This window comes from Alligator mississippiensis, chromosome 1 (assembly GCF_030867095.1).
Source record: "Alligator mississippiensis isolate rAllMis1 chromosome 1, rAllMis1, whole genome shotgun sequence".
Lineage (NCBI taxonomy): Eukaryota > Metazoa > Chordata > Crocodylia > Alligatoridae > Alligator > Alligator mississippiensis.
The window spans coordinates 485,911,351-485,980,880 of NC_081824.1; the positions used below are offsets into that span (position 1 = coordinate 485,911,351).

The 69,530-nt window shown below is 52.1% G+C and overlaps 2 protein-coding genes across 7 annotated transcripts; both read right to left on the minus strand.

Moving 5' to 3' along the window:
• Nucleotides 1–16,576: 16,576 nt before the first annotated feature.
• Nucleotides 16,577–30,191, minus strand: LOC109285732 (zinc finger protein 501-like). Of its 3 annotated transcripts, XM_059725485.1 has the most exons (4): nucleotides 25,283–30,191; nucleotides 24,084–24,210; nucleotides 21,763–21,879; nucleotides 16,577–19,294 (listed from the first exon to the last, which is right to left on the minus strand). In XM_059725485.1, exon 4 carries the CDS (start codon nucleotides 19,033–19,035, stop codon nucleotides 17,467–17,469), a length of 1,569 nt encoding a protein of 522 aa, XP_059581468.1. In that variant the 5' UTR covers nucleotides 19,036–19,294; nucleotides 21,763–21,879; nucleotides 24,084–24,210; nucleotides 25,283–30,191; the 3' UTR covers nucleotides 16,577–17,466. The 3 variants fall into 3 exon arrangements, with proteins under 3 accessions (XP_059581468.1, XP_059581466.1, XP_059581464.1); XM_059725483.1 differs by lacking the exon at nucleotides 21,763–21,879; XM_059725481.1 differs by having other exon boundaries at nucleotides 21,763–24,210.
• A 30-nt stretch (nucleotides 30,192–30,221) lies between these two features.
• Nucleotides 30,222–41,480, minus strand: LOC102562213 (major histocompatibility complex class I-related gene protein). 4 transcript variants are annotated; one of them, XM_059725494.1, is made up of 11 exons: nucleotides 41,390–41,480; nucleotides 40,244–40,392; nucleotides 38,088–38,386; nucleotides 36,648–36,911; nucleotides 36,242–36,514; nucleotides 35,535–35,825; nucleotides 35,264–35,356; nucleotides 34,859–34,912; nucleotides 34,435–34,566; nucleotides 33,321–33,379; nucleotides 30,222–30,501 (listed from the first exon to the last, which is right to left on the minus strand). In XM_059725494.1, the coding sequence occupies exons 3-10, from the start codon at nucleotides 38,266–38,268 to the stop codon at nucleotides 33,327–33,329; spliced, it is 1,341 nt and encodes a 446-aa protein (XP_059581477.1). In that variant the 5' UTR covers nucleotides 38,269–38,386; nucleotides 40,244–40,392; nucleotides 41,390–41,480; the 3' UTR covers nucleotides 30,222–30,501; nucleotides 33,321–33,326. The 4 variants fall into 4 exon arrangements, with proteins under 4 accessions (XP_059581477.1, XP_059581483.1, XP_059581490.1 ...); XM_059725500.1 differs by having other exon boundaries at nucleotides 40,244–40,464; nucleotides 41,390–41,479; XM_059725507.1 differs by having other exon boundaries at nucleotides 40,267–40,392; nucleotides 41,390–41,474.
• Nucleotides 41,481–69,530: the final 28,050 nt, after the last annotated feature.

Here is a 69,530-nt window from a genome sequence, read left to right on the forward strand (position 1 = left end):
CAGTCAGGTGGAGGCTCAGCATCATCCACCCCTGGACCCAACAGTGCTGTGGGATACAGCAGCCCTTTGAGAGCCTCATTTTTTCTTTTATCAGATCCCTCTGGTCTCATCCTCATCCTCTTAAAACGTGAACCTGTTCAGGTACAATCCAAATGCACATGTCCTGCATGTTTTTTGGATCAGGGCCTGAGGTGATGGGGCTGGGATCTGGGCCAGAAACCTTGAGAGTCTGCCCCCTAACTCCACCGAGTAGGGAAGGTGAGACTGGCACAGGTACCTGGCACTTCCTCACCCTCAGCACTTGGGCCTGTGGCCGAAAGACCTAGTTTTCTTGAGGAAACACAAGTGCCAAGTCCTGCCCTGCTCTGAGGCCCATCCCAGCAGAAGGAATAGCAGTGCTTGCCCCTTGGCAGCAGGGCAGGGACTAATCTGGTGTTTCTTCCTCCCATGCAGGACATGCCTGGTTGCTGAGCAGAACTGAGGAGCAGGCTCCTGAGGAAGGGCCTGGAAAGCTGAAGCCACCATGGGCTTCCCTGGGGAGTATGGTTGAGGTGGATTCCCTGAGCTCAGAGACTGACCAGTGGCACAAGGGTCAGGGGATGCCCCCAAAGCAGGAGAATGTAGCAGTGAATGTGGTCCCATCTGTAGTTGGGCATTGGAGTAAAGAAGGGAAAGAAGCCAGGAAAAGGCCAAAGTGCAGGGATGAATATGTCATACTGAGACACCTGAAGAGGCAGAAAGCAAAGGTGCACTGGGGAGAGACACTGCATCCAAGGCAAGACAGTGTGGGGGGCTTCAGAGGGAAGCAGGAGCTCACTACCAAGCCCAGGGGGAGAGACCACTCCTGCCATCAGTGCAGGAAAAGTTTTAGCTGTCCCTCATGCCTAGCTCTGCACAAGATAAGGCACGCTGGGGAGAAGCCCCATGTATGCCTCACATGTGGGAAGAGCTTCACCTGCCTCTCGACCCTGGCTGCTCACCACCAGGTCCATTCTGGACAGCTCCCCCACCGCTTCACCAAAAGGGGGAAGAGCTTTGTGCTGCTCAAAACCCAGGATGTGCACAGGAAGAAGCGTCAGTACTGCCGTGTCACATGTGGTAAGACCTTCACCCATTTCTTCTCCCTGGTTCAGTACCGGCGCTTGCACTTGAGGAGGAAGACACAACGCTGCACCGAGTTCAGGAAGAACTTTATCAGCTGCCAAGGCCTCTCCCAATATTGGTGTGTCCTGAGGAGGCAGCAGCCACACTGCTGTATAAAGTGTGGGAAGAGCTTCAGGCAGCCCTCCATCCTGGACAGGAATAGGTGCATGCACACAAGGCAGAAGCCTCATCATTGCTCTGTGTGTGGGAAGACCTTCATCTCCTCTTCCAAGCTGGCCCAACACCAGGTTGTCCACACAGGGGAGAAGCCACATCAGTGCTCTGTGTGCGTGAAGAATTTCAGTTGTTCTTCCTCCTTGGCCAGCCACCAGCGCATTCACACGGGAGAGAAGCCACATCATTGCTCTGTGTGCGGGAAGAGCTTCAGTTATTCCTGCAACCTGGTCCGGCACCAGCACGTCCACACAGGGGAGAAGCCATATCTGTGCTCTGTGTGTTGGAAGAGCTTCAGTTGTTCCTCCGAGCTGCCCCTGCACCAGTGCATCCACACAGGGGAGAAGCCACATCAGTGCTCTGAGTGTGGCAAGAGCTTCAGTTATTCCTCCAGCCTGGCCCAGCACAAGCGCATCCACACAGGGGAGAAGCCATATCAATGTTCTGAGTGTGGGAAAATCTTCAGTTATTCCTCCCACCTGGCCAAGCACCAGCACATCCACACAGGGGAGAAGCCACATCAGTGCTCTGAGTGCAGCAAGAGCTTCAGCCAATCCTCCAGCCTGGCTCGGCACAAGCGCAGTCACACAGGGGAAAAGCCATATCAGTTCTCTGAGTGTGGGAAGAGCTTCAGTTATTCCTCCAACCTGGGCCGGCACCAGTGCGTCCACACAGGGGAGAAGCCATATCAGTCCTCTGAGTGTGGGAAGAGCTTCACCTAATCCTCCCACCTGGCCAAACACCAGCGCGTCCACACAGGGGAGAAGCCACATCAATACTCTGAGTGTGGGAAGAGTTTCAGCATCCCCTTCAACCTGGCCTGACACTGGCGCATGCACAAAGGGGAGAAGCCACATCATTGCTCTCAGTGTAGGAAGATGTTCTTCTACTCCTGCAGTCTGTGCTGAACACCAGTGCATCTACACAGGGAAGAAGCTACATCAGTGCTCTGAGTATTAGAGAAGCTTCACCCATCTCAGCACCCACCAGTGGCTGCATTCAAACCAGCTCCCTCATGCTGGTGGCCTGCAGAAAGAGTTCCCCCAGGCTTTGCCCCTTTTAGGAAACTGTGGGTGTCCAGAGCCCAGACGCTGGCCCCCAACATATGGTTGGGGGTGGGGGCTAAGAGGAAACAGAGGCAGAGGTCAGCCCCAACGTGGAGGGAGGAGATGAGGAGGAGATGATCTTTGCATCAGCCTTGGAGCCTGTGCATTCCCCATCATTCTCTAACAGTATTCCCAGGGGAAGAAGGGCCTTCATGCCAGGGTGCCCTCTCCCAGATGACTGACTTCAGATGACACCTGGGGACTTTCCTTGGCTTCCTCCCAGCTTTCTCCTTCCTCCTGGTCCAGTGGTTCTGGTAGATGAGCCCCTGAGTTGCAGGGAGGAGTGCATTTATGGCTGGGGAAGCATTCCCTACAATCGTCCCTGACCTCGCCTTTCTTCACCTCCCCATCATTCCTCTTTCAGACCTGTCCATGCCCAGTGGGATCTACAACGAGCTGCCACCTCCGGAGTCTTTTTGGCCTGTTTTGCTCTTCAGCCTCTGCAGAGCTGTGCCGCACAGGGTGCGTGCTGCTCCCCTGACCTCCTCCCCTTTGATGTATTCTCTGTCATGCATTCCCCACTACTAAAACCCCAGAATTGGACATGGCACCTCTGTGGTTGATCTCTGTGCCCTCTCCCAAGCTGTGCAATGGGAACAGACCAGGGCCCACAATGCTTTCCAGGGCAGATCTCTCTGTGCCTTCCAGCCCCTTCCCTTTCTAAATGATTCACCCCAATGCAGAGGTTGTTGCTAACCCTTGGGAGCAGGAGGTGGTCTGATCTACCCACCCTGCTGCTGCCTGACTAGCTGCTCCCACCTACTTCTGCCCTCTTCCCACAGCAGGACCCGGAGCTGGGTGAGCCAGAGCCACAGGGTGAGCAACCCTGGGCGAGCAACTGGCAACTGGCTCAACAGGTGCCCCAAGCCAGCCCCGTCTGCCCTGTTCCTGCCCTCACCCACCACAGCCACCCATCTGTGTGATCGTGTCATGGCTGTAAAGTCCAGGCAGGCAGGGCTATGAGAAGGGGTCTTAGCTCCTGAACCCCCCAGTGTCTTACCTTCACGTGGCTGTTGATGGGCTGGATGAGCGCCCTGAGCACAGGACGCTCCGTCTCCATCACAGCCTCCATCTCCCAGCTCCGTCACACCAGGGGATGCAGGAACTGCTGCAATCTCACATCCAAGCCCGAGAAGAGTCACCTGCAGGTCCCATCTCTCACGAAAATCTCAGTGGCTCTAAAAGAATAAAATAAAGTACAAATAAGAAGGCAAGCTACAGGCAGCCAAGACAGGAACTGCGTTGCTTAGCTCTGCGTGTGCCTGTGCCAAAGAAAACTCATCTCAGTGGTACTAGTCAGTCCTGCTCCTCCCAGCAGCTCCCAAGAACCCCCCAAAATGCCCTAAGATTTAAAACCGAGCTACTCCTACCTGCACCCCGCCAACAAAATCCAGTGTGGGGCAGAACGGATCGTGCCCATGGGCAGAACCTGACCTGCTATTTCAATTGACATCAACACAGTAAAACAGGAGGCAGAAAGAAAAGCAAAGCCCTGAATGCACCAGACCAGAGAGAGAAGCTGAGCATATCTCGGTGGGATGCCACAACCCAAGGGCTGCAGCGGAACCAGAGCTGCTGCCTGTGTAGTAAAAAGACGTTAGCCCCCATAATTTTGCAGTAATGCTTGAGCAACAACCATATGATAGAAGTGTCTTATGACCATCTTATGACCCTTTTGTGTAAAGATCAGGAGGTCTAATGTCCAAGCTGTGGTCTGCGGTTCTTACTGCTTGCCTTCCATTTTGAAATCATCTCTATCCAGTGCCTTAAGGTTACGTTAAGAGAGGAAGTTACTAAAGTTTAACTAACTTTGTTGAAATTGCTCGTTTCTTCTGAGCATGCTGCAATTCTACCTTTGAGTGCGCAGGTACTAACCCTGATAAGTCACATTAACCAATAACTAGTTAAGTACAGCCTACAAGATAAGACGTCACAATTAGGAACTGGTACTGCAGCCAATAAACTTCTCGTACGTCAAGACTCTGTTGAATGTAAGCTATAAAAATGTAATTCCAGGCCGGACTCATCGTCAGCCCTGATTTGAGCTCTCTGCTCCCCGGTCGAACTGTTTGCAAACAATAAACCTAGATAGACCCAGCCTGTATGTGTGACTCTTTCCTTGAGGGTAATTGAACAAGCCTCTAGGGGAACGAAACTAGCCGTTTTGGCAACACCTGCACCGACCCTGGCCCAGCCCCAGGGATGCAAAGGACAGCGGGGACCTGCCTGGTGAGGGCAGCGCGACTCCAACACAGCCACCTGCCCCACACCCACCCCGTCCTGCCCGGTGTGGCCCGGCCTAGAGGCACCTGGATGGGAATCGGGTGAGACGTGGGCAGAGGGGGAAAGCTGTAGATCTAGATCTCAGTACCTTGTATACAGAGGCACCTCTGTCTACTCCAATATAACAACACCATGTCTGTGCCTGTCTTTCCCCATGTCCTGGAGCTGCGGGGCAGGGGGCAGAAGGGCGTTTGCAGCAGTCTGGAGCCGGGCACTCAGGGGGTTGCAGTTGGGTGTGGGGGGAAGTTTGCAACCCTCCCCCCCCACTGCTCCCATGGGAGAGCATTGCCAAGGGGCTGCAAACTCCACACCCACTCACAAAGCTGCCCGGGCACTCAAGGGAGGGGCATTTGCAGCTGGCCGGCCCGGGCTCTCAGCAGGGTGGGGTTGCAGTCCTGCTCCCCCCGTCTGTCCCATGTGCTTCTCCCCGGGCCCGGGCTGGGGCCGGGCTCCCCCCCACTTTCCTGACCGTGGGCTGTGGGACTCAGAGCGCGGGGCAGCGCTGGGGCTGGGGCTGAGGCTGGGGCTGGGGCTGGGGCCAGGGCCAGGGCCGGGGTTGGGCAGAAGGCGGCGGAAGCAAGGCAGTAGCCGAGCCACAGCTGCCCCCGGCGGTCAGGGGGTGGGGATGCTGACCAGGGGGTAGTGACCACCCACAGACCTTGCCAGCAATGTTGGCAGTGTCTTTTTGTAGGCGGTGCACCGCCACGCTCAGGGGGTGCATAAGCACCTGCGTGCACCCCCAACACTTCACCCCTGTGGTCAGTAGAGTCACACAAGTAACAACGGTCACAAACTGATAGAGAACAGATTTAGGCTGGGTATCAGGAAAAACTCCTTCGCGGTAAGGGTGACCAAATTTGGCCTGGGCTCCCAAGGGAGGTGGTGCTCTCTCCCACCTCGGGGGTCTTTAAGACAAGACTGGATAGGCACCTGGCCGGGGGCATCTGGCCCAGAGCTCTTTGCTGCCCAGGCGTGGGCTCGAACTCGATGATCTGCTGAGCTCCCTTCCACCCAAGCATCTATGAATCTGTGAATTAGTGCTTAAAGTGTACCATTTTATCAGCCTTCAGACCTAGGAGACTTCACATTTTCTCATGACAGCACACTCTACCAATGTCCAACGTGTTTAGCACGTAGGCACTGCTTTATAGTTATTTTTAAAAAATGTTAGAGATGAACTGATCTCCTCAAGCTCACAAAATGACTTTTTATTCTTCTACTTCACCCCCCTTTTCCAAACAAGGCCATGGAGCCTGTATAAAAAATGTATCCTGTGTTTCACTCCTACGTGACAAAAGGGATTTTATCTAAGCTTCTTATGCCGCTGCTTCTGTCCCTTTAGTAGCGCACCAGGAGTTCATCGAACCATAAAACACAGGACTGGAAGAGATGCCAGGGCCGTCTAGTCACCCCCTGCTCAAGGCAGGATCACCCCCTACAAACCTTTCCAACCAAGCATTGACTCTGCTCTTACTCATTGGCAAGCATGGAGAAAAAAATTTAAATTTCATATAGTGTAAAAGGTCTAATATCGAACCTAAATCCCCTGCTGCAATTCTGGAATGATCCTGTGTCTGTTTCTGTGACTGAAGAAAACAGGACATGTCTCCATCCTCTCCATGGCCACCTCTCAGGGATTTGAAGATATCGAGCTCTCAAGGACTAATCTTACAACACAGTTGTTCAAACAAGATACATCCATCTTCCAGTCCATTCATCTAAAATGAGAGATACCGCCGTTATTGTTGAGGAACCTGGCAGGAAAGGTAAAATCAGGACGGTAGAGAAGGAGCATTCCCTCAAGGCGCAGTAAGCACATGATATCCATGAAAGAGCCTCGTTAGCCACCGCTCTGGTGAAAGGGCTGTTTGACCTATCACCAAGGAGGAGTACTCCTCCTCGGCCCAGGAGTGTAGGGGGCTATAAGGAAGGCCAAGGCAGAGATGGAGCTCAGGCGAGCGTCCAGGATTAAGGACAACAAAAAGTCCTTTTTCAAGTACATTGGGAGCAAGAAGAGGGCACCAGGCAATGTAGGGCCCCTGCAAGACACAAACGGTAATCTGGTGGCCACACCAGACATGAAAGCTGATATTTTTAACAGTTTCTTTGCCTATGTTTTCCTGAACAGGGACTGGGATATCCCGCCTACCAGAGGTAGGGACAATCTTGGGGATAGCTCTGTCAAGCCTTCAGTCAGTGCAGATGTAGTTAGGGATCTTCTGGAAAGGCTAGACCTTTTAAAATCTGCAGGTCCAGATGCCCTCCACCCAAGGGTCTTGAGGGAGCTGGCAGGGGTCATCATGGAGCCCTTGGTCCAGCTGTATGAGCATTCGTGGTCATCTGGCCAGGTGCCGGGGGATTGGAAACTGGCTAATGTGGTTCCTATTTTTAAGAAGGAGAGGAAAGAGGACCCAAGTAATTATAGGCCTGTAAGACTCGGTGCTTGGGAAGATCTTGGAGAGGATCATCCAGGAGCACATCTGTGGGGGGCCTCTGGGAGAGATCACGTTCAGGGGCAATCATCATGGCTTCACCAAAGGCAGGTCCTGCCAGACCAACCTGATTGCCTTTTACGACCAAGTAACTAAATCCTTGGATGATGGTGTCACTGTGGACATGGTCTTTCTAGACTTTAAGAAGGCCTTTGACACTGTCTCTCACCCCATCCTCATCAATGGATTAAGCGACTGCGGCATTGATGCCTGCACAGTTGGATGGGTAAAAAATTGGCTGATGGGGCACACCCAGAGAGTAGTGGTGGACGGGTTGTACTCAATCTGGTGAGATGTGAGCAGTGGGGTACCCCAGGGCTCGGACCTCAGGCCCACACTGTTTAACATCTTCATCAGCGACTTGGAGAAGGGGGTGGAAAGCACACTGTCCAAGTTTGCTGATGACACTAAGATGTGGGGAGAGGTGGACACACTTGAAGGGAGAGTGAGGCTGCAACTAGATTTAGACAGACTACAAAAGTGGGCGGACGAGAATAGGATGGGGTTCAACATAGAGAAATGCAGGGTGCTGCACCTTGGGAGAAGGAATCCACAGCACACATACAGGCTGGGGAGATCCCTTCTTGAAAGCACAGAGGCGGAAAGGGATCTTGGAGTCATTATTGACTCCAAGATGAACATGAGCTGCCAATGCCAGACCACAGCCAGCAAGGCCAGCCAGACCTTCTCATGCATCCAAAGGTGCATCTCAAGACGGTCCAGAGAGGTGATCCTCCCCCTCTGTGCGACTTTGGTCAAGCCCCAGTTGGAGTACTGTGTCCAGTACTATGCGCTGCACCTCAAAAGGGATGTGGCCGGTGTGGAGAGGGTTCAGAGGAGGCCACCTGCTTGGTGAGAGGGCAGCAGGACAGGCCCTACGAGGAGAGACTGAGGGACCTGAACCTGTTCAGCCTCAGCAAGAGGAGGCTGAGGGGGGACCTGGTGGCTGCCTACAATCCTGTCGGGGGGATCAACAGCAAATAGGCAGAGCTCTTTTCTCCCCAGCACCACCTGGGGTGACAAGGAACAATGGTCATAAGCTGATGGAGAATAGGTTTAGGTTGGAGATCAGAAGGCAATATTTTACAGTTGAGGTGGCCAAAATCTGGAACCAACTTCCCAGGGAAGTGGTCCTCACCCCCCTACCTTGGGCAAATTCAAGAGGACGTTGGATGATCACCTGTCTGGGGTCTTGTGAACCCAGCATTCATTCCTGCCTGTGGCAGGAGTCAGGCTAGATGATCTGTTCAGGTCCCTCCTGACCTGAGCTACTATGAAACTATGAAACTATGACCAAAGGCAGAAGAGGGAGGTCGAGGACACGGATCTGGTTAAACAGTTTGCTCTCCAGAAAGGGAAAGGGCTTTAAGGGGAACTGAGGGAAGTTACTCAGGAAAGCAGTGAAATGCTGAGAGACTGGGAAGATGCACACTGCCAAAGGGCCGACAGTCGGCAGCAAGTAATACCGTGTATTTCTGCCAGCTCAGAGTTGGGAGCCCCTCCACCCTACAGAAATAAAGGTTACAGTCACCACAGGGAGCAAGTATGAGACAGACCTGGGCCATACGTTCTTTGTGGACAGACAATAAATGGTGTTAGTTAGGAGCTGTTGTTGGAGTCCCTTTCCTCACCCGCTGTCACAGGGTTCTGGAGGGAAACTGTTGCAGGGTCCAGTCCTGGTTGAAGTCCCTCCTTGTGAGTACCATCAGGTCACATACAAGCCAACCCGTGGTGTCACACCCAGTGTTTGATGCAGCGGTGTGACCGGACACAGGCAAGATGTGCACGTGGGGAGACCTGGAGAACATGACATGCATCAAAATGGCCCCTTCCAGAACTGGCTCATCACTGTGCAGCTCTTGGAGACATTTAGAGCAGTTGAACTGCTCTCAAGTCGATGCTGGTTGGGGGTCAGGTCACAACTGTGTCCATGCCATGGTCCTGGCTGCCAGAGTAAGTGTGGGCACTTTGTCTGAACCCTGCGTCTTTTCTCATTGTCTAAAGTATAAATACACTTGTAAACTTGTAGAGGTCAGAGTTCCTTTGAGAGCTCTCCCTGCGATCACTTGTATAGCTTTAAATAAACCTAGATGGCTCTGCCAATTCTGGTACAACCACAACACAAAGTTTAATTTCTCCCATAATTTGGTGCCGTGACTCGGCTAGAGATGCCCAGAGTGATGGGATGAGATACAGACCGTCTCCTCACTGATGCCCTGGCGCCAAACTAAGGTAAGAGACCTTTTGAAATCTCTACTGGGGCTTTTCGGTGAGAGACTGCCTGTGTGTCTTCCTGTTTGCTGCTTGAGGCTTACCCTATCTGACACTTTTGCTGCCAGAATTGTCAAACCTACTATGTAAGTAGGAACTGTGAGTAGCAAAGAGTTTGAAACTGTGTTGCTGTTGTCAGTGAATGTGTTTCTCCGTGTGAATTGAGTTACGTTCTGTAAAGAATTATGAGGCCTTTCTGAAGCTAGGAGTGGAAACCTTGTGCAGCCGCCCCGAGGACACCAGACTTGTTCTGTGTGCTCTTTGAAAGCAAGGGTGCAAGGTGGAAACTCTTAGACTGAAGGAGATCAGGGTTGTGTGATGAATTTTCCCTACCCCTACTCTCATGAATGAGCCGTGTCTAACAGTGAGCAACTGCATTGTGTGCCAGTGCTATGGACATTAGCCGCAGCATTTCTGTGCCGCTAGCAAATCTCACGACCTGACTGGACACCCTCAATAAGCCTCTCCTGTGTGAAAGACCTGTGTGAATAGAGCTTAAAGACATGGGGAGTGAAGGGTCTAAAGAGGTACCGGCTCCGGCAGAAGGGACTCCAGCATTGTACATGTACACACACTATGGCCATAAGAGTTGTAGGTTTCTAGGCAAATGGAACTGGTATACCAGGGATGATGCTAGCTTGCAATTTCCTCTGGAGGGAACATTTGATTTAAGTAAAGTCCTTCATCTCCGCAGAGCCCTTGAGTCAAGAGGCAGTAAAACACCACAGACTCAGTGGGACACATTTTTTTGATTAGTATGCAGAAGCTTCCAAATGACATCAAGAATCTCATGTTCAGAGCCTTAAGGACTCCCAAGAAAAACTAAAATCTCAGATAAAGGAATTAACACAGAAAAAAGCACCAATAGGGGATTCCCCCATCAACAGCACCATCAGCACCAGCACAACTTTATCCACAATTGACTGAGAATGAATCTGTAGAAGACATAACTGATTTTTTAGTGTGCCACCCCCATACCAGTCCCAGGAGATCTCCTAAACCTTGTTAAGCAATTCCCCAATATCAGGGAAGAACCCCAGAAGTTTAGAGAGGAACTGGAAACTGTAATCAATTGTTATGAGCCAACATGGGCAGATTTAAACCAATTAATGAGAAGTGTTCTGCCCTCCGAGGTCCATAACCGCCTCATCGCACAGGCTAATTGGCCTCCTCAAGACCCCGGAATGGGAGGTCGCTTAGTAAGTGCCCGAGAACGCCTTCTTGAGCCCGTGCTTAAAAACTGCCCCAGGAAAACTGACTGGGCCAAAATCAATAACTGTAAGGAAAATAAAAGGAGAATTCCAAGCAGACTACATGGATTGCTTCAAACTCATATTTGAAAGACATTCTGGCATTGAAGATGCAGCTGAAATTGCCCCAGAAGCAGTTGTCGGTGCTTTTGTCCAAGGACTTCTTTCTAAAGTGCAGGAACAGCTGCGTATAATTGCTGTAGGTTGGCAAACTAAGATGCTTACAGAACTAGTCACCATTGCTAATCACTGTACAGCCTGCCAAGAAAAGAAAAAGGAATCCACAGAAACTAAGCTAATGTCTTTACAAATACAAACTTTAGGCAGAGGTAGAAGCCAAAGTTTCCATCAAGGACAATTCAGAGGCAGGGGACATGATCGTGGGATGGGAAGAGGAGAATTTCAGCCCCAAAATAATGACAGTTGTTATTATTGTGACCAACCAGGACACTGGAAGGCTCAATGTCCTCACCGGCCTGGCCAGTCGGGGATGATGTTTAACCAGCCACCATCTCCTCTCATTCAATTCTCCGTCCCGAATCAAGAAGCCTCCTGTTAAGACAGCCTGAGGAATGATAACATCATCACAGCCCTGCTTCTCTTACTTAATCAAGAGGATCCCTTCATTTCCTGTTTAATAAATGGCACTCCTACAAAATGTTTAGTAGATACCGGCACAAGTCGCTCTACTCTCCGAGCTGAAGAATTTTCTACAGCCCCCCTCTCCTCTGCTGTTGCAAACGCTGTAGGAATTTCTAATCAGATAGTTCCTCATCCTGTTTCCCGACCCTTACATGTCTCTCTCAGTTCTGTTTCTGATCGAAATGCTTTTCTCCTCAGTCCTTGTTCTCCTGTTAATTTGTTAGGCAGAGATTTGCTTTGTAAACTCAACTGTACTATGTATTGTTCTCCTAATGGTGTTTATTTGGATGTTCCTTGTGTTAATGAAATGGCTGTACGTGCTACTCTAGCTAGCTCACCTCCTGAGCCTGAGTTCCCTAATCTTTCTGTGTTACAAGAGGAAATCATAAAGGCTGTCCCTCCATTTCTATAGTCCCAACATGCTAATGAAGTAGGGCAAATACATACTGCCCAGCCTGTAAAAATTAAATTAAATCCAGCCACTACCTTGTCTTTGTACAAGACCTCCATACAGTAAATTCTGCAGTTTCACCTACTTTTCCTGTTGTACCAAATCCAGCCACTATCTTGTCCTGTATCCCTCCTAATGTCTGTAATTTTACTGTTGTTGACTTGTGTTCTGCATTTTCTCCACCCTATACAGCCTGATAGCCAGTTTCTCTTTGCATTCACCTATCAGGGACTTCAGTATACCTGGACTTGATTGCCCCAAGGCTATACTGAATCCCCTTCTCTTTTTCCTCAAATTCTGAAGAAGGATTTAGATGACATAATATTTAAAGAAAATTCTATTTGGGTCATGATATTTCCGCTGGAGAACGACTGCTTTCTTCCAGGAAAGAAGGTATTCTTAAAATCCCTAGACCAACTACTGTGTCCCAAATGCGTACTTTCCTAGGCATGGCTGGCTACTGCCGCCAGTGGATACTTGGCTATGCCTCCATAGTCAAGCCACTGCAAAACCTGACTCTTGTTAATACCCCTGAGCCTTTGCCCTGGACCTCAGAAGCCAAATCCGCTTTTGCCTCTATTAAACAAGCTCTTTCGCAAGCTCCTGCCCTAGGCCTTCCCTATTATACTAAACCCTTTATTCTTTTTTGTCGTGAAAAAGATGAATTTGCAATTGCTGTGCTCACTCAAGCACATGGAGACAAGCACTGTCCATTGCTTATTATAGCTCTGCTCTTGACCCAGTTGCAGCTGGACTTCCTCCATGTCTTCGTGCTGTAGCTGCAGCTGCTATTACTGGTGAACTGTCCTGTACCCTTGTATTAGGTTCTCCCCTTACTGTTGCTGTCCCACATACTGTAGCAGCCCTTTTACTAAAAGCTAAAACTCAGTACCTTTCAAATGCTAGATTGACTAAGTATGAAATGTTGCTTCTTTCTGCTGGAAATATTACTTTAACTAGATGCCCTGTTTTAAACCCTGCCTCCCTGTTGCCTACTCCTTCAGATGGTGAACCCCACGATTGTATTGCTGTTACTGCCCACCTAACAATGCCCCGCACTGATCTAAAGGACATCCCCTTGCATAACCCAAATCTAGTATTTTATGTTGATGGATCATGTCAAAGAAACTCAAAAGGTTCTCTTGTTGCAGGATATGCAGTATGTTCCCAATATGATGTTATAGAAAACCATCACTTGCCCAATGTGTATTCAGCTCAAGTTGCTGAGCTTGTGGCCCTTACCAGGGCTTGCACCCTAGCCTCTGCTACCTCTGTTAATATTTACACTGATTCTCGCTATGCCTTTGGTATTGTACATGATTATGGTCAACTTTGGAAGCAAAGAGGCTTCCTCATGTCACGAAGTGCCAAAATTAGTAACGGTCCATATGTAAATGCCTTGTTAAATGCATTAAAGTTACTTTCTGCTGTCGCTATTATTAAATGCCAAGCTCACCAGAAACCTTATGATGATGTTACATGTGGGAATGCTCTGGCAGACTCCACTGCCAAAGCTGCGGCTATTTCCACTCCCCCAGGCTACACCTGTGTTTTTGTCTATTCGACTAACCAGTCTCCATTGGCAAGTCTTCACAATGCTGCCCTCCTCCAAGATCAAGCTCCAGAACCAGAAAAATATACATGGAGACTAGCTGGGTGTTTGTTACACCCTGCTCATTTGTGGCTCTCCCCGGATGGCCACCTGTTTGCCCCAACAGTCCTTCTTCCCTATCTTGCTCGTGTACACCACGGCATAGCACACGTGAGCAAAGGGGGGATGATAGAAGCTGTTAAGCTTGATTGGTTTGCTCCAACTTTTTCATCTGTGGCTCAAGAATACTGTTATACCTGCCCTATTTGTCAAGCCCCTAATGTGGGAAAACCTGTAAAAACAAAAAAAGCAGCACATCCCCCACCTTGGGGGCCATTTGTAAATTTACAAATAGTTTTATTCAAATGCAAAAATGTTGTTCTTATCAATATGTTCTTGTTATTGTATGTATGTTCTCTAGATAGGTAGAAGCCTACCCATGTGCAAAAGCTGATACCACCACTGTGAGCAAAAAGTTGCTCAGAGACTTTCTTCCAAGGTTTACTATTCCTTTATCCATAAACTCCGATAGAGGAACTCATTTTACTGGGTAGATAATGAAAGAAGTGTGCAAAGTCCAAGTTTGCAGATGACACTAAGCTATGGGGAGAAGTGGACACGCCAGAGGGCAGGGAACAGCTGCAGGCAGACCTGGATAGGTTGGACAAGTGGGCAGAAAACAACAGGATGCAGTTCAACAAGGAGAAATGCAAAGTGCTGCACCTAGGGAGGAAAAATGTGCAGCACACCTACAGCCTAGGGAATGACCTGCTGGGTGGCACGGAAGTGGAAAGGGATCTTGGAGTCCGCTAGGACTCCAAGATGAACATGAGTCGGCAGTGTGACGAAGCCATTAGGAAAGCCAATGGCACTTTATCGTGCATCAGCAGATGCATGACGAATAGGTCCAAGGAGGTGATACTTCCCCTCTATCGGGCGCTGGTCAGACTGTAGTTGGAGTACTGCGTGCAGTTCTGGGCGCCACACTTCAAGAAGGATGCGGATAACCTGGAGAGGGTCCAGAGAAGGGCCACTCATATGGTTAAGGGCCTGCAGACCGAGCCCTACGAGGAGAGACTAGAGAAACTGGACCTTTTCAGCCTCCGCAAGAGAAGGTTGAGAGGCGACCTTGTGGCTGCCTATAAGTTCATCACGGGGGCACAAAAATGAATTGGTGAGGTTTTATTCACCAAGGCGCCCCCGGGGGTTACAAGAAATAATGGCCACAAGCTAGCAGAGAGCAGATTTTGATTGGACAGTAGGAAGAACTCCTTCACAGTTCGAGTGGCCAAGGTCTGGAACGGGCTGCCAAGGGAGATGGTGCTCTCCCCTACCCTGGGGGTCTTCAAGAGGAGGTTAGATGAGTATCTAGCTGGGGTCATCAAAACCCAGCACTCTTTCCTGCCTATGCAGGGGGTCGGACTCGATGATCTATTGAGGTCCCTTCCGACCCTAACATCTATGAACCTATGAATCTATGAATATGAATCTATGAATCTATGAAAGCAATGGAAAATTGCTTCCAGGCTGATGAGGAAGGGAATGGTCTTACGGGATCCCTTCCAGACGTAATGTCTATGCAATTACATCAATGAAAGGTTCTGCTTTTGTTCCTCAGTTTGCCAGTCCACAGTCTAGAAAGGTTGGGCACCACGGCTCTAGGGGACATTCTCATCATGGAAATCCTAGAAGAGAGGGGCTGAGGGGGCCTGCAGAGGTCACCTCCAGTCCAGCCACCACCCGAGTCAGCATCAGTCCTGTCCAAACCAGCCCAGACAAACCCATCATCGCACTTCTTAGCCAAACTGCCACACGCCTGACACAGCAGCAGACATCGCACCTGGTCCTGCCCCAGGAAAAGCAGCGGGGCCACCGTGCTCATCCTCCTGCTGCTGCGACAGGTTGGCAATCCACACCCCAGGGATCCCAGGCAGAGGCCGGGATCACACTATAAAGGCAGGCAAAGCTCCCCAGTCTGTACTGGTCTGACCAGGGGGTCGGATCCATCGTGGGGCTGAGGAGGAATGCCTGAGATGGAGCAGAGCTCCCTGGAGATCCCCCAGGGCTGCAGGGAGTGGGGTCACCAGTTGGGCTTGGGCTTTTTTGGGCACAGGGGTGAGGAGTTCAAGTAGAAGGAGAGAGAGGAAGAGATGGGGGTCCACTGATCCCCCTACCCCGTAAGAGCCCATCCCACACCTGCCCCAGGTGAGCACAGACACCCCCACAGTATGCCTGCTGCACAATGGTGGTATAGCACCCTCTGCCCCATTACAGCCCTTATTACACCTGCCACAGGTAAGTGTGGACCCCTAGTCCCACCTGTAGGTGTACCTCATACATACCCTAGGTGGAGTTGTGCCCCCCCAATGATGATGCCCCCCTGCAGAGCAATGAGGTAACACCCCTACCTACCCTGCCTCCCTTCACGCCTGCCCCAGGTGAACACAGATCCCACATGGGACAGACACCAGCATCTGCGTCAGGTCCTTGCAAGTAACACCCCCAGATCCAGCCCTGCCCCTGACTCTGCAGGGGCTGTTGCTGGAGCAACCCCCCCCAAGGGGTGAAACTCAGCCTGATTCCCCCATGCTTGGCTGGACAGCCTGTGCCCAAGGCCCCACCACAGGCCCAGCACACACCACCTGTCCTGACCCTAATACCTGCCCCAGCACTGCATGTTGCAGGCATGCTGGCAGGGGTGCTGGCAGTGGTGTGGAGAACCTGCTTTCCCAAGTGGGGAGACACCCCACTGGAGCTGGCACCATGCACAGACTGCCCCACACTCTCCCAGTCACCTCCATGGGGCAGATGGGTGGCTGTGGTGGGTGAGGGCAGGAACAGGGCAGACGGGGCTGGCTTGGGGCACCTGTTGAGCCAGTTGCCAGTTGCTCGCCCAGGATTGCTCACCCTGTGGTGCTGGCTCACCCAGCTCTGGGTCCTGCTGTGGGAAGAGGGCAGAAGTGGGTGGGAGCAGCCAGTCAGGCAGCAGCAGGGTGGGTAGATCAGACTACCTCCTGCTCCCAAGGGTTAGCAACAACCTCTGCACTGTGGTGAATCATTTAGAAAGGGAAGGGGCTGGAAGGCACAGAGAGATCTGACCTGGAAAGGGTTGTGGGGCTGGGTCTGTTCTCATTGCACAGCTTGGGAGAGGACAAAAAGATCAACCACAGAGGTGGTGTGTCCAGTTCTGTTGCTTTAGTAGCAGGGAATGCATGAGAGAAAATACAATGAAGGGGAGGAGGTCAGGGGAGCAGCACGCCCCCCGTGTTGCACAGTTCTGCAGAGGCTGACAAGCAAAACATGTGAATAAAGCTCCAGAGGTGGTAGAAGCAGCTCCTGGCAGACCCCACTGGGCATGGGCAGGTCTGGAAGAGGGGTGATGTGGTGGTGAGGAAAGGCAAGGTCAGGGAGGAGGGTAGGGAATGCTTCCCCAGCCATAAATGCACTCCTCCCTGCAACTCAGGGGCTCATCTACCACAACCCCTGGACCAGGAGGAAGGAGAAAGTTGGGAGGCAGCTAAGGAAAATCCCTGGGTGTCATTTGAAGTCAGCCGTCTGGGAGAGGGCACCCTAGCGTGAAGGCCCTTCTTCCCTGGGAATACTGTTAGAGAATGATGGGGAATGCACAGGCTCCAAGGCTGATGCAAAGATCATCTCCTCGTCATCTCCTCCACCCACATCAGAGTTGACTTCAGCCTGAGGTGTCTCCTTTTAGCCCCCTGCCCCCCACAACCATACCTTGGGGGCCAGCATCTGGGATCTGGACTCCCACTGTACCCTACAAGGGACAAAGCCTGGGGGAAATCTTTCTGCAGGCCACCAGCATGGGGGTGTTTGTCTGAATGCACCACTGGTGGGTGCTGAGCAGGCAGACATCTCCAAGCCCTTCCTGCACTGCTGGCAGAATTAGGGATGCTTCTGGGTGTGCATGTGCTGATTCCAGGATGGGTGGGAGAGATGGGGGAAGCTTTTCCAATACTCAGAGCACCGATGTAGCTTCTCCCCTGTGTAGATGCACTGGTGTTCAGCACAGGCTGGAGGAGTAGGTGAAGCTCTGCCTACACTAAGAGCAATGATGTGGCTTCTCCCCTTTGTGCATGCGCTGGTGCCAGGCCAGGCTGGAGAGGATGTTGAAACTCTTCCCACACTCAGAGCACTGATATGGCTTCTCCCCTGTGTGGACGCACTGGTGCTTGGTCAGGGAGGAAGAATAACTGAAGGTCTTCCCATGCTCAAAGCACTGATATGGCTTCTCTCCCGTATGAATGCGCTGGTGGTTGGCCAGGCCAGAGGAGCAAGTGAAGCTCTTCCCACACTCAGAGAACTGACATAGCTTCTCTCCTGTGTGGAAGTGCTGGTGGCTAGCCAGCGAGGAAGAATAACTGAAGTTCTTCCCACACTCAGAGCACTGATGTGGCTTCTCCCCCATGTGGACACACTGGTGGTGGGCCAGTTTGGAGGAATAACTGAAGCTCTTCTCACACTCAGAGCACTGATGTAGCTTATATCCCATGTGAATGCACTTGTGCATGGCAAGGGAGGAGGAATAACTGAAGCTCTTCCCACACTCAGAGCACTGATATGGCTTCTCGCCAGTGTGGATGCGCTGGTGCTGGGCCAGGCTGGAGGGGTGGGTGAAGCTCTTCCCACATGCAGAGCACTGATTTGGCTTCTCTCCTGTGTGGATGAGGTGGTGCTGGGCCAGGCTGGTGTATTGGCTGAAGGTCTTCCCACACTCAGAGCACTGATATGGCTTACCTCCCATGTGAATCCGCATGTGCTTGGCCAGGGTGGAGGAATAACTGAAGCTCTTCCCACACTCAGAGCAATGATATGGCTTCTCGCCAGTGTGGATGCGCTGGTGCCGGGCCAGGGTGGAGGATTGGGTGAAGCTCTTCCCACATGCAGAGCACTGATGTGGCTTCTCCCCTGTGTGGACAACCTGGTGTTGGGCCAGCTTGGAAGAGGAGATGAAGCTCTTCCCACACACAGAGCAATGATGAGGCTTCTCCCGTGTCTGCATGCACCTGTGCCTGGCCAGGCTGGAGGGCTGCCTGAAGCTCTTCCCACACTTTGTGAAGCAGTGTGGCTGCTGCCTCCTCAGGACACACCGATATTGGGAGATGCCTTGGCAGCTGATAAAGTTCTTCCTGAACTCGGTGCAACGTTGTGTCTTCCTCCTCAAGTGCAAGCGCCGGTACTGAACCAGGGAGAAGAAATGGGTGAAGGTCTTACCACATGTGACGCAGAAGTACTGATGCTTCTTCCTGTGTACATCCTGGGTTTTGAGCAGCTCCAAGCTGTGCACAAAGCTCTTCCCCCTTTTGGTGAAGCGGTGGGGGAGCTGTCCAGAATGGATCTGGTGGTGAGCAGCCAGGGTCGAGAGGGAGGTGAAGCTCTTCCCACACGTGGCGTGTACATGGGGCTTCTCCCCAGCGTGCCTTATCTTGTGCAGAGCCAGGCGTGAGGGGCAGCTAAAACTTTTCCTGCACTGAGAGCAGGAGTGGGCTCTCCCCCTGGGCTTAGTGGTGGGCTCCTGCTTCCCTCTGAGGCCCCCCACACTGCCCTGGTTTGCATGCAGTGTCTCTCTCCAGTGGACATTTCCTTTTTGCCTCTTCAGGTGTCTCAGCATGACGTATTATTCCCTGCACCTCAGGCTGTTTCTGGCTTCTTTCCCTTCTTCACTCCAATGCCCAACTAGAGTTGGGAGCATGTTCACTGCTATAGTCTCCTGCTTTGGGGGCATCCCCTGACCCTTGTGCCACTGGTTATTTGCTGGGTCAGGGAATCCACCTCACCCACACTCCCCAGGGAAGCCCATGGTGGCTCCAGCTTTCCAGGCCCTTCCTCAGGAGCCTGCTTCTTGGTTCTGCTCAGCAACCAGGCATGTCCTGCATGGAAGGAAGAAACACCAGATTAGTCTCTGCCCTGCTGCCAAGGGGCAAGCACTGCTATTCCCTTTGCTGGGATGGGCCTCAGAGCAGGACAGGACTTGGCACTTGTGTTTCCTCAAGAAAACTAGGTCTTTTGGCCTAAGGCCCAAGTGCCGGGGGTGAGGCAGTGCCAGGACCCTGTGCCAGTCTCAACTTCCCTACTCGGTGGAGTTAGGAGGCAGACTCTCAAGATTTCTGGCCCAGCTCTCAGCCCCATCACCTCAGGCCCTGCTCCAACAAACACGTGGGACATGTGCGTTTAGACGGTACCCAAATAGGTTCACGTTTTAAGAGAATGAGGCTGAGACCAGAGGGATCTGATAAAAGGAAAAATGAGGCTCTCAAAGGGCTGCTTTATCCCACAGCACTGGTGGGTCCAGGGGAAGATGGTGCTGAGCCCTCCACCTGACTTGGCTGACACACTCCACACGCCCTAGTGCTTTGGTGAGACCCATCTGCAATGCTTGCCCTTGATCTCTGGCAGTCCTGAAAGCAGCATCTGGGTACAAGGGTGAAAAACCTCGTGGTGCATGTCCAGGACTTGTCACAAGTCAGGAGTGTGTGGTGAGCACTGCCTTACACTGCTTGGTAGCAAAACCCATCATGTTTCATGCATTATCCCTCCAAGAAATGTTCTGGGAGTGGAGGATTGACAGCAGTGATCTGCTACCTACATATTTCTGGGGCAATGTCTGGTGCAGGGATTGAGCCCATGGGGCTTTCCTCTGCTAATGAATCCCAGGCAGCCTCCACATCACAGACAGCTGCACTGGGACAAAGGCCTTGGCACGAACCCGCACACGGACTCTGGGCTGAGCCTCAGGCTTTGTGACACTCGGGGCCCCAGAGAGGAAACATCACAAGGGGAGAATGTGCTGCAAGCAGTGGGGGGTTCGCTTCCCCCCACAACATGAAATCTTCTGAATCCCACCCACTCCACTGACCTACTTCATGTAGCCTGAGCCCAGGGTTACACTTGTCCGGTGCTCCAGGTCCACTGGACCAGGAGACACCAGAGACAGCCCCTGCCTCTCTCTTGTACAACAAGAATGGCTGGGGGTAGCAAAAAGCCCAGAAGTGAGAGACTGTGCCCATCATGGGTGAAAATAACCAGGACCAGAAGAGGCTAAAAATTAGACCTGGGTAAGGCCCATTAACTACATCCTCCTGGGACTGGTTAGTGTGGTGGAGGTACTTGTGCCAGGGCAGTCTCTACAAAATGCCACGTTGCCACCCCTGAGAAAGGCGAGTGCAGAGCGCCTGAAAACCTTGGCTCTCACTGCCTTGTGCGTTACTCTTGGCTGGGAAAAGGGCAGGGGGAGCCTGCCCCAACGGAAAACCCCTGGTGAATGCCTAGGAGGGAAAGTGTCTGGCGGGGTACACCTGGCAGCAGCTGTCACTTGAAGTAGAAAAGATTGCTAAAAAAGCAGCCTCTCAAGCTGCAAAGAGGGGAATCCAGCAGGGCCAGGGCCAGGGCCAGGGCCAGGGCCAGGGCCAAGCCAGCCACAGTGTCAGAAGTGATCCCATGACATGAACTAACTTAAAGGGGGTTAAGCCATTCCCTTTTTTGTCTTTGTGTTTTCCAGAATGTGTACCAGCAGTGAGTCATCAAGAAATTCCCTTGGTACAAAGAAGACTGAGGCTTTACTGCGTTCTGCATAGTCATTGTCTTGCTTGTGCGGCTGTGTTTGTGTACCAGTATTGCTGTAAGTGGCTGTGGTGTTAACTATGCTAGACAAGGAAATGTAAGCACAAGTTCTGGATGGGTTCTGGTATATCTGCAAAGTGGCTACAGAAAATGGTACATCCCTGGAGCATGGCCTCATGGGTCTCAAACACATCAGTGATGCCAAAGATTGAGAATGGTAGATTGACCGTTTGTTTGTATTGTCATCCTTTTGTTCCTTTGCTTTTGTCCCTTAGCATCTCTCCAGCATCTTGCAGGGCAGAGGGGCACTGGGAGTGCTCCAGTAGTACCAAGCAATCCATTTGAAACAACAAGGAAAGCGTTGCCCATTATATAGAAGGGGCACAATTCCTGAGAACATGTCTGGTCCCCAAAAACCCTGATCATGGGATGTTTGTCTGATCCTAATGAACCCTAATGAAGCCACTTGTCAGGTCGTATTACATGGACAAAACTTGTAATAATTACTATTAAGGTTTACTTAATATTATATCAGCAAGGGGCCATGTCAAACATTGGGGGTCTTTGGCGAAAACAGTCCTGTTGGTAACAGTTTCCACAGTTTGAATTTCAGGGGGTGGAACAACACCCGTCTGCACACATGACAGCACAAGCTATTTGAGGTCAGCACCCTGAAATGGCAGCACAGGGCAGGTCTGCAGTTTCCAGGCTCCCTTTCACCTTGGGCATGGAGCATTTGTGAGAGGGGAGTCGGGTGGAGGGGACAGCCACCACTCACCTGGCAGCACGTCCTCCGACCTTGGGATTGCCCCATGGTCCTCATCATCACAGACCCAGAGCTCCACCTGTCCTCCCTAGATGCGGAAGATCAAGTGAGGGGCAGGGCCTCGATATCCTGTTTGGGCAGTGGTTAAAGAGATTTTATCCACTGGTACTGGATGCAGAATAAGCAACTGAAATTTGGGGAATGGAGCCAATGAACTCACGGATTATACTAAGGACTTGAAGGACAAGGGAGGATGGACATTTAGGATGAAAGGGAAGGCATAGCAGGGGGAAGAGGATGGCCCTTTTCATCCAGGTAGTGGACGTATGGGCATAGGAAGCAAACACCAGTGCAATTCCAGGCAAATGAGTGGAAATGAGCTTGGACAGGACACACTAGGCAAGAGAGGGAGGAAATCAGAATAACTGCACAAGCAACAGCTGTTAGTGCATTTTTAGGCACAACGAATGGCAAATGATATGGTCATAGTGAGAAGGCAATGGGAAATCATGTTATCAAGGAGGCTGGATCAAATGAAGAAGGAATATATACAAGTCTGAAATGTGAGACGTCTGACCATGGACAGAGCAGAGGGAAGCAGCGAGATCATGGACAGAGCAGGGAGCATCTAGTCAGGGATCTTCTGGAGGGACTGGATGTATTTAAATCAGCTGGTCCTGACGACCTCCACCGCTGAGTGCTGAGGTAATTAGCAGAGGTCATTGCGGTACCCCGGCATGGCTTTACGAGCACTCGTGGTGCTCTAGTGTGGTACGAGAGGACTGGAAAAGGGCCAGTGTGGTTCCCAATTACAAAAAAGGGAGGAACGAGGACACAGGCAACTATAGGCCAGTTACTCTTACCTTGATCCTGGGGAAACTTTTTGAGAGAGTTATCCTGGTGCATGTCCACGAGGGGCTGGCAGGGGAGGTTATGCTTTGGGGCAATCAACACGGGTTCATTAGAGGCAGGTCCTGTCAGACCAACCTGGTGGCCTTCTACGACCAGGTCACAAAATGCTTAGACGCAGGGGTAGCAGTGGACATAGTCTTTCTGGACTTCAGGAAGGCCTCGGACACTGTCTCTCACCTTATTCTCATTAAAAAAAAACGAAGGGACTGTGGCATCCACACCTACACAGTTAAATGGGTCACTAACTGGCTGTAGGGCTGCACCCAGAGAGTGGTGGTGAACGGGTCATTTTCGACCTGGAGGGATGTGGGCAGTGGGGTCCCCCAGGGCTCGGTACTCAGACCCGCACAGTTCAACATCTTCATCATAAACTTGGACAAGTGGGTAAAAAGCACCCTGTTCAAATTCGCAGATGACACTAAGATGTGGGGGGAAGTAGGCACGCTAGAAGGGAGGAATAGGCTGCAATCGGACCTAGACAGGTTACAGGGGTGGGTGGATAAGAACAGGAAGATTCAACACTGACAAGTGCAAGGTGCTGCACCTGGAGAGGAAGACCCAGCAGCAGACCTACAGGCTGGGGAACTCCCTTCTCGTCAGTGCAGCAGCAGCAAAGGATCTTGGAGTCATTATTGATGCCAAAATGAACATGGGCTGACAGTGTGGGGACGCGGTCAGGAAGGCCAACCACACCTTGTCATGGATCCACAGATGCATCTCGAGCAGGTCCAGGGAGGTGATCCTCCCCCTCTATGCGGCACTGGTCAGGCCGCAGTTGGAGTACTGCGTCCAGTTCTGGGCGCCACACTTCAGGAGGAATGTGGACAGCCTGGAGAGGGTCCAGAGGAGGGCCGCTCGCATGGTCAGGGGGTAGCAGGGCAGGCCCTACGAGGAGAGGCTGCAGGACCTGAACCTGTTCAGCGTCCACAAGAGAAGGCTGAGGGGGATCTAGTGGCCTATTACAAACTAGTCAGGGGGACCAGCAGGCATTGGGGGAGTCCCTGTTCCCCCGAGCACTACCAGGAGTGACTAGAAATACCGGTCACAAGCTGGGAGAGGGTAGATTCAGACGAGACATCAGGAGGTGATACTTCACAGTCAGGGTGGCTAGGATCTGGAACCAACTTCCAAGAGAAGTGCTGCTGGCTCCAACCCTGGGGGTCTTTAAGAAGAGGCTTGATGAACACCTTGCTGGGGTCGTTTGACACCAGTGCTCTTTCCTGCCATGGCAGGGATCGGATTTGATGATCTGTCAAGGTCTGTTCCGACCCGACCAACCATGAAACTATGAAACTATGGAACAAAGGGATTTAAGCCACTGGCCAAAGGCTCACAAGGATGAGACTGTTAAAAGCAGGGAGACGACAACACCACTGCAGAGCTCACATGGCTCCAGGGCAAGGCAAGAACCAGAGGTTTACCCAGGGAAACGAGGGCTTGGTAGTTCCTCAGCATCTGGTCCCGGTAAAGCCCCTTGTCTTCCTCTTCCAGCAGCTCCCACTCCTCCCGTGTGAAATACACTGCCAAGTCCTCAAACACCTCCTGGAGCTGCAGGGACAAGCGTTACAGCATCAGTGTCTCCTGCCCCACTGCCCCCATGGCCCTGTCTGCACTCACTCTGCACTACAGCGCTTTGCACGCTTAGCCAGGACAGACAGGGGTACGCTACTCGGCTGACACGTGATATTCAGGGAACCTGGTTTTCTTGGTTTAAGAACTGCAAATTCTCTTATAAAAGAAAAAATTGCTCCCAACCCATAGCCCTCCACCCCTGCTGCTGCCCCACACTCCCCCCACAGCCCCCTGGCCCTGCTGGTGACATCTAGTCCAGGAAGAGAGAAAGGCTTGTGGCAGGACACTTTCACCTCCCTGCACTTCCCAGTGCTGACCTCGGAGCAGCTGTCCTTAGACCAAACACTTCAGCACAAACCTGAACATGGAGTTGTGCAACCAGAAATCATGTGCAGGCTGGGTTGTGTTACGCACGGTCCACACAGAGACTGTGCAGTCTTCTCCGATTAACTGGATTAGCTGCTGTGTCCCCTTTTTCTGGGGGGGTATCTACTTACATCCCCTCTTCCAGCACTGTTCCCCTTCCCACCACGCTGCCCTTCTGCACTTGGTATTCAAAAGACTCTCTCTTTTTAATAGTCTGGTCTCTGTACGTATCCTTCAATTCCAACTTATCAAATCAGTGTAGAACTGAAAAAACCTGTGCTGTGCCTCTGATTCAGTTAATCTGTAAGCTGCAAATCCATCCTGGCTGCAAATCCATTCTGCCTCCCCTCACACTAACACAGATAATCAGCAGCCAGGTGTGCTGCTCACTCCTGCCAAACTGATGGGCTGGGGGGACCCTGCTGGCATTGGCTGCAGAGACCCTCTGTGCTCCCCAGTCCTAGGCAAGTGGGAGAGGACTTGCTGGGCTCAGCTGTAGAGACCACTGCCCCCGGCTCCCTGGTGCTGGCTGGCTGGACTCTGACCAGGCCTTCCCGTGCCAGCACCCCTGCTCACTCTTCTGGTCTCTCTGCTCCCCAAGCTCTTGACAGCACCCCTGGCTCCTCCTGGGCTCTGCCCCAGCTGCACTCCCACCCCCATCTCCAGCCGGTTCCCTGCTCACCTCCATGCTCTGCCCCTGCTTCGCCAGCCTGCCCTGCCCCTCCTGCAGCTGGCCCAGCCCAGGCGTCAGGGAGCCGCTCTGTCCCTGTCTCCCTGGGGAGGGTCTCTGCAGCTCCAGGTTTACAGGCTCTTCCTCTGGAGGCTGCTGATCCACTCTGCTCAGGGTCCCGGCACCTGCAGGTGGGAAGAGAGTGCACAGGTGAGCCCTGGGGTGGTGGCACAGGGAAAGTCCTGCTTATCTCCTGGACTGGCCTGGGATGAAGGGAGCTGGAGGCTGCAGTGTGTGGAGAGGGGGGAGAAGGGAGACTCATTGTTCCACTGGCAAGAGACTGGAGACGATCCCCTAGAACTGCCCCAGCGCCGGTGGTGATCATGGCACCGTGACATTGCTCGCTGGGAAAGGATCTGGAGGGATGCTGGTGTTGGGTCATGTCCACACGTTGGGGTTGGCCAGGAAATGCAGGGTCAGTCTACTCCAGGATGCATGAAATGCTCCCAGGAACACCGGGAGAACAAGAGCCGCCGACCTTTGACAGTTATTTCCTTTCCCTGCAGGACCAGGCACCTAAGGAAGAAGCATCCCAGGGAGTACCCTCCACAGCAGAGTGGCAGACGGTCACATCCAGGACTGGAGCTGCTTGCAGCAAACCCGTACCAGTTCCTCCAGTCCGACTAGAGAATAGGTACGAGGCCCTGGCGACCCTGCAGGAGATGGAAGGAGAGAAGGAAACCTCTGGGCAGGAACAAAAGCCACATTCTCCACACTCTGAACAGGTCAAGAGATCCAAGCGGACCCAGGGGAGGAGGCGACAAGTGATCGGGACATGACGGAGGTAATCCAGGCCAGGATCAAGCCCACCGATTACTACCCCATGGTCCTGGTCTATGTGGGTACTAATGATGAGGCCAGGAGAACCGCCAATCACCTGATGATGGACTACAGTGCTCTGGGCAGCGTGCTGAGGGAGATTGGTGCACAGGTGGTATTCTCTTCCATCCTACTAGTGAGCGGATGTGGAAGACAGCATGAGAAATGCATTAGAGAGACCAACTGGCGGCTTTGGCAATGGTGTCTCGAGGCAGGCTTTGGCTTCCTAGACAACGACCCACACATCATGACGAGGGACATGCTCAGTTGGGATGGGCTTCACCTGTCCCCCAAAGGTAAGCGTGTGTTCTCTTCTAGGTTGGTGGATCTCCTCCAGCAGGCTTTAAACCAGGCTCGTCAGGGGGAGGGGAAGATGAGGGTGGGGGAAGCTGTGGACCACCAAACCATGTGGCACCCACAAGGACAGCCCAGCCTGAAGAAGGAGAACATCAGGAACGTGCAATCCATGGGGCGGCCAGCAATACAGAACAGGTAAGCAATGAGAAGGTAAGAAATAAGAGGCCCCTTGGGATTCGGAGCTGGGGGGCAGCAAAGGCACCAGTCACAGGGCTCAAGTGCCTATATACTAATGCTAGGAGCATGGGGAACAAGCAGGATGAACTAGCGCTCCTGCTTGCAGAAAACACCTACGACTTAGTAGGGCTAACAGAAACCTGGTGAGATTTGTCCCATGACTGGGCGGTACATACTGACGGTTATAGGCTGTACAGAGAGGACAGGGTGGGGAAGAAAGGGGGAGGGATTGCGCTCTATGTCAAGCAGCAATATACATCGACCCTCATCAAGACGGAATCGAAGGAGGAGAAAGTAGAAGGATTGTGGGTTAGACTACATGGGGGGAAAGGAGAAAGGGATTTGGTGGTAGGGGTCTGCTACAGACCCCCACATCAAGGGGAAGAACTAGATTCGGGGCTCCTGAGGCAGCTCTCGGAGACCATAAAAACTAAGGAGGCGGCAGTCATGGGGGACCTAAACTACCCAGACATCTGCTGGGAGACGCAGACAGCAAAGTCCCACCATTCACGTAGGTTTCTAACCTGTGTACAGGACCTCCACCTGACACAGGAGGTACATGGTCGCACTGGGGGGGAAATGCCTTACTGGATCTGGTATTGGCAACGGGGGATGATATGGTAGGGGACCTACAGATCGGTGGTCACCTTGGGGACAGTGATCACCAAATAATAGAATTCTTCATAAGACATCGAGTGGGTAAGGTAACTTGTAGGGTGAAAGTGCTAGACTTTAGGAAAGCTGATCTCAATGAACTCAGGCGATTAGTCAAGGACGCACTGCAGAGTAGGAGTTTTGAAGTGATGGGAGCTGAGGAAGGGTGGCTGTGCCTTAAGGAAATGATCCTTCGGGCACAGAGGGAGATGATCCCAATGCGAGGAAAAAGAGGGAAAGGGGCCAGGAGGCTTCCTTGGCTGACCAGAGAAATCCAGGACAGCCTACAGGCCAAAATGGGAGCACATAAGAAGTGGAAACAGGGAGAGATCACCAAAGAGGAGTATACCTCCTCTGCTCGCGCTTGTAGGGAGGCAGTTAGATAGGCCAAAGCTACCATGGAGCTGAGGATGGCATCCCAGGTAAAGGACAACAAAAAATTGTTTTTTAGCTATATTGGGAGTAAAAGGAAGGCCCAGGGAGGAATAGGACCCCTGCTAAATGGGCAGAAACAATTGGTGACAGACAGGGGGGACAAGGCTGAACTCCTCAATGAGTTCTTTGCCTCAGTGTTCCTAAGTGAGGGGCACAACAAGTCTCTCACTGGGGTTGTAGAGAGGCAGCAGCAAAGCGCCAGACTGCCGTGCGTAGACCCTGAGATGGTGCAGAGGCACTTGGAGGAACTGGATGCATTTAGGTCGGCAGGCCCGGATGAGCTCCATCCGAGGGTGCTGAAGGCACTGGCCGACATCATTGCAGAGCCACTGGCGGGAATATTTGAACGCTCATGGCACACGGGCCAGGTCCCGGAGGACTGGAAAAGGGCTAATGTGGTCCCCATTTTCAAGAAGGGGAGGAAGGAGGACCCGGGCAACTATAGGCCGGTCAGTCTCACCTCCATCCTTGGCAAAGTCTTTGAAAAAATTATCAAGGCTCACATTTGTGAGAGCCCAACAGGACAAATTATGCTGAGGGGAAACCAGCACGGGTTTGTGGCGGGCAGATCGTGCCTGACCAAACTAGTCTCCTTCTATGACCAGGTTACGAAATGCCTGGACACAGGAGGAGGGGTGGATGTCGTATACTTGGACTTCAGGAAGGCCTTCGATACGGTATCCCACCCCATACTGGTGAACAAGTTAAGAGGCTGTGACTTGGATGACTTCACAGTCCAGTGGGTGGCTAATTGGCTAGAGGGTCGCACCCAGAGAGTCGTGGTGGATGGGTCGGTTTCGACCTGGAAGGGTGTGGGCAGTGGGGTCCCGCAGGGCTCGGTCCTTGGACCAATACTCTTCAATGTCTTCATCAGCGACTTGGATGAGGGACTGAAGTGTACTCTGTCCAACTTTGTGGATGACACAAAACTGTGGGGAGAAGTGGACAACTACAAGCAGACCTGGACAGGTTGGACAAATGGGCAGAAAACAACAGAATGCAATTCAACAAGGAGAAATGCAAAGTGCTGCACCTAGGGAGGAAAGATGTCCAGCACACCTACAGCCTAGGGAATGACCTGCTGGGTGGAACGGAAGCAGAAAGGGATCTTCACAGTTCGAGTGGTCAAGGTCTGGAACGGGCTCCCAAGGGAGGTGGTGCTCTCCCCTACCCTGGGAGTCTTCAAGAGGAGGTTGGATAAGCATCTAGCTGGGGTCATCTAGACCCAGCACTCTTTCCTGCGTATGCAGGGGGTCGGACTTGATGATCTATTGAGGTCCCTTCCGACCCTAGCATTTATGAATCTATGGTATGGGGGTGGCACACTAAAAAAAATCAATTAGGTCTTCTACAGATTCATTCTCAGTCAATTGTGGATAAAGTTGTGTTGGTGCTGATAATGTTGTTGATGGGGGATCCCCTTTTGGTGCATTTTTCTGTTTTAATTCTTTTATCTGAGATTTATTTTTTCTTGGGAGTCCTTCAGGCTGCGAACTTGAGATTCTTAACGTCTTTTGGAAGCTTCTGAATACCAATCAAAAATGTATCCCAGTGGGTCTGTGGTGTTTTACTGCCTCTTGACTCAAGGGCTCCGAGGAAATGAAAGATTTTTCTTAAATCAAATGTTCCCTCCAGAGGAAATTGCAAGCTAGCATCATCCCTGGTATACCAGTTCCATTTGTCTAGACACTTACAACTCTTATGGTCATAGTGTGTGTACATGTACAATGCTGGAGTCCCTTCTGCCAGAGCCAGTACCTCTTTAGACCCTCCACTCCCCATATCCTTAACCTCAATTCCCACAGGTCTTTCACACAGGAGAGGCTTATTGAGGGTGTCCGGTCAGGTCGTGAGATTTGCTAGCAGCACAGAAATGCTGTGGCTAATGTCCATAGCACCGGCACACAATGCAGTTGCTCACTGTTAGACACGGCTCATTCATGAGAGTGGGGGTAGGGAAAATTTGTCACACGACCCTGATCTCCTTCAGTCTAAGAGTTTCCACCTTGCACCCTTGCTTTCGAGGAGCACACAGAACAAGTCTGGTGTCCTCGGGGCGGCTGCACAAGGTTTCCTCTCCTAGCTTCAGAAAGACCTCATAGTTCTTTGCAGAACTTAACTCAATTCACACGGGGATTCATTCACTGACAACAGCAACACAGTTTCTTTGAGTTTTCTTTAACCTTAATTCACAGTTCCTACTTACATAGTGGGTCTGACAATTCTGGCAGCAAAAGGGCCGAATAGGGTAAGCCTCAAGCAGCGAACAGGAAGACACACAGGCAGTCTCTCACTGAAAAGACTCAGTAGAGATTTCAAAAGGTTTCTTGCCTTAGTTTGCTGCCGGGGCATCAGTGAGGAGACGGTCTGTATCTCAACCAATCACTCCGGGAGTCTCTATCCGAGTCACGGCACCAAACTGTGGAAGAAATCAAACTTCGCGTTGTGGTTGTATTAGAATTGGCAGAGCCATCCAGGTTTATTTAAAGCTATACAAATGATCGCAGGGAGAGCTCTCAAAGGAACTCTGACCTCTACAAGTTTACAAGCGTATTTATACTTTAGACAGCGACAAAAGATGCAGGGTTCAGACAAAGCAACCTTGAGAGAAACAGAAAGATGTCGATCATTCGTTTGTCACACGTAAGCAGTTACTTATTTAGAAAAAAACACCGTGTTTTGGGAACAGTTATCAGCTTCTGGTTCAGCAGAAAGGAGGAGGTTAACATCTGCACACAGACAAAACAAAGCATGAAAGTTTTTCCTTATCTTAGAACATTATAAACACATAGCATCAGCATCTTTTTCTCTTCTTTCTCTCTCTTCTTAGTCAAGAAAGAGGCCTGGTTAAACTTATTCTCACAATACTTTAGCCAGTGAGAAAAGATGCACAGTTCAGACAGAGTAACCTTGAAGAAGCAGGAAGAAGTTGATCATTTGTTTGTCACACATAGGCAGTTTAGTTATTCAGCAAACACATTGTGCTTTGGGAACAGCTATCAGTTTTTGGTTCCTGGAAAGGAGGAGGTTAACATCTGCACGCAGAGCTTAATATATTAAGACAAAACAAGGCATGAAGGTTTTTCCTTATCTTAGAACATTTTTAAACACATAGCATCAGCATCTTTTTCTCCCCTCTTTCTCTCTCTTCTTAGTCAAGTAAGAGACCTGGTTAAACTTATTTCCACAAGTGCATGGCTTCATACGAGACATTAAGGAAAGGGACGCTCTCTTTGGTCTGTAGGTTGGTAATAATCATCACCTGATGGTGGCACTCGCACACAGAGAGCAAGGAGACTTTATCCCTATTCTACTGAATCGGGTTAGAAGAAAACACACAAGCTGTCTCATTCTTTAAGTCGTATGTGAGGGTCTCTTGTAACTACTAGCGTTCTCACTTACAATGACTGGGGTCATGACTGTAAGTGCATGGCTCATACAAATGGTTATGAGCTGGGCACACCCATCTCTCTGGCTAATTCTCACAATTATCTATGCGATGGGTCTTATTCATTAGATCAGTGTGGGAGCTCTCAAACGTGGGGGCCCACCATTGATCACTGAACAACTGGGGGAATATCTGCATTTCACACTACACGGCAGACTAGGTCTGATTAATGGCTAGTTTAAACTGTACTGTGCAAACTGAGATATTGCACCGATGTACTGAGGGAGGGGTTGCAGCCACCCCCCAAACTGTATTTCCAGGGCTTTTCGCTATTCTGACTCAGAGGATTTTTGTATGACAGCTCTTAAGTTATGACATTGCTGATATTCTTGCAATTGCCAAAGCATACACAAGGTGGCTTTCTGAAAGGTGGATTGTTTCTTCAAGATGCCAGTTATTTCAAGAGCAGTCTGGTTAACTCATTGCTAAAGATGATAGGTACTAACTAAATGTGTCTCGGTCAACTAGAGCAATAAGGGTCTTCAAGAACTTATCTATTTTAGGGCTTGTCTATCAAGTGAGCTCAGTTTACTCAACTTGTTCATTAAGGTTTCAATGTCAAAGCTATTGATCACTCCTGTGCTTGCTCTAGTTCTCTGTAGGATAGTATCGCTTATATCTCTCTTAACTCGCAGTGTATGTTCTAACTAGGGGGCACATCCTTTCAGCTGGGCTGATTTCCCACCCCCTGCCTGCTGTACTGCTGACTGCCTGCCCCCAGCCTGATCTAGTGTCAGGGATGGGGATTCAGCCCAATTGGGTAGACTCCCAGCCCATGCCCTACCTAGTATGGGGATGCGGAGTCAGCCCAACTGGGCTGACTGCCTCCCCTCGCCCACCCACACTAGCACCGACTCCCCACCCCTCCACCCGCTCTAGTGCCAGGGATGGGCAGTCAGCCCAGCTGGGCTGATTTCCACCCCACCACCCAGTCTAGCGTGGGGTTTGGGAAGTTAGCCCAGCTGGGCTGACTTCCCATCCCCTGCCTGCTCTAGTGTCAGGGATGGGGAAGTCAGCCCAGCTGAGCTGACTCCACACCACATGTCCTACCTAGTGAAGGGGATGAGGGGTCAGCTCAGTTGGGCTGAGCTCCACCACCCCCTGCACTAGCACTGCCTCCCCTCCTCCTGCCTGCTGTAGTGCCGGGGATGGGAAGTCAGACCAGCTGCGTTGACTCCATGTCCCCAGCCAGATCCAGCACTGGGGTTGAGATGTCAGCCCACCTGGGCTGAATCCCCACCAGATGCCCTACCTAGGGATGGGGATGAGAAGTCATCTCAGTTGAGCTGAGCTCCATCACCCCCTGTACTGGCACTGACTCTCTGCCTACCGCCTGCTCTAAGGCCAGGGATGGGAAGTCAGACCAGCTGTGCTGATTCCCTGTCCCAGCCCAGTCTTGCGCTGGAGATGGGAAGTCAGCCCAGCTGGACTGACTTCCGATCCCCAGCGCTATGGTCAAAACAGTTCGACTTTCAAAATATTTTGACTAGCCTCCTTTTGTTTCAAGGCTTTTTCAAAGCCCTTTTTTTTTTATTTTGATTTTTCTGTTTTGACCTTGAAACAAATTGAAACAGTGTCAAAATGAAATGGCCAGCAAAATTCCAGAGCCCCAGTGTTTATGGTGTGCAGAGGAGATCTAACACTTGAATAGAGGAAACTTCCCAAGGGCCTGCAGACAGAGACCTTGAGCTGCTACACTGCTTGTACCATGTCTCCATGAAATCTTCCCCAGGGCATAATTTCATTGGAGGCATCAACATACCACGTTCAGAAAGTGTAGTACCTGAGACTTTCTACGTGTTTCTTTGCCTGCTATGATCTGGACATGACATATATGAAGACTGCAAGAGTGATTAGTGTTGCACATGATTACTGTCTGTTGCCCAGGACACTGTGTTCTTGACTACAAATGGATGAAAAATACTCCCAAGTTCCTGGGACTTTGATTGACAATCCTTCAAGCACCAAGGTTTAAACAGCTTGTGCAGCTTTTGCATGCAGCAGGCCACTCTGTGAGTGGGGGCAGCGCAGTTCATTCTGAAGCCAAGAGCATTCGAGACCAGACCCAGGTCCCCCTCCCGCCCCCAGCACGACACTCACCCAGGCTCAGTGTTCACAGTCGAGTTGGCCCACGTGCCGTGGTGAGACTTCAGCTGCTCCTGCAGGGAGAAACAAGACAGCCTGTGGTGCTGGACGCCCACCCCAGAGCCAGCTGAAGGTCCTTTTCTGCAGAGCTGCTGCCAAGCCCATCACCCCCAGCCTGTCCCAGTGCATTAATCTGTCCTAAGTGCAGGACTTTGCACTTGTCCTTGTTGAACCTCAGGAGATTCCTTTTGGCCCAGCCCTCCAGTGTGTCGAGGTCTCTCTGAATCCTAGTCCTGCTACTCCTCCCAGCTTGGTGTCATCCCTGAACTCCCTGAGGGTGCACTCAGCCATCTCCCAGGTCGCTGATGAAGACATTGAACAAAATTGGGCTCAGGACCGACCCCTGGAGCACACCAGTTGATACCAGCTGCCAACTAGACATCGAGCCACTGCTTACTACCCACTGACCCCAATGCTCCAGCCAGTCTTCTGTCCACCTTGCAGTCCATTCATCCAACTTGGACTTCCTCAACTTGCTACCATGAATGCTATGGGAGTTGGTATCAAAAGCCTTGCCAGTCACTTTGTCGTAGAAGGCAATCGGGTCGGTCCAGCATGACTTGTCCCTGGGGAATCCACACCGACTCTTCCCGATCACCTTCTTTTCTTCCCAGTGTTTAGAAATGGATCCCTCAAGGATCTGCTCCAGGATTTTTCCAGGGACTGAGGTGAAGCTGACAGGGCTGTAGTTCCCTGGATCCTCCTGCCCTTCTGTCATCTCCATTCTCTCAGGCTACCTCTGGCAGTTCTTCCTCTGTAGTCCCAGGGGTCTCCTCCAGCATCGAGTCAATGAACTCCTCATGGGGAAGGATGCTTTGGAGCCTCCCCACCAACTCCTGTGATGCCCTTGCCTGTTCCCTGACAGACACCCCAGGAGGCACCACTCACATTGCAGGTGCTCCTTGACCTGGCCCTCACCCAAAGGAACCTGCAAGTCGCGCACGTGAGAGACCCCCAGCAGGACTGCCCTGCCCTGAGGCAGCTTCCTAGGGCCAGCCCCCCACTTCACCCACTGCCCCCGGGCCCAGCCGCACTTCCCCTGTGTCGGGTCCATCATGCTGACACTCACCGGAGCTCGCCGAGGCTTTGCTCACCAAAGCTTTGCTTTCCAAGGCTTCCCTCTCCATGGCATCAGAGGCTTCGCTCTCCACAGCTTTCTTCTCCACGACTTCGAAGGCTTCCCTCTCCGCGGCTTCTTGGGCTGAGAGAAGGAAGAGGGTTACAGTTCCTCAAATGCAGGCACTGGCTCCCCCAGACCAATGCCCCCCCCTCCCCCCATGCCTCACACCATCCCGTGCCAGCAAGAAGGTGCAGATGCCAGGGTGACAGACACCCTTTTCACTCCCCAGACAGGAGCAAGGCCCAAGGCTCTGCCCAGCCTCCCCAGCACCATCTGACACCCGCAGGGAGACAGCACGGGGCAGGATGAGGCTGTCTGCCCAGGGGGCTGCTCTGCACAGAGGGCAGGAGAGACGAGGAGGCTTCACACTCACCGGGTGCTGCTTCATTGTGCGCTGCTCCATGTTCTGCTGTCCGTCCTGCCCGCTCTGCATGGAGAAGGCAGAGGGCAGCAACTGCAGCTGTTTCCACAACTGGGGTCATGGTCGCAGCCCAGGATGTGGGGCCAGGATACCCCCCACCAGGGAAAGGATGGTCTGTGGGGCAAAGTCCATGCAGAGCCCAAGAGCAGCCCTCGGGGCCCCCAGCAAGGCAGCCACGCAGCACTGGTGCTGGGGTCTGGATGCTGCTGCCCCGGGGGCACATGGATCTGGGAGCCCAGAGCAACCCAAGAATCCACCATCCCCCACGTCCCAGGCACGGCGGTGATGAGCCCTCCCGGCTCCCCTGCCCCAAGGCCTGGGCATAGCCTGACCCCAAGGGCTTCCCCCAGCACTTACTGACGCAGCAAACACCTGCGCCTGCCATGGCAACAAGCTGCGCAATGACACCGACAGCAATAACAATGCCTTCAATCTGCATCGGGTTGGACTCTGGAAGAGGGAAGGGGCCTGTGACTAAGGGGAGCCCCCAGGCCTGCCCGCAATGCTGGACGGGCCCAGAGCCCCCCCCAATAGTGCCCCCAATTCCTCTTCCGTTTAGCAGGGTCAATCAGCCCCTCCTTCCCCGAGCACCACATTTCTTCTCCCTCCCCATGCGGGGGTCACTCACCCGTCCTGCCCTTGTCCCAGGCCACTCTCAGGGCTGCACCCAGGCTCTCGTGCTCCACACTGCAGGTGTAGTTGTGGTTGCTGCTTGGGTCAATCTCGATGGTGGCCCAGGTCTGGTAGGTCCCATCTCCACTGGAAAGGACCCCCGAGCAGTTCGTTTCCTGGGGCTGCACCTCCCCGTTCTTCAGCCAGACGACAGCCACGTCTCTGGGGTAGAAGCTGTGGACCCGGCAGGACAGGATGGTGCGTCTGTCCCAGGACAGCCTGTCGCTCACCTGTGCCACGGGATGCTCTGGGAGGGAGGAGACACCTGTGAGAGCGACTGCTTCTGTGGGACCCTCAGCACCCCTGCCAGGAGGCCGGGTTGGGCCCTGCACTGGGCCACACAACCTGGCTCCAGCGCCCATTTCAGGCAGGAGCCAACGGCAGTGGGGCAGGACCACAGGGGACAGGAGACACGGCTGTGCTGAGCTCGGGGCTGCAGGAATGGGGTCCTAAACAGATGATCTCTTGTTCTCAGACACGTGGCTGGGGCACGGACACCCCGTGGGCTCTGCCCAGCTGAGAGGCCTGAGCAGGGCACGGACAGGGGCACCAGGTCCCACAGCAGTGCTGGGCACCCTGGACACAGGGGGATGGGGTGGGCATTCCCCGAGGTATGGAGGTGCCCTGGTCAGTGCTGCCCTGCGCAGTGACACCAGGACTCACTGCTCTGCAGTGCTGCCTCCCCGTGCTGCAGGTACTTCCGCAGCCACGTGGTGCAGGTCTCCTCCAGGTAGGCTCTTGCATCCTGAAGAAGGGCCTTATCCTCATTCCACCTGCGCTGGGTGACCTGGGCCTGTGTTGTTTCTGCTACCCAGGTGCGTGTTCTCAGGTCATAGCTGATGAAGTCTCCCCCATCGTAGCCAAACCGCATGGACCCTCCAGTGCTGTTGTCTTCGTGGAGCTCACAGCCGTACATGAGCTGAAGTATGTGAGACCCTGAAACACACAGATCCAGGCCCTGGTCAGGGTCACAGAGGAGCTATGTGCTGACCCATGGCAGGACAGGGAACCCTCCTCAGTCCCAGGGTCCCCCATGGCCTCCTGCTCACACCTGCCTGCTCACACTCACCGCCGGTCTGGTTGTAGCGATACCGCAGGGTGACCAGGTTTGATTGAAATCCCCCCTGCCAGCCCCACAAGCTCCTGGTTTCCCTGTCCCAGAAGTCTGGTCCAACAGTGCCCTGCACCCAGTCCTCGCATGGCTCCTGTCTCCGCGTCTCACTGTTGTAGTGGAGAATTTTCTGGTCGTCCACATAGCTCATGGCAGTGAAATAGGGCACGCCCGGGCTGGGATCCGACACCCCCATGTAGAGGTGACGGTAGCAGTGGAAGCCTGCAGGAATGACAGTCAGCACTAGTGGGCAGACACCAGGGTCCCCAGTGCCCGGTGCCACTTCCCAGAGGGGCCCACAGAGGACGGACACGGGACTGCACCAGGTGTGTAGCAAGGGGGCAGTGGGGCTGACAGAACAGGGCAGAGCTGGCTGAGTGCGGGGCAGGGGCCAGGGAGGAGACTGACCCCGCAAGGCACAGGCCTGGCTTGGGACCGTGTCCCACAGCCCGGTCATGCTGCCCCACACCCCTCATCCCAGGCACAGTCCTAGCACTTGGCCTACCCTGCTCTTGGGGAGCCCTCGTGCGCCCGCATCGGGGCCAGGACCCTGCAGCAAGGGCCTGTGCTCAGCCCCTCTTGGCCTCGGTCCTCCTGCATGGTGGAGGCTGGGGCCGGAGGGACCCTGCAGAGCAGACGAGGGTCCAGCTGGACAAGCAGCTTCTCCTTGGCTTGCACCCACCCACCTTCCTTGTCACAGGCAGCGGTCCTTTCTCCCTGGCCCCAGCAGCTCCCCGGGCAGCCGCAGCCCAGCCAGGAATGGCCATACTGGGAGAGGGGAGGTGCTGGGTGCCTGTCGGTGGTGTGCTGCGCCCACAGGCGGCCTCAGGGGATGCGCAGCACCATGCTGAGGCCTGCTCTGTGCACAGGGTTGGATTGATCCAGCCACGAGCATGGGGGGCACGGCTGAGTGTTTCAGACCAAGGGAATTAGGAGCCATCCACATGGCTCCCTAGTCAAAGAAAAAGCTGAGGCACCTGGTAGTATGTGGAGCCGTGGACGTGGCTTTTTGGAAGGCAGCTCCTCATGGGCTAGTGGGTCTCACTGCAGAGTAGTGAAGAGGGCTGCCCCAGCAGGAAGCGTGGGGAGGGCAGGGGTCCTGTGCGGCTCTGCAGGGCCCACCGGGCCCAGACCCTACCCATCCTGTGTCAGCCCAGATGTGGTGGCCTCACACGGCCCCACGGAGACTGGGGTTGCTCCCAGCTGAGCCCCCACCATGCCACCCCTCTGCCAGGGAACCCACCAGGACCCCGCAGCCCGGGATCCCCACACCGAGGGAGCGGGACCCCGCAGCCCACTTTAGCAGTGAGGCCACCCCCCGCCCAACTGTGCCCATACTCCCCTCATCGGGACCCTGCTCTGTCCTAACCCCAGCCCCATACAGGCACTGCCACGCACCAGTGCTGGTTCCTGGCATGGCTGCAGTGCTCACAAGCAGCAGCAAGACCCATAGTCGGGAGCCTGGCACCACCTTTGCAGCTCTTGCAGCCACTGCACACAGACATTGCAGGGGCTCCTGCACGGTGACAGGTGCAATGGGCCACAGCGCAGCCCGCAGGGTGCTGCAGGGTTGCTGCATGGTGCGGGGGGAGATGGGGCCGTGCGAGCCGGGCCCAGGCCCCGGGATTCCCGCTGCAGCGCAGCCCTGGCCATTGGCTGCGGGGGACGAGGCTGAAGCTGGTTCCTTACATCTTAATCTACAAACAATAAAAGCTTGTTATTCGTGAATGACAAATTGTAGAGAGAGAATTTCATTAGCTATGCAGATTGACTAATTCACATGGAGAAAAATATCCCACATCAAGTACAACGCCCTAAATGAACATGAAGTGAGGATAGGATTTTGGGGCAAAATACTTTTTGGTCCACCCTAAACTTCCTGTCGATGCTACCAGAGGACTGTCTTGAAGATGTGTGTGTGTGTGTGTGTGTGCACGCGTGCACGTGTGCGCGTGCGCGTGCATGCACATTCAAGGACAGGCTGGAGACGCTGGCTGCTGTGCAAGAAATGAGAGTAGTCACTCCCCTGCTCACCCCTAAGTCTCCATCCCTCCCACGCAGCCAGGCATGCAGGCCCCCACTCCTGCGAGAGACCGGGGGAAGGCATGAATAGCATTGCACACTGCACTGCTGACACACACGGCCCAAGTACCCCTCTTATCAGCAGCTCCAGCAAGCAGCCTGGTGCAGGGGAAAGTGGGTGTTGGGAGCATTGGCCCAGCCCAGGCCCCTCCCCCGCCTGGGCTGCAGCAGCACCCAGCGCCTCTGGGGGAGTGGAGACCCCCCTCGGCCCCCTGCCCCATGGAGCAGCAAGGAGGGGCAGCCAGAGCCTGGGAGAGCCCCAGGCAGAGCCTGGCACTGCTGCGCCTACGCCATCCCCTCCATGGGTCAGTGAAGAGATGGACAGCTGTCCCCACAGCTTTCTGCAAGAGCGTTTGCCGTGGAGGGCTGCCAGGCTTCAACATGCAGGACCCCCCATTCCCCCAGCTGTGGGGGAGGGCAGGGCAGGGCAGCTTTCTCCTCCAGGGGCTCTGATCTGAGGCATCTAGGATCCCTGGTTATCACCAGAGCTGGCTGTCTCTCCACTGTGCAGCACTCTGCAATGTGCGGGGCCTTTCCAGACTATCCACCCAGCTGTGTGACGGAGGCAATCTCGACTATCTCTTGGCACTGGTCATGCTGATGTGCAGGGTTTCTATCTTAAGTACCACTTAGATGATGTCTGCACATCTCAGCACACCCTTGTTGCATGGTCAAAAGATGAAGATCCCCCTACCCCACACCCCGCTGAGTTCAAGGGTGACTTGTAGGTGTTGATACTGGGGCGGGGGGGGGGGTGTTGGTTGTAGCTGTATTAGTCTTGGGGGGGGGGGCCTTGTTCTGACCATGGGAGGAAAAATCTGTTGTGGGCCGGACAGACGTGGTGGCGGTTCTGGCGGTGGCAGGGGTGGTGAGCAGCTGGACACGAACCTTACGGCGGCAGTGCTGGTGGTGTTGGAGGGAACGGGGTGGGGGGTGGCAAGCAGCTGGACATGAAGCTGGTGGAAGCTGTGGGGCCGGATGAAATTATGCCGTGGCTAGATCTGGACCACAGACTGGAGGTTTCCCAGCCCTCATCGAAGGACTCAGGCAGGCAAGGGTTTTTGTGCTGAGATGAGATGTTTTATTAGAGCAACTACATAGTTCTTTGCAAGCATTTGGGTGCAATCGCCCTTGGTCAGGCATGGGGAGACTCTGCAGTTCTGATACTGGCAGGGAGGAGGCGGGGGCACAAGGGAGCTCCTGGATGGCTCATGGCCAGTGGTGGGGGTTTCTGACTCCGTTCAGAGTGTCTGAGGCCTGCAGTGGTCATTTTTCCACCTCCAGTTAAACATTTCCCATGTGAGATCAGTGACAGTCAGATCCCTCAGGTGCTCCTTGACCAGCTGTAAAGTAACTTCCCTTGTCTGTGCTGCAGGGCTAGGGGGTCGACATAGCGCACCTCACCTAGGTCCAGCTCCGTGTACCCACAAGGTTTTCCTGTTTCTTTACCGTAACTCTGAAACTGTGCGTACCTTTTCTTCCCTACAACCCTCACCCGAGCAAGAAGCTGATGCTAGGTCTTGTTGCTCCCCTCAGCACATTCCCCCTCCACACAGATGCAAAGAGACTCCGCGGTGCTGGAAACCTTCTGTCCAGGGCAGCAGTCGCACTGGGGGTAATGCTGAATCAGGGAAAGATGCAGCACTAAGTATATGACGTCAACACCAACTCCTGCGTCCAGGCATTTCGTAACCTGGTCATAAAAAGAAACTAGATTGGTCAGGCACGATCTGCCTGCCACGAACCTGTGCTGGTTTCCCCTCAGCATAATTTGCCCTGCCCAGCTCTTGCAAATGTGAGCCTTGATAATTTTTTCAAAGACTTTGCCAAGGATGGAGGTGAGACTGACTGGCCTGTAGTTGCCCGGGTCCTCCTTCCTCCCCTTTTTGAAAATGGGGACCACGTTGGCCCTTTTCCAGTCCTCCGGGACTTGGCCCGTGCGCCACGAGCGTTCAAATATTCCCGCCAGTGGCTCTGCAGTGATGTCGGCCAGTGCCTTCAGCACCCTCGGATGGAGCTCATCCGGGCCTGCCGACTTAAAGGCATCCAGTTCTTCCAAGTGACTCTGCACCATCTCAGGGTCTACGCATGGCAGTCTGGCGCCCTGCTGCTGCCTCTCTACAACCCCAGTGAGAGCCTTGTCGTGCCCCTCGCTTAGAAGCACTGAGGCAAAGAACTCATTGAGGAGTTCAGCCTTGTCCCCCCTGTCTGTCACCAATTGCTTCTGCCCATTTAGCAGGGGTCCTATTCCTCCCTGGGCCTTCCTTTTACTCCCTATATATCTAAAAACCAATTTCTTGTTCAGTAGGTAAAGGTCCGTCAGCCTCTCCTCATAGGGCCTGCCCTGCTGCCCCCTGTTCTCCCCGGGGGCTTTTCTGTTGTGCAAACAGTCAACACCGCTGGGCCCATCTTTATGCCAAACCCAACATTCATTTTTGGGAATGAAATGGCTCTGTAGAACAGTTCGGGAAAGGCGGCGTGGAGAGGAATGCCTTCCAGCCTCGGCGCACACAACCGCGTGACAACACGTTTCTGGTGCAGCGACACCCTCAATGACGCCCCTGCCTCGCAGCACCGACTCCAGCAAGACTCGTGCCCGGGCGCTTGGTCACACTCACCTGCGTGTGCAGACACGGTCGCGTCCCGAAGAGCAGGAGTGCGCGCACAGAGAGGTCGCAACGGGGCGCAGGTGACTTGCAGAAAGCCCTGTCTTCGGGCCTCAGCCTCAGCCTCAGCCCCGGGGCCGTGCGGCGCCCGTGCGGGGGAGGCTGGGGGCTGGGGGCCAGGCCCGGGGCGAGCGCTGAGGCAGCGCCGGGCTCCGCGCGGGTCCTGAGCCGGGCGGGACCCGCCGTGAAGGTGCGGGGGCTGAGCCGTGAGGCGCGGCAGGAAGGTGGCGGGGCTCGGAAGACTGCGCGTGTGCGTGTGTGTGTACGGGGCGGGGCGGGGCGAGGCCGGGCCGTCAGCTGCCCCGCACGAGGGCCCATGGGGAGGGGTCAGCAGGGCTCGGATGCCCGCAGGTCCCTGGGCAGCGAGGGCGGACGGACGGACGGACGGACGGGCGGCCCGGGGATCTCCGAGCCGGGCTGTACGGCGGGACCGCGGCGGAGCGGAGCAGGGAGTCCCCCGGGCCAGGCACGCGGGACACGGGGCTGGAGGGTCTCGGACCGATGGAAGCTCCCGCGGGACCCGGCACGGCACGGCACGGGCAGAGCACGGAGCCCGTCTGTGCGGGACCTCAGCGCCGCCGCAAGCCCGGGCACCCTGCGGTATCGCCACAACCAGACCGGGGGTGAGTGCGAGCAGGCGCTGTGGAGAGACTTGGTCTCACAGGTCAGGGGCCAGATCCTGCCCTCCCCGGTCCAAGCTACAGCATCTGGTTGGAGCCCCCTGCCCTGCCCAACCCCAGCCCACACAGCAGGCCCCTGCCTGGCCCTGTGCTCCCAGGACGGTGGTAAGCAATGGAGTGGGACAGGTGGGCAGGGAGAAGCTGGTTGTGGGCTCAGAGGAGTCCCAGGATATGGCAGGACAGTGGTGAATGAACGGGCTGCTGGTTTGGGCACCCGGCCTGGAGCAGGGCAGGAAGGGCCGAGACGATGGGAAGGGATGTTGGCAGGTGCGGACAAAGGGACCAGAGGAGACAGTGGGGCAGGGAGGGAGGCAGGTGGAGGCCCAAGAGGGAGTTGACATTCCCAGGAGAGAAGGACCAGACCCCTGGGTATGCGGGGACCGTGCTGGGCAGTGACCAGGGGGACTTAGTCGTCTGTGCGGGGGAGCTGTGGGGAACAGGGCCCAGACCCCATCACCCCCAGGTGCAGGCAGGGATTGGGCTGAACGGGGCCAAGCCCTGGAGGTGCCTCTCGGGCCGCAGAGTCCAGTCCCTGCTCCAGGCAGCTGCAGTATCCGTTGCTCGGGCTCCACTCTCGGGGGTCTGCCCCGCAAGGAGGCTGCCCAGCACCATGCTGCTCCCGCATGGAGAAACACTGTTCTGCTTTCCAGCCTCAACTCATCCTGGCTGATTTCACCTGCCCCTTGCTCCCCCGACCTTGCCCTTCCCTTCCAGGGGCCATTCCCACCCTCCTCCCAGCCCTGGGCTCCTGCGTTCTCCAGGTGCACAGGAGCTGCACTTGTGTCCCCTCATCCTTGTTCTCCATGGATGAAGCCCCTGAGCTGCGCCAGTGCTGTTTCCACATGGGGTCGGCTCTGCCCCTGCCTAGCCTGGCAGCCCTGGGCGGCACCTCCTCCCTGGGGCCATGACCCTGACCAGGGCCTGGAGCTGTGTGTTTCAGGGTCTCACGCTCCAGCTCATGTATGGCTATGAGCTCCACAAAGACAACAGCACTGGAGGCTACATGTGGTTTGGCTACGAGGGGGGAAGACTCCATCAGCTATGACCCGGGAACATGCATCTGGGTAGCAGAAACAACACAGGCCCAGATCACCCAGCGCAGGTGGAATGAGGATAAGGCCGCTCTTCAGGATGCAAGATACTACCTGGAGGAGACCTGCACCGCGCGGCTGCGGAAGTACCTGCAGCACGGGGAGGAAGCGCTGCAGAGCAGTGAATGCTGGTGCCACCACCCAGGGCAGCATGGCAATGCCCACTCCATCCTCCTGTGTCCAGGGTGCCCAGCACTGCTGTGGGACACAATGCCCCTGTCCCTGCCCTTGCCAGGCCTCCTAGTTGGGCAGAGCCCACGGGGTGTCTGTGACCTGGCCACATGTCTGAGAACCAGAGATCAGCTGTATGTAACCCCGTTCCTGCAGCCCCGAGCCCAGCACACCCATGTCTCCCATCCCTCGTGCTCCTGCCCTGATGCCGTCAGCTCCTGCCTGAAACGGGCACTGGAGCCAGGTTGTGTGGCCCAGTGCAGGGCCCAGCCCGGCCTCCTGGCAGGGGTGCAGAGGGTCCCGCAGGGGCGGTCGCTCTAACACATGTCTCCTCCCTCCCAGAATGTCCCATGGCACAGGTGAGCGACAGGCCATCTCAGGATGGACGCATCATCCTGTCCTGCCGGGTCCACAGCTTCTACCTCAGGAACGTGGCTGTCGTTGGGCTGGATAACCGGCAGCCCCAGGAAATGAGCCGCTCGGGGGCCCTTTCCAGTGGAGACGGGACCTACCAGACCTGGGCCACCATTGAGATCGACCGGAGCAGCAACCACAACTACACCTGCAGTGGGGGAGCAGGGAGGGCTCATTGCCACTGTGCCTGGGACCTGGGGGATGGTGGATTCTTGGGCTGCTCTGGGCTCCCAGATCCACATGCCCCTGGGGCAGCAGCAGCCAGACCCGAGCACCAGCGCTGAGAGGCTGCCTTGCTGGGGGCCCCAAGGGCTGGTCTTGGGGTCTGCATGGACTTTGCCCCACAGACCATCCCCTCCCCAGTGGGGGTATCGTGGTCCCATGTCCTGGGCTGTGGCTGTGACCCCAGTTGTAGAAACAGGTGCAGTTGCTGCCCTCTGCCTTCTCCATGCAGGACAGGCAACAGAACATGGAGCAGCGCGCTATGAAGCAGCACCCGGTGAGTGTGAAGCCTCCTCATCTCTCCTCCCCTCTGTGCAGAGCAGCCCCCTGGGCAGACAGCCTCATCCTGCCCTGTGCTGTCTCCCTGCGGGTGTCAGATGGTGCTGGGGAGGCTGGGCAGAGCCTTGGGCCTTGCTTCTGTCTGGGGAGTGATAAGGGTGTCTGTCACCCTGGCATCTGCACCTTCTTGCTGGCATAGGCTGGTGTGAGGCATGGTGGGGGGGGGCATTGGTCTGGGGGAGCCAGTGCCTGCATTTGAGCAACTGTGACCCTCTTCCTTCTCTCTCAGCCCAAGAAGCCGTGGAGAGGGAAGCCTTCAAAGCCGCGGAGAAGGAAGCTGTGGAGAGCGAAGCCTCTGATGCCATGGAGAGGGAAGCCTTGGAGAGCGAAGCTTTGGCAAGCAAAGCCTCGGCAAGCTCCGGTGAGTGTCAGCATGATGGACCCGACGCAGGGGAAGGGTGGCTGGGCCCGGGGGTGGTGTGTGAAGTGGGGGGCTGTGGCCTGGCCCCAGGAAGCTGCCTCAGGGCAGGGCAGTCCTGCTGGGGGTCTCTCATGTGCGTGACTTGCAGGTTCCTTCGGGTGAGGGCCAGGTCAAGGAGCAGGAGCAGCTGCGAAGTTTGATTTCTTCCACAGTGTGCAACTTAAGTGAACAGTATTTGATTAACACATACAGATCCATAGACTTTCCATCAGGCTGTAGGCATCATAACCATAGCAGAGATGCAAGATCTCCAGGAGTAGATGTGAAAGAACATTATAAGCAGTGATATTCGAGCTTTTGACCATATTTTTAAAATATATGCTACCGTAGCTGTAAATTAATAAAAGTCTTGGTGGTTTTTGGATAGTCTAGGCTGTTATTAGAAACTTTGGGAGAAATGTTCTGCTTGTATCAGACACGTCTTATATTCTTTTAATATTACAGCTATTAAAACATTAATATATATAACAAAAATATATGATTAGAACAGAGTACAAATTCATTCTTGAGAAAGACAGAGGCTAGATCAGTCTTCTTACCAGGTGAGGGTTTCTTTGACTGCTTCAGTCCAAAGGCCAGGCAATGCTTTTCAGACACTAAAAATATGGGTCTTTGTGTCACAGTGAATTTGTTGCCACCTAGATCTAACTTTGTTTAGTCCAATGAGACTAATCCCACCCCAGATATGTGGACACACTGAAAAAAGTGACAAGAAATAAATGTGATTCCCCAGGAAATGAAGACAAAGGCCATAGGCAGGTAAAGCGCCTGTATAAGAGCATAGCAAAGGGGAGCGACTGTCAGGGACTTGGCAGTGACCGCAGGATGAAGATAGGACACTCGGTTAGATGCCCAAAATCTTTATAAAGTAATGCGAGGATGTGGGAAACAAAGAGGAAGAATCGGAGGTCCTAGTACAAGCCCAGAACGATAGCGTAACTGGGAACGTGTAGACATGGTGGGATATTTCCCGCGACTGGAGTACTGTTATGGATGGTCACAGCTTCTTCAGGAAGAACAGGCAGGGAAAAAAGGAGGAAGTGGTGCCCTAACAATAAGGCAACGTGCATGTATTGTGAGGTATGGTATGAACTGGGAGGTGGGCCAGCTGAAAGCCTCTCAGGAAAGGTTACAGGGGAGGAGGATGTCACGGCAGGTCTCTGCTACAGGCCACCAAACCCAGAGGAGGAGGCAGACAAGGTCTTCTCTCAACAACTGAGGGAAGCTTCCACTTCGCAGGACCTGGTTCTCCTGAGGACTTGAATTATATTGAGACCTCCGCTGCGAGGGAGACACAGCAGTGTACAGCTGTGCGCAACTTCCCCAGCCTGGTCGGAGTGGAGCTATTTGCTTTGGGGTTTTTTTAAATATGGACATTATTTCTCATTCAAAAGCAAACCAGATTGGGTGTATGGGATACAAGACGATGCAGCAGAAGGGCCCACCTTGTTTGCTGCGAGGTTCAGATACACAAAGTCAAACACTTTGTCCCACGTGTTTGTGATTTCTGAAATGCAAGTGAAAGGCGTGTCCGATTCTGGATGCCAAACACAGCCAAATAAAGGCCCCTCATTTGGTAGGAAAACAGTCCCTGTATTTCTGAGCAGACTGAGATGAGATGAGCTCACACAGGATAAATACAGCTTGGGGAGTAATGCAAGTTGTTCCATAGTGTATTTTTCAACTGAGTTTTCATTTTCTATATGTGTTATATTTAATCCATATGTACATAAATCCGGCAGGCTTCTAGAGATCATGCTATCTTATGAGCTCCTGACGCATTAACCAACATTGAAATTTGGCAAATCTCCACCCAGAAACATGCATGTGCTTCCATTCGGCAGGTGAGCAGAGTGATGCGCAGATAGCAAGTGACTGCAGCTCAGCTCACAGTTTGCACAGAAAGTCAAGGGAGATGTAGGAACAGAGCCTGGGAGTCCTAGCTGCAATGTCACTGCCTTAAACCACTGCAGCCCATCCAGACAAGCAGGGATGCTACTTTCCCCAGGGACAAGTAGCACCAGCACATCTGTCCCTGGGGAATGCCCATGTCACATGCGCTCTGGCACATGGCAGGTTACCCCAGGGTGGGGTGGAGGAGGTTGGGGCCACAAACTGGGCTGGCCCCAGCAGCCTTATTTCATAGATTTCACAGATTTCATAGACATTTGGGCTGGAAGGGACCTCGGAAGATCATAGAGTCCAGCCCCCTGCCCAAGGGCAGGAAGTCAGCTGGGGTCATAGGATCCCAGCAAGATAAGCATCCAGTTTCATCTTGAAGGTGTTCAATGAAGGCGCTTGGACCACCTCCGGTGGCAGGCTGTTCCAGACCTTGGGGGCTCGGACAGTAAAGAAATTCTTCCTTATGTCCAGCCTGAAACGATCTTGTAGTAGTTTGTGACCATTTGACCTCGTCATCCCTTGGGGCGCTCTGGTGAACAAACGTTCCCCCAGATACTGGTTGTCCCCACCGCCCCTGATAAATTTGTAGGTGGCCATCAGATCACCCCTGAGCCTGCACTTTTCCAGGCTAAAGAGCCCCAGGGCTCTCAGCCTGTCATCGTAGGGTCTGCTTCCCTGACCTCTGATCATGCGCGTGGCTCTTCTCTGGACTCTCTCAAGCTTCTCCACATCCTTTTTGAATTGTGGAGCCCAAAACTGGACGCAGTACTCCAGCTGCGGCCTCACTAAGGCCGAGTACAGGGGGAGAATGACGTCCCGGGATTTGCTTGAGAAGCATCTATGGATGCAAGCCAGCATTTTGGTCACTTTACTAGCCGCAGCATCACACTGCAGGCTCATGTTCATCTTGTGGTCAATGATGACCCCCAAGTCTCTTTCTTCCATAGTGCTAGCCAACATAAGGATGGCCTTATATCCGAGCCTATAAGGATGCTGCAGGTTTTTTTTCCCCCAAGGTGGAGAACCTTGCATTTATTGGCGTTGAACACCATCAAATTCTCGTCCGCCCACTTGCTGAGCCTGTCCAGGTCAGCCTGGATCACCCGCCTGTCTTCTGGTGTGGATGCTTTGCCCCAAAGTTTGGTGTCATCTGCGAACTTGGCCAGTCCGCTTCTGACTCCAGTGTCCACATCATTAATGAAGATGTTGAACAGTATGGGTCCAAGGACAGAGCCCTGGGGGACCCCACTGGTCACAGGACACCACGATGAGTGACTTCCATCAATTACTACCCTCTGGGTCCGACCCCGGAGCCAATTTTCCAGCCAGTGGATCGTGGAGGACCCAAGGCGACAATTGGCCAGCTTCTCCAAGAGGCGATCATGGGAAACCAGATCGAAGGCTTTTTTTAAGTCAAGATATATGACATCAATCTCTTGTCCCTTTTCCAGGTGATAGGTCACCTGGTTGTAGAAGGAAATGAGATTGGTCAAGCAAGACCTACCCGCAACAAACCCATGCTGGCTATTTGAAGTCCTGGGGGCTCCGGGAGCTGCAGCGATGGTGCTCCTGCATCTGGGAGCTGGCTGGCAGCCACATCATTTCTTTCTGGGCCACATCATTCTCATCTTTCCTGGTTCCTGTGTGACCACTCTTCAGTTTCCTTCTTCTCAATGCTTGAAGCAAGCAAAAGACGTGACCTTTTACTCTAAAGCTAGCATCTGAAGAGAGAGCCCTGCTCCTGCTGCAGGCTGCTAACCATCTCGTCACACCCCTACGACAGAGGTCCTTGAACGACTGTTGAGGATGGCACCTGTTAGGCTAGCTACTTGGGACAGGCAGGAGCCTTTTGTGCGTAGCACCTTGTTTCATCAGATGTTATGCTGTAAGTCGTTACCCACAAAAGTTCACGCCCCTCTGAGCCAGTTAATCTCCAAGGTGCCGTCTTGCCTTACTTTCTGCTTGACTTAGACTGAAATCCCTGATCATCATCACAAAGACTGTAACTTTTAAAGGCTGATCATAAAGAACCTGAAGGAATATGCAACTCCAAGGATTTATACTGGACAGTAGGCACAATACCAAGTAATGGGCAGTAACAACAATAAAACCAGTCTTGATGGGGTCTTTCCTGAGGCATGAGGTAGAAAGAAGTCAATCTAGCTAATTACTGCAAGTGGTTTATCTCCATCCAGATCTCTTGCCCCTGAAAAACACCAAAGGCCAATACTGAAGCCTGAACAGCATGTGTTTGGATCTGGGCCATACCATAACCATGCCAAGACATTATTGGACTCCCGTTGTTGGCTACAAATGTCCAACTCGGGATCCTTAAAATTCTAGTTTATTAGGCGGATTGAAACACTGTAATCATAAACCTTGGGGCTGGTCCACACACACACACACACACACACACACACACACACACACACACACACACACACACACACACACACACACACACACACAGTAGCAGGCTACAGAGTCAGCTATACCTATCCTACAAGCACTGGAGTCTGTCGTTGAGGCTTCTTTCAGTGTGGTGTTATCTTCCAGAAGGGGGTCACCGGTTGGTCCTTCTGGCTGGCCAGGTCTGGTCGAGTTGGAGATCAAGAGGGCGCCCCTGAGGGTCACTTTTCACTGCCTTTTATCTGTCCCTGGCAGACTTTGGTGACTCCCCAGTTTTCTGGTTTGCCCAATCCAGGGGTCATTGACCCTCGTGGGACTTCCCCCTCCCTCAGTGGCTACTGGACAGCATCTGTCAGCCCCAGGGGTCGTCCGCATGTACGTGCAGTTTTGGGAGTCCATTGATGAATTTAGAATAGGGCTCTGGGAGTGGTCGATCTGGAGATATTCAGCCTAAAAGTTGGTCTCTGGTGTTGATTAAGTCAGGCCAGGGCTTCTAGCCCTTGATCAGCGAGGTATAGAGATTTCTCGGTTGTTACACAGTCTTCTATTGAGTTCAGCTTCCAGGTGATAATTGCTGCCTGCTTCCATGTTACACATTCAATCACTGATTCACTCATTCTTTCAGAGGCCAGCCTGATACAGAGAAGGACAGTTTGATTCCTGCCTTTGTTAACAATGTTACAATGTATAACTTACTAAAACACATTTAGTTGAAAGTTGAAAGGTGAAGAGTATAAAATATAAGCTACAAATGCCATGGCACACAAATAGATAAAAATACCAAACTACAAGGGGAGATACAAAATGCACACATACAAATTTTAAAATACAATTCCTTATCTTAAAGTGAAAGAGAGAGGAAGGAAGAAAAGGTAGAAAAAGAGAAACATATCCAAAGAGGGGAGAGCAAATGCAGGCAAGAGGAAAAGGGGGCTTCTGCTACACTGTGTAGCGTATCTTCTCCATACACCACTCACTTCAGAAACCCCCGTCCTTCTCTCAGTGATTCGGTTCATACTCTCAGACACTGGGAGTGGAGCTCCCTTGGTAGCCCTGTCTGCACAGGGCTTAGACCCCAATGCAAGGTGCTAACGATCTGCAGCAAAGTGGGAGCTGAGCTGAACAAGCCAGTCAGCAAAGTGGAGAGGAAGCCAATGCTCTCACCCCTGAAAGGCCAGAGTTCTAGCCTTATGGGAAGGAGAAGGTCTTTGTCCACAAGCTGATTCTCTTGGCATTGTTGAAGAGGGTCTTGGTGAGTTTTGTTTCACAGGCTTCTGCTGTAACAAGAGAAAATACAGATGACTCCAGAGATGTTAGCAAGCAAATAACTAACAAGGCAAACTGCCCTTCTTCTACAAGAGCAACCTGCTCCTGGTGCCCAAAAGTCCTGGTACAAAACTCTCTCTCGATAACAGTCATCCTTGTTGAACTTTTGTGGCCCAGTCTGTGGGCTCCTTCCATGGTAAGAGAGCATCTAACAAGAGACAAGGAGCAAAACTCAGAGAAAGACATTGTCTGGGGATTCAGAAGATCCCGGCTCAGACTATGCCACAGACTTCTTTTGTGTCCTTGAGCAAGTCACTTAAGCTCAGACCCTCCAACATAGTGATGCATGCAACATTGAGTGATTGCACTGGCCAGCAAGGATAAAGAGGCCTTTGAGGATCTGGGCCTAGGAACAGAGCACACTACAAAGTAACATGGAGCCAAACACGTTGGGGTGTAGAGGGATGTATTTTTAGAGCATAGGTTGAAACTACCGAATGTCCTGGAAAAGCTGCTACATAGAACTTATCACAGAGCTCCACACCAGCAAATGCCAAAACAGCCCCAGTTAGAAAAAAAAGCTGCCCCAGATCTCAATGAAATATCAATGGTGCTTCACATGAGTCCATGGTGGTTTTTCCACAAGACTCTCAATTTCAATTAGGAGTACAATCTGTTTTTTTCCTAATGAAACTGTTCAAATCAGTCCATTCCCTAGAATGGACCACAGCTAGATTGATACAAAGATACCCAATACACAATTAGACACATAGAAATATAGCTCACTCCTATGAGCTCAACCAGGAGAAGAGGGGTGTGCTCTGTCTACACAGGTTGAGAGCCACTGATCTACACCATCCCTCCTCGTTGCAATGCAAACACCGTGGCACTGGCAGAAAACTGCTTTCTTTCTAAACAGATATCACTGTATCTGTACTTCTAGAAAAGGTTGTTCTTGCCAGCTCTGTTTCAAGCTGAGCCCATAACAAATGATTTGGTTAATGTATATCAGACTGTAGGCATCGTGATAATAGCAGAGCGATGGGATTCCAGGAACGGAAGTGAAAGGAACATTTCAAACAGAGATGTTCTGACTTTGGACAGCGTTTTTAAAATGTGTGCAACCAACCCTGGCTGTGAAGGCAGAGTCTGGACAGAGTCTAAGCTGTTGTTAAAAACTTTGGAAGGAATGCTCTGCTTGTCTCAGACACAGCTCTCTTACACGCACACATGCGTGCGCGCACACACACACACACACACACACACACACACACACACCCCAGATTAATTTTCATTGTAGTATGTTAAAACTGTACTCCAAGGAAAGGCAGAGGCTGTAATCAGTCTTCTTACCAGCAGTGTGCTTTTCTCTTTGTTTCAGCCTGTAGGCCTGGCAAAGTTTCTCAGAAAGGAGAAACACAGGTTTTTGTGTTACAAGGAATTTGCTGCCGCTGAGATCTAACTTGATTCTCGATGATCTATTGAGGTCCCTTCCGACCCTAACATCTATGAATCTATGAATCGGGCAAATGGGAATATTCCCAGCCCAGGTATCTGGACACCCTGTGTCACGGCGGAGTCCTCGTGGAGGGCCGTGATCTCCTTGAGGCCCTCTTACCGTGCTACTTTGGCCCGAGGGCACCCTCCATTCTCGCCCACCACGTCTTTGCTCTTAAGGAAAATGTAATAGGGAGGCTGCCTTGTGTTTCCTCGGGCACATAAGCTCCTGGGCCCCTCGTGGGTCTCCCCGTACGATGGGTACTACTCAAGCACCCTAGCCTTATGGGCTGTGCGTGGCTCCTACCAGCCCCTAATACCACGCCCCAAGCCTCGCAGATGTAATAGACGTTGTTAGGTCTGTACGCCCACTTCCCCGGCCTCCTCTAAAGTGTAGCCCACTCTGGGCTCTCTCTCTCTCGCACCCAGCCTCTCACTGGGACTCTCCTGATGGTGCGCTCCCGCTCAGGGACTCCCTAGCGGGCCCCGGCCCTTCTGGCCAACCGCACGGGTACCCTCTCTGACCCCGGCTCACCGCGCTGCTACTCCCTGTCTTCTCAGGGGCAACTGCAGCGCCCTGCCTCGGTCTGAGGGGTGTTGCCGCACTAGCCTGTGGCCAGGCTCGCTATGCCCGTCTCGGGCTCCTCAATATGGCCCCTCTAGGGCTCCTCAGTAATGGCCCCTCTCTAGGGCTCCTCAGTATGGCGCTCCCCCTCTTTGGGGCTTGCCATGCCCCCACGGGGCTTCTCAAGAATACAATGTGGCACTCCCCCTCTTTGGGGTTCGCCGTGCCCACCCTGGGCTTCTCAATGAAATTGCCCCTCGCTCTGGGGCTGGGGTCTATGTCCCCTGTCTGCAACCTACCGGTTGTGCCCGCGACCCACTGGCCACGCTCCTCGCCGCCAGTTGCCCACGCCCTGGCATGCAAGCTGCACCTTCCCTGGCGCTATGCAAATAACGCGCCCTCTTGGCGCTAGAGCACCCCACACTCTCTGGGGTCCCTATAGTTGAGGCCTCCTCCAACCCCTACAGCCTCACCCAAGCCTCCAGGTGTAATAACAAAGTCAAACAAACTCACAAGCCCCTAGGCTGTAACACAAATGCAAGCTCAAGCCGTCTGGCTGTAACTCAAACCCGAAGCTGTATGGCCATAACAACATTGCTCCATATGACCATGGTACTTGCTGCTAGGCTCCTTTCCACATCCTCACTCCCAGAGCTCCTGCCTCCCAGGCTGCTGGCAGAGAACTACTAGCCTGGCTTCAGCCCTGGGCTTTACAAAGGCCAGGCCCTGCCCCCTTCTGGCCAGCTGCTCCTGATTAGTTGCCCTGGCAACTGGCAGCTGTGCTCATTAGGCACTGCCAGGGCTCTCTCCCTGGCAGTTTCTCCTCTCCAGGAGCAGAGCACCGAGGTGCCCTGCGACACCCTGAAAAAAAGTAGTAAGAAATATTGAGGGTAGGAAAAAAGTCTTCTGGAAGAGGTTTGCCATGTCACGTGTTATATCAGAGCAGTGTGATGGCGATGTGCGGATCTCTAAACACTTGCCTGTTTCCTGTGCAGAAGAGCTGGTTCGGTTCCACCTGAACACCCTGCGGCAGGATGGGATATTTCATACGTTTTTCCTCTCCCTTCCCTTTGCAATTGAAAAATTGATGTAGTAACATGGGAATCAATGTGGCTAACAGAGAGGAGCCCCAAAGAGCTGACAACTAACAGGACTCAACATTGCTATGGCTCATCTAGATGAGCCTTCCTCCATGTTCACAGGATGTGCCCCCCCAGGCTATCATTGGATTGTTTCGAGTCCCTGGAAGCGGCACCGGCTTTGGCCTGCTCAGTTTGGCCCCTGCAGAGGTGTTAGCACCGTGGTGAGGGAGGGTGATGAGGGAGGGTGAGCTCTCGAGAGGGGCCAGAAGAGCCCGCTCGGGTTCGCAAAGACTGGTTTAAAAAGGAAACCAGGGGGGAGGAGAACAGTGCAGTAGGAGGGAGAGGAGGCTGACTGGGCACACGTGTGGGCTCTCAGCACACGTGTGCTCCCTGCAACACACCTGAGGTGGCAGAGGCTGAGAAGCAACAGCGAGGGCAGCAGGAGCTGACTCCCCGAAGGTAAGTGGGGCAGGAGCCGGCACAGCTGCAGAGGATCTGGAGGGGAAGCCCCCAGATCCCTCTTTGCTGAGCCAGGCAGGGATCCTCACTCCTGAGCTGCATGCGAACAGAGCGTGCAAACAACTGCAGTCAGGGCAGCAAGATAGTCTTGCTCAGGAGGGAGGAGATTCCACCAACAAGGAGGGAGTTAAGGACTACCTGCGAGCCATGGTGAGGGCTCGCAGTGCTGCCGGGGCCCTGCCTCCGTGGTGCCGCCCTTCCAGGCTCCTCTGAGGCTGCCACCCCAACGGAGCCCTTGGGGGCCTGGCGACCACCTGCCCCCTGAGCTGTGCAGGTGGCTGGGTGGGATCCCTGGCGGTGGGACTGTGGTCTAGTGACTCCCCACCTGCCCCTCTTGTGAGTGTCTTCAGGCTCTGGAGGGGCAGGTGACAGAGCTCCAGGCCGAGGCGAGCAGGCTGTGGGGGATCCGGGTGGCGGAGGGTGAAATTGATATGTATTTCCGTTGTCTGCAGGGACAGGAATCCACCGGAGAGACCCCGTGTGCACAGCGCCCAACTAATCGGTGGTAGCAGGTTCCTGTCAAGACCAGGGCAGTCCGAACAACTGCTGTGCCTGCTCCCCAGACGCCCGTCGGGAATAGGTATGCAGCCCTGGCCCCCCTGGAGGGGGAGGCAGAAGAACTGGTCCCCAGAGGGACTGAAGCTGCTCGACCTGCATCACCGGCTCAGAAGAGGGATACCCCAAGAAGAAGGAGACACAGAGTTCTGGTCATCGGGGACGCCATCCTGAGGGAAACTGATGGTCCAATCTGTCGCCCGGAGCCCTGGTCATGGCATGCCTGGAGCAAGGATTCGCAATGTCACAGAAACCATCCCTAAAATCATCAAGCCCTCTGACTACTACCCACTGGTTGTAGTCCATGTGGGTACACAATGTGCATCCAAGGGCAAGCCGGATAACATCATGGAGGACTATAAGGCTTTGGGACACCAGCTGAAGAAGACTGGAGCTCAGGTGGTATTTTCCTCCATTCTCTCGGTAAGTGGATGGGGTAGACGTCATGAGGCCTGCATTGACATGGTTAACCGGTGGCTTCGAAGCTGGTGCCACGAGGCAGGCTTTGGGTTTTTTGACAACGACCCACGTTTTTGTAAGGAGGGTGTGTTGGGGCAGGATGGGCTTCACCTCTCCCCTAAGGGCAGATGTATCTTTTCCTCTAGGCTGGCTGATCTCATACAGAGGGCTTTAAACTAGCTTCGCCGGGGGAAGGGGCCGCTTCGAGTGGAGAGGATGCTTCACCAGCATGCAGGGTGACAAGAGGAAGGGAAGCCCAGGTGAGCGTCAACGTCCGAGAAGCAGGGGGCCACAAATGTCCTGGGAGTGGAAGGGAGGCACGAGCACCCTCAGGAGGCCTCAGGTGCCTCTACACTAATGCTCGTAGTATGGGGTGTAAGCAGGAGGAACTGTGCCTCCTGATTGCAAGTGTTGTGGGAGAAAACTCCCTGGTGTTCATTGTTTAGCAGGCTTAGAGACCAGACAACACGGGTGAAGGGGTAACTGTAGTTTATTTACTCAAGTAAAGACCATAAAACAGCAAAGAGGTAAAATGGCCCCGACTTAAGGGTGAGGCAGTCTTATATATGTTTTTTAACAAAGAAATGACAAGGTTATTGAATATGTAATATTTATGGTAATCATCTCCTTATATGGTGCATTATAAATCTCAGTACTTTTTCAGAGGAAAAAGTTAATGTTATCTTATACATTTTAATCTGTTTTTCTGTGCTCTGCTGTATCATCTTTTTCCCTCTGGGCCCCCCTTATCTTATCTCACTCCTAGCTGCAACTGGTACCCAGTACACAGACTTAATTTCTGCTTTTTCTAACAAAATGGTTAAGGCACTTGACATAAGAAAATGGCTGGCTTAGAGATCATTCTGTCTTGTGGTCAGCAACATTGCTAGGCCACAGGTCATGTCTAGTGTTTAGCTATAAAGCTAATACTATTTAATAATCTAAATTATAGTTAACAGTATACTACAGAAAACTATTTTATTTCAGGGTAAAGACAAACTTGCCCATCACAATCCCCCCTTTGTTCCAAACTTTTAAAAGTTTTGGGACACACTTTTAAGTATTTATGTTCTTGTGGAGTTAGGCTTGATGATTGTTGCTGGGTATTTGTATGAACTGACCATATATTTTTATTTGTTTTTGTATCATCTGTTGCCCCAAAGAACACAAACACTGAAAACAGCATAACAGGCAGATTATAGTTATAACTATTTTAATTATATTTAGCACAAAAGGTTTAAGCCATCCCGTAAGGGAAGGGAACCAACCAGTAAACCAGTTAAGAGATGTATCTTTGGGGATTTTAGTTATGTTTTTGGCATTTTGAACATGTATAGCTGCATCATTGAGGTGGTTTTGAACTATGGTAAAAGAGCTGTTAACCCATATACAACATTTTCGTTTGATGACTGCACAAGCATCTCCCTGGGCAGCGAGGAGGAAATCAAGAATTATGCGATTTTGAATTATCATTTGTTGAAGTTTTTCTTGAGTGTTAGCTAAAGCTGCGACAGCTTTTGAAAGAACTTGGTGGCCTACGCTGTATTCGTGGGCCATTATTTTAATTATAGCTTGGAGGCGCAAGGTGTATCGTCCAAGACAGGAAGTATCTACTCTAGGGAGTATAGCGGCTAGGGAGCACCCAATAAGTTTTCCTGCGGTAAGTGGTTTTTTGAAACTATCTTCTAACATATTTTGGTTTTTTGACAAATTTCTTTTGTTTTGCCACCTGCCCCGTGGAAGGTGAGTGGCGAAGGACGTAGAGGGTCTTAGCAGTGCAGGATAGCAGATACCTTTTCCTTTGGTGGGGATTTTATAGTAGGCGTAAGAGCTACAGACCCAATATTGTCTCTCTAATGCAGTGAGGCTTGAATATTTGTGGGGTAGATGGCCACCATTTTCTAATCTTAGCACTCCTCGTCCACCTTTTGATTTAAAGGAAGGATTTGTAGTTTTATTGAAAAAGCACTGTTCCCGGGAGGTATCATGATATGTATAATATCACAGGGCATTTTTTAAATTGGGGATAGGTTTGCATTTAGTATTAATGCCATTGGTTAAGATTTTTTTGTTGTAAAAGTCATTGTAAGAGCTGTAAAAGGTAGGAGTTTGTGTATGATTATTATGCCAACCTCCTCCAGTAAAATCAGTATAATAATGACGACATGTGTTAGTATCTAAGTTTAAACAGGAACTTTTAGAACAGTTTACGTGGAAGCACCACTCTTTAACTACTGGTATAACTAAGTAGTACTCTTGTTTATTCGGTTTCCAAGTTTTGTTAGGGAGATTTGGGTCACTAGATGGATTTAGCAGTGATTTTATCAGTCCCAAGGGGGCAGGAATCATAGGGATTCCTCCTTGAGCGTGGAGTGGGAGATGGCTATATGTCCAGCAGTTATTTTGGTTTTTTGCCCTTGCAGCCTGTGATATATATTGGAGGTAAACATTGTTATTAAACCAAAGATAAGGATCGTTATTAGATATAGACAGGCTAGGGCTGACAGACGCAAAGGATTGAAGGCTTGAAGGCCAATCTTTGAGGATTGTAAACAGAGTTCTGGGTCCGGCTTTATACACATTGCTGCCGTACCAGCACTGAGTTTATATTTTATTATAATTTTTTGATGCAAGCAGCATGGGGAAATGGGATGCAGGTGGACATTGATTATCGTTGACTTTGAAACTTTGTAGCTAGCCTTAGTGAGGGTTGCAAGCTTGTTTTGGGGATAAATATAACAGGTAGACATAACTGCTGGGTTTGATATATCTAAAAGAAAAAAGAACACAGATAATAATAATACAAGAGTTATAATGACAGTTTATTAAGTTTTTCGGGTAAGCTTGAGCTTTATGCCCGAAAGTGGGCTGCTAGTCCATGAATTATCTGGTATTTTGTCTGCTTTTGATCTACCCTTGTCGTGGTCAGGTAGACAAGCGGTGTTTCTGCGAAGTTTGTTGTTGTCTTTTTTTGGCCTCCCCTTTTCCTGGTCAGGGAGGCTTGTGTTGGAGCCGGTTTTAGGCTCTGGTAAATCTTCTTTTTTTTTTAGTGTGAATGTAATGAATCCAGTTGTTTTTTTTTGTTATCTTGACCACAGTGTGAGAAGTGAGGAGGACTTGATATGGCCCTTTCCACCTTGGTTTAACGGGAGACCGTTTTTAAGTTTTTACATACACCCAGTCTCCAGGTTGGATGCGATGTGCCGGAACATTGACAGGTAAGGGTTGGCTCAAAGCAGCGTATCTATGCAGAGATTTTAACTGAGACTGTAGAGATAAAACGTAAGAAGTAAGTTTTTTATCACCTAGAAGAGAGGAAGTGTGAGCCGGTAATAAAGGGAAATGTTGGGGAACAGGGTGTCCAAACAGCAGCTTGTATGGGCTGAGTTTGAGTTTTCCCTTGGGAGTAGTTTTGATAGACATAAGAGCTAGTGGGAGAGCCTTAGTCCATTTTAACCCACGCTCAGCACATAGCTTTTTAATTTTCTGTTTTAGGGTTTGATTTATTTTTTTTACTTGTCCTGAGCTTTTTGGGTGCCAAGGGGTATGGAATTTTTATTCTATGCCTAAGCAGCTGGTTAGAGTTTTGTTTATGTCAGCAGTAAAATGTGATCCTTGGTTGCTTTCAATGATGCGTGGTGGACCAAACCTGGGTATAATTTTATTAAGGAGCACTTTTATTATTTGTTGTGTTGTAGCTCTTCTGGTGGGAAAGGCTTCTACCCACCCCGTGAGTTGATCTATAATTATTAGGAGATTTTTGTATCCATTGTCTTTAGGCATATCAGCAAAATCAATTTGTAGTCTTTTAAAAGAATAATAGGCCCAGGGGCGGGCTCCAGGGGGCCCTATTTTTTTTTTTTTTGATGTTAAACTTTTTATATATACTGCAGTGTTTTAAAAGTCTTTTTGCTTCCTGGTAGACTTCGGGTGCATAGAACAACCTGTTAGTGACTGCAGCAAGTTTTTTATAACCTAAATGTTTGTTTAGGTGAAGTTGCTGTAGATAGGGTCTAAGGGCTACTTTAGGTAGCACTACCCTTTTATCTGGTAATCGCCATATTTTATCTTTTTTATAGGTGGCTCCAGCCGCTTTTTATCTTTGTTGTTCTAAGGGCGGAGCAGACTCATAGATCTTTGGCTCTAGTAATATTTTTAAATATGCCTTTGATTGAGGAATTTGAGTTTGGAAGGCCAAAGCAGAGAACGGCTGTAGGGCTGCTGTCTGGGCTGCTGCATCAGCCAGGGCATTGCCTTTAGAGACTTGATCTCCCTTTTTGGTGTGGGCTGGACAATGTATTATAGCTATGGCCTTTGGTAACATTATAGCCTGTAGGAGGTCATGGACTTGTTTGGCATTTGATATTTTAGTCCCAGAGGCTGTTAGAAATCCTCTTTGTTTTTATAATTGTTCAGTGGCATGACAGATTTTAAAGGCATACTTAGAATCAGTCCAAATATTTACAGTGTATCTCGATGTTAATTGACAAGCTTGTGTAAGGGCAGTAAGTTTGGCTGTCTGCACACTCAACTGCCCAGGCAGTGGCTTGGCTTCAAATATTTTAAATGGAGTTACCACTGTATAACCTGTTTTTTTAACTCCATTAACTATTTTTGAAGAGCCATCTACATAAAAAATCAAGTCAGGATTGTCTAAGGGTATATCACTAAGATCTGCCCTCAGTTTATCTGAAAATGCTGTCACTTGGAGGCAATCATGGGAGTCTGGTTTACCGTCACTAGGTAGAAGTAATAGAGTAGCTGGATTTAGGGTATTGCATCTTTTTATAACTAGATTTGTGGCCATTAAAAGTGTGGTCTCATATTTATTTATTTTCTGATGAGAAAAATGTTGGGTATTTTTCTGGAGAAGGAGAAGGGCCACTGCGTGTGGAGCCTTTAGGATAAGGGGGTATCCAAGGACTAATTCCTGGGCTTTTTCGACTATTGTTGCAGTTGCTGCCACTGCACGAAGGCATCCCACTCCCCCCTTTGCCACTGGATCTAATTGTGCAGAGAAGTAAGCTATTGGGCGTTGGGTAGTGCCCAAGGGTTGGGTAAGTATTTCAGAGGCTACTCCTAGTTGCTCATGAACAAAGAGAGTGAAGGGCTTTTGATAATCTGGTAGCCCTAGGGCTGGGGCAGAAATTAAAGCCGTCTTTATATCACTGAAACTGCGGGCGGCTTCATGATCCCAAAAGACTGGTTTTTTTGTATCTTTTGTGGTGAGCTGTATAAGTGGCTTGGTTAATTCTCCAAAGGCTGGAATCCAAGAACGACAGAACCCCACCATTCCCAGCAGACCTCTAACCTGGCGCTTTGTTATAGGTTGGGGAATATTAAGAATGGCTTGGATTCTGTCATCAGTAAGGCGTTGCTGTCCCTGTTTTAGAATATGTTTTAAATATTTGACAGTGGATTTACAGAACTGAAGCTTGCTTGGTGACACCTTGTGGCCTTTTGCAGCTAGTGCAGTAAGTAAGACGATGGTGTCTTGGGTGGAAGCCTCGTGTGAGGTAGAGCACAAGAGTAAATTATCCACATATATTAGAAGGGATGAGGAGTTAGGAAAGGTAACATCTTGTAAATCTTTGTGAAGAATTTGAGAAAAAATGCTGGGAGATTCTATATATCCTTGGGGTAACCGTGTCCAGGTTAGTTGAGAGGAACCCCAGGTAAAGGCAAAAAGATATTGGGACTCAGGGTGGATGGGGATGCTGAAAAAAGCTGAACAGAGGTTTATCACTGTGTAAACAGCAGTGTCAGGAGGTATTGCAGTCAAAATAGTATTGGGGTTAGGAACAACGGGGTGTTGAGGAATGACATACTTATTAATTTGCCTGAGATCTTGAACCATACGATAAGTAAATATTTTGTTTGGACCAGGCTTGGGTTTCTTTACTGGAAGTATAGGAGTGTTGCAGGGTGACTGACAGGGAATTATAATATCTTGTTTAGAGAAGTCTTTAATTAAAGGCTTGAGTTTCTCAATTGCCTCTGCTTTTAAGGGGTATTGGGGTACTCTAGGTGGTTTAACATTGGTATGAATTAGAATTTTGACAGGATCTGTAGATTTTAGGAGTCCCACTGAGCTGGAGGTGAGACCCCAAAGCTCTGAGGGTACTTTTTCCTTTAGAATGGAAGGAAGAGACTCTAAGCTTGGGTCCTGGGCGGGTACAAGGACTGCTGCCAATGTAGGGATTTGAGAGGATGGGAATGTTAAAATGATTTCATTAGGTGAACACTGTATGGTGGCACGCAATTTGTAAAGAAGGTCTCTTTCTAGGGGGTTGACAGGACCATTTGCTAAAAGGAAAGAGTGTTCTGCTGAAAGGGGGCCAATCTTGATATCAACAGCTTGAGAAAAGGGACAACTGAAAGGTCTGCCCTCAATTTTTATGACTGTGACCTGTTTTCTGCTCGGGGAAAGGTGTCCTTTAGAAATGCTGGAAAAAGTTGCTTTGGTATCTAGCAGACACTCATAAACATGTCCTCCTATTTCTAAGGGTATCAAGGGATCCTGAATACTGCAGCTTAGGGTAACTTCCTTAGATTGAACAGAGGAAAGTTGTAAAAGGTGGCATGTAGAATCTCCCTCATCGCGTCAATTTTTAAATTGGTCCAGGGTGAAATTCTGGGTAACATTAGTGAAAGGAGGGTTCTTTATTTTCTGGTTCTCGGGGTTATTGCTTGGGAACCTTTTTGGTTTTAATTTATAATCCCTTTTTCAGTGTCCTTCTTGTTTGCAATAATGACATATATTAGGGTCATAAGGTTGGTGGGTATGGCCTGGAGGTTTAGGCACAAAGGGTCTCGGGCCATGGGGCAGGCTGGTTTTATAGGAATTCTGTGGTTGAATCACTGCTGCTAGCATATGAATGTTGGACTGGTCCTCTTTTTGTTTTTCTTTCTTCCTTTTCTCTTCTCTTTCATTAAAAGTTTTAGTAGCAATGGCTAATATTTTTGCCATGGACTTGCCTTCAACACCCTCAGTGTCATGTTGAAGTTTTTTTCTAATGTTTTCGCTAGCCTGACTTATAAATATAAGTCTTAACACAGGCAGAGTGTCAGGTGTCTCAGGGTCCATGTTTCCATATTGGCGTATAGCCTTACAGAGCCTTTCAAAATAATCTGAAGGGTGTTTTTTTGGACCTTGAAGAGTAGATGTCACTCTAGACCAGTTCATAGTCTTATCTCCCGCTTTTTTTAAACCTTTCAAAATATTGTTTTTAAGTATTTGTATTGAATTTTTTCTCCTTTTATGATTATAATCCCAATTTGGGTCTTGTTTGGGTACGCCATGGGGCATAGGGTGGTCTGCAGGATTTTGACTGGCTAGATATTGGTCAGCGTGGCGTAATACTTGGGTCTTTTTTTTTTAAGTTAAAAGACTTTTAAGAAGCTGCATAACATCTGACCAGGAGGGGTTATGAGTCATGAAAATGGTTTTAAAACATCTGAGGACTATTTTAGGATCATCCCTGAGCCTAGGAGTGTTTTCTTGCCAATTTAAGAGATCAGTGGTGGAGAACGGAGTGTGTGTCCAGTGACTGATAACTTCTCCACCCTCACCAGGCACAGGGTATTCTCTTAGGGGAGCCAAAAGATTAGGGGCAGTTACCCGCTGTTGGAGGCAATTTGCTATGGGAGTGGTACTGGAAACCGGAGAGGGATCTCCAGATCCATCTCCGGATCCGGGACTCCAGGTTTTCGGGGGAGGCAGCCGAGATGGTGCCTCTCCAAGATTCCCCAGTCCCTCGTCAGGTGGTTCTTGTTTGGCGTCCCGAAACTGTGGGTTATGGGGCCTAGGCATGGGTCTATAATCATCCTTTGAATATGAGGGTGGTGTAGATGGTCTGGGACATTGGAGGGGAGCTAACAAATTTAGGGGAGGTACAGGAGTTGGGGTGGCTGATGAGAACTTAGACTGCTTACTGGCAATATTGCTCCACAAATACCAATAATCCATTTGACCAGGGAGGAGGTCCTCCAAGATTTTTTGCAAGGCAGTTAAACGATTTGAGTCAAATGATCCATTTTTTGGCCATTGTCTTCCCAAATCTAACTGAGACGTATAAGACGTCCAGTTAGTTAAACAGAGTTTTGCCATATGAGACTTGGATAGTACTGCCCGTCCCTCCAAGTGTTTCTAATTCCTAATCATATAATCAAGGGGTGAATTGGGAATAGCTTTTCCTTGGCCGGAGCCCATGATGATATCTAAGTATCAGCAGTCTTATTCCCTAAGTCCTACCTGCCTAGGAGCTGTTTTATATACGTACAACAACCGGTGTTCTCGGACCCCACTGGCTTTCTCCATGAGGAGGGGCGTCTTGAGTCCGGGACCCTAGTCATTGGCTGTTATAACAGCATTTCTACCTCTTATCCGTGTCTTTCGCCTTAGGCTAGGCTGCTGCCCTAATGGATTTTAAATTAGCAGACGGATACCCTTAAAGACTGCTCTCAAAGTCCTTTAGAGAAATAAAGGTGGGACTCTAACCCACAATAAAACAAAACCAAAGGTGGGACTCTAACCCACAATAAAACAAAACCAAAGGTGGGACTCTAACCCACAATAAAACAAAACCAAACCAAAGAATCTCTAAAGGACTAATCAAAATCCAAAACCCTGGAGCAACCAGGAACCAGAAATTGAACCAAAAACCAAAAACATACAGACCTGAGCTACTCACCAGCACCGTCCCTTTACCCAATTTAAGGATCCCGCCTTATTGGTCCCGAGGGGACCGTCCACCTCCCGAGACTGACCCAAATAGGTGAACTCACCTGGTGCGCGCTGGGGTGTCAGGGGGTGGAGGTCTCCAAAGGCTCCAAGCTAGACGAGTCCCATCTGGGTCACCAAATTGTCGTGGGAGAAAACTCCCTGGTGTTCGTTGTCTAGCAGGCTTAGAGACCAGACAACACGGGTGAAGGGGTAACTGTAGTTTATTTACTCAAGTAAAGACCATATAACAGCAAAGAGGTAAAATGGCCCCTACTTAAGGGTGAGGCAGTCTTATATATGTTTTTTAACAAAGAAACTACAAGGTTATTGAATACGCAATATTTATGGTAATCATCTCCTTACATGGTGCATTATAAATCTCAGTACTTTTTCAGAGGAAAAAGTTAGTGTTATCTTATACATTTTAATCTGTTTTCCTGTGCTCTGCTGTACCATCTTCTTCCCTCTGGGCCCCCCTTATCTTATCTCACTCCTAGCTGCAACTGGTACCCAGTACACAGACTTAATTTCTGCTTTTTCTAACAAAATGGTTAAGGCACTTGACATAAGAAAATGGCTGGCTTAGAGATCATTCTGTCTTGTGGTCAGCAACATTGCTAGGCCACAGGTCATGTCTAGTGTTTAGCTATAAAGCTAATACTATTTAATAATCTAAATTATAGTTAACAGTATACTACAGAAAACTATTTTATTTCAGGGTAAAGACAAACTTGCCCATCACACAAGTAAGAACCCAGACTTGGTAGGGCTCACAGAAACCTGGTGGGACCCTACCTATGACTGAGCAGTGGGCATTCGGAGATACACCCTATATAGAAGAGACGGGACAGAGAGGAAAGGTGGTGGGGGTTTCCCTCTATGTCAAAGAGCACCTCACATCATCAAGGATTAGCTTTGGGTTAAAGGAGGGTCGGGCAGAGACACTATGGGTCAAACTACAAGGGGGGAAGGCTAAAGGGACCTTACGGTGGGTGTCTACTACAGACCACCCGACCAGGGGGAAGAGCTGGACCAGGACTTCTCCAGTCAGCTTACGGAGGCGGTTAGGTCAAGGGATGTTATTGTCATGGGTGACCTAAACTACCCAGACATTTGCTGGGAGGAGCAGACAGCCAAGTCTGACCGCTCGTGTAGGTTCCTGGCTGTATTACAGGACCTTCACCTTACCCAGGAAGTGCACAGCCCGACTTGGGGTAACGCCTTGCTGGACCTGGTCCTGGCCATGCGGGATGACCTGGTGAGGGGACTACAGGTCCTTGACCACCTGGGCAATAGTGATCATCACCTGCTGGATTTCATTATCTAATGCAGGGCGTCTAGGACTCACAACAAAGCTAAAGCCCTTGAGTTCAGAAGGGCCTACTTCAATGAGTTTAGTAGACTAGTAAGGGAGGCACTAAGGGCCGAGAAGGGAGAGGAGATTGGAGTCCACGAGGGATGGTCGTACCTTAAGGGGGCAATCCTCCTGGCCCAAAGGATAACGGCTCCTGACAGAAGCAAGGGGGGTAAGGGTGCTCAGAAACCCCCTTGGCTCAGCAAGGGCATTCAGCAATGCCTGAGGACTAAAAGGGAGGCGTACAACCAGTGGAAGGAAGGAGCTATCACCAGGGAGAACTACTCCTCCTCGGCCCGGGAGTGTAGAAGGGCTACTAGGAAAGCGAAGGCAGAGATGGAGCTCAGGCTAGTGTCCAGGATTAAGGACAACAAAAAGTCCTTTTTCAAGTACGTTGGGAGCAAGAAGAGGGCACCAGGCAATGTAGGGTCCCTGCAAGACACAAACGGTAATCTTGTGGCCACACCAGACAAGAAAGCTGATATTTTTAACAGTTTCTTTGCCTCTGTTTTCCTGAGCAGGGACTGGGCTATCCCACCTACCAGAGTTAGGGACAATCTTGGGGATAGCTCTATCAAGCCTTCAGTCAGCGCAGATGTAGTTAGGGATCTTCTGGAAGGGCTAGACCTTTTAAAATCTGTAGGTCCAGATGCCCTCCACCCAAGGGTGCTGAGGGAGCTGGCAGGGGTCATCGCGGAGCTCTTGGCCTGGCTGTCTGAGCATTCGTGATCATCTGGCCAGGTGCCAGGGGATTGGAAACTGGCTAATGTGGTCCCTATTTTTAAGAAGGGGAGGAAGGAGGACCCAGGTAACTATAGGTCTGTAAGCCTCACCTCGGTGCTTGGGAAGCTCTTGGAGAGGATCATCAAGGAGCACATCTGTGGGGGGCCTTCAGGGGAGATCATGCTCGGGGGCAACCAGCATGGCTTCACCAAAGGCAGGTCCAGCCAGACCAACTTGATCTCCTTTTACGACCAAGTAACTAAATCCTTGGATGATGCTGTTGCCCTGGACGTAGACTTTCTGGACTTTAAGAAGGCCTTTGGCACTGTCTCTCACCCCATCCTCATCAATAAATTAAGCGACTGTGGCATTGATGCCTGCACAGTTGGATGGGTAAAAATTGGCTGATGGGGCGCACCCAGAGAGTAGTGGTGGACGGGTTGTATTCAAACTGGTGAGATGTGAGCAGTGGGGTACCCCGGGGCTCACACCTTGGGCCTGCACTGTTTAACATCTTCATCAGCGACTTGGAGGAGGGGGTGGAAAGCACGTTGTCCAAGTTTCCTGACAACACTAAGATGTGGGGTGAGGTGGACACGCTTGAAGGGATAGAGAGGCTGCAACTAGATTTAGACAGACTACAACAGTGGGCAGACAAGAATAGGATGGGGTTCAACGCAGACAAGTGCAGGGTGCTGCACCTTGGGAGAAGGAATCCACAGCACACACACACAGGCTGGGGAGTTCCCTTCTTGAAAGCACAGAGGCAGAAAGGGATCTCGGAGTCATTATTGACTCCAAGATGAACATGAGCCACCAATGCCAGACCGCAGCCAGCAAGGCCAGCCAGACCTTGTCATGCATCCAAAGGTGCAGCTCAAGCCGGTCCAGAGAGGTGATCCTCCCCCTCTGTGTGACTTTGGTCAGGCCACAGGTGGAGTACTGCATCCAGTACTGGGCGCCGCAGTTCAAAAGGGATGTGGCCAGCCTGGAGAGGGTCCAGAGGAGGCCACCCACTTGGTGAGAGGGCAGCAGGACAGGCCCTATGAGGAGAGACTGAAGGACCTGAACATGTTCAGCCTCAGCAAGAGGAGGCTGAGGGGGGACCTGGTGACTGCCTACAAGCTCATTGGGGGGATCAACAGCAAATAGGCAGAGCCCTTTTCTCCCCAGCACCACCTGGGTGATAAGGAACAATGGTCATAAGCTGATGGAGGATAGGTTTAGGTTAGAGATCAGAAGGCGATATTTACCAGTTAGGGTGGCAAAAATCTGGAACCAACTTCCCAGGGAAGTGGTCCTCGCCCCCCTACCTTGGGCAAATTCAAGAGGAGGTTGGATGATCACCTGTCTGGGGTCTTGTGAACCCAGCATCCATTCCTGCCTGTGGCAGGGGGTCAGGCTAGATGATCTGTTCAGGTCCCTCCTGACCCTAGCTACTATGAAACTATGAAACTATGAACAGCCCCAGGGCTAGAGTGAGATGGGGACAGGGTGTGCACAGTCCAGAGACACCACAGAGCTGGGGGCTGCACAGGACCCCAGTGGTCATATCCAGTCTGATCCATGCCTGGGGCAGGATCAGCCCGTCTAGACAAATCCCATGTCTGGCCTCCGAACAGCATGACACGGCACCAGACATTGCACCTGCTCCGGGGAAAACAGGGCTGCGACTGCCAACATCCTGCTGCTGCAACGGTTCTCAGACTCCATAGGATCAGCAGCACCTGAACCCAGGACCCTTGGGCCCAATCCCCACTTCCTTAGTGCTTATAGAAACACGCATGACGGCTTTGTCGTGCCAAAATCAGCTTAAAAATCCAGGAATGAGTTAACTCCCTACTATGCTCCAGTCCTTCATAGAAAGGGAACATATCAGGCTCTGGAGCAGAGCAGACCTGCTGCCGTCCGGCTGCCTGGGGTGCACGTGCAAGGGCAGGCTCTGGGGACACTGCTGCTGCTCCAGCTGCGTCTCCCGTCCTCCTCCATGCAAGTGTATTGCCTAGATGTGAGGAGATGGCTGGAAACTCCCAGGACACGTACGCAAAACCCAGGTGTCTGGGGGACACAGACCAGCCTGCCTCCCAGCCAGTCCCCCCCACCAGCCTGCTTGTCCCAGCCAGTGCTCCGTGTAGCAGCAGGTGCACCCGTGTCCCTGGCCGTGTCCTCAGGGTGCTCGCCCAGAGTTGCACCGAGAGCCCGGGTGGGTGGCAGGGGCAGAGAGCAGGGCAGCAGCAGGGCCCATGGGGGGCTCATGCCTCTCCCCAGACCAGACCAGACCAGACTGGGGGCACCAGGCTCTGCAGTGGGAGCAGCACGGTTCATTCTGAAGTCAAGAGCAAATGGGGCCAGACCCAGGTCCCCCTCCCAGCCCCAGCACAACACTCACCCAGGCTCAGCGTTCACAGTCGAGTTGGCCCACGTGCTGTGGTAAGACTTCAGCTGCTCCTGCAGGGAGAAACAAGATGGTCTGTGGTGCTGGATGCCCACCCCAGAGCCAGCTGCATCTCAGTGCTGGTTCTCTCCAGGATACCTGCCTTGCCATGTCACAGGACATCAGCTGCCGATCTCGCCCATGACAGAAGATGACATGCAGAGCAGTTGGGGTCCTGGGCTGAGCTGCAGCTGGCTCTGGGGTGGTGCTAGGGCTGGGTGTAATGGGGTCAGTACTGTCAACCCAGGTGTCTGGGCTCCCACCTTCCCTGCCCTGAGAGTCCACTGCATGGTGTTTGGGTCACTCTGGTTCCCATTCATGCTATGGTACAGTACCAGTGTGACCAGCATCCCCAGCATCTCCCATACAAAGCAGACTGGGAGGAGAAGCAGGTATCAGAAGAGGCAGTGAGTGCAGCAGAAGCAGCTCCCTACCAGCTCCCAGACACCCAGGTTCCTCACCCCAAATCCCAGAGCTGGGGGCTATAAGGGACCCCAGGGGCACGTGCAGCCCAACCCCCACCTGAGGGGCCCCATGCACCCCCACCCTCCAGCCCCTTCCTGCAGCTGCTGTCACCCCAGTGGGGTAGCAAGTGGGGGACACAGGCCAGAGAGGTTGGGGTGCCTGCCACGTTCCTACCGCCCGGCGGGTTGTGCTGTTCTTCAGCCGTTCCGGCCAGCAATCCGGGCTGGCGTGCTGCAGTGGTAAATCCCCCTTGGAAGTGTCCTGGGGTGGGAGGTGGGCCCCACACAGGCTGATTTGCCTTGGGCCCCGCTCTGTGCTTGGATTGCCCCAGGCGGGGGGGGGGTTGCAAGTGCAAGCATTGGCCCCCTGGGCACCAAGGACCCTCGGTACGCCACTGTGTCACCCCCAGGCCTCTCCCCCGCCCCTGATCTGGAGACAGTGGGGGGGCCATGACCGCCATGTCCAGCTGCTGCCGAGGGGTCAGGGCTGGAGACGCTGCAGAGAACCAGGCCCAGGCCGTGCCCCTGCTGCAGAGGCAGGGAACCCCCCAGACCGGGCCAGGGCTGAGCGAGGGGCAAATGCCTGCCTGCCTGCCCAAAATGGTCTGAGCCTGAGCAGTGGGTAAGACCCTCTTGCCAGGACCCTGCAGGGCTGGTCCCAGCAGCACTGGCCCAGCCCCATCCCCAGCCTGGGTTGCAGCAGCACCCAGCACCTCTGGGGGGGCTTAAACCCTCTGGACCCATGGAGCATCAAAGGCGGGGGACACACCAAGCAGAGCTCTACCGGTTTTCTTTGGATGT

Bases quoted from the DNA above. Each gene is read 5' to 3' on its own strand.
- LOC102562213 (XM_059725494.1), bottom strand. From the start codon at position 38,268: ATGCAGCAACCCTGCAGCACCCTGCGGGCTGCGCTGTGGCCCATTGCA. The intron at 35,826-36,241 runs GTGAGTCCTGGT...CCTCCCTCCCAG, and splicing joins GGAGGCAGCACTGCAGAGCA to AGCATCCCGTGGCACAGGTG. The intron at 34,913-35,263 runs GTAAGTGCTGGG...TTCTCCATGCAG, and splicing joins CGCAGGTGTTTGCTGCGTCA to AGCGGGCAGGACGGACAGCA.
- LOC109285732 (XM_059725483.1), bottom strand. From the start codon at position 19,035: ATGCTGAGACACCTGAAGAGGCAAAAAGGAAATGTCCACTGGAGAGAG.